The sequence below is a fragment of the Thamnophis sirtalis genome, unplaced genomic scaffold, assembly GCF_051295495.1.
Source record: "Thamnophis sirtalis isolate CommonGarterSnake01/CBP01778 unplaced genomic scaffold, rThaSir2_p1.2 scaffold_2, whole genome shotgun sequence".
Lineage (NCBI taxonomy): Eukaryota > Metazoa > Chordata > Lepidosauria > Squamata > Natricidae > Thamnophis > Thamnophis sirtalis.
The window spans coordinates 171,111,562-171,183,272 of NW_028261382.1; the positions used below are offsets into that span (position 1 = coordinate 171,111,562).

The following is a 71,711-nucleotide window of genomic DNA, read 5'->3' on the forward strand; positions in this document are numbered from 1 at the left end:
AAGGTTGGACTGAGAGGCAATGCAAAGCAAGAATAATCCCAGATTCTGGGGGTCATTCATAAGAAGTCAGGACAGAAATTCCTGAGTTATTTTTCCGATTTCTTTATAAGGAGCTGCAACAGGGGCAGGGCAATCTATTTGTAGGCTGAATTTTAGTTGCAGGATTATTATTATTTTTAGTGTGTTTGCCTTGTGGCTCACAGGGGGCATGTCTGGTTGATGAAAGAAATGTCCTTCTGGGTTTGGCTCCAAGTGGGGAAAAAGACACTGGAGACATGGAGGCTGCTGGGAAAGATAGTTTTAATAGTGGACAGGGCCACGTGGCTTGAGTCCTGAACAGAAAAGGTGGATCACATACTTCAATGTTGGTGGAGAAGAAGAGAAGGGCCGAGGGAGGGGCTTGCTAGGCTTTTTATAACCTGTTTAGTCCCACCTCTCTGTTTCCTGTTCCTGGGTAAGAAATGTATTCTGATTGATTGTCAGACTCCCATGAGGCCATGCAGGGGCAACTCTCTGGGGTGTGTTTTGAATCCAGGTTTGGTTGAGTTCTCAGATGCCATGTGGCCAGTTGAGTAAAGGCCCAATATTATCATGCCTTTACTCCCATCCCCCCTGGGGCTGCAATGGAGAAGTCTTTATTATGTAAAAGGGACTAGCCTGGCCTTCTCAATGGCCCATTAACAGTGGGGATGGGCAGGAAGCTACAGGCAACTATTCTGTCTTTTAAAACATGTTTCTTTCTTTTCATATCCAGAGAAATATTCTGCCTTTTCAATATTTCCTAGGATATTTCATTTTTCTGGGAGAGGGCTGGATGATAACTTCCCACATGGTGATGCAAAAGGGCTGACCCTAATTTTGGAATTTAATAATGGGGAAAGGGCTGTGATTTACATTGCAAAGGCTTGGCAGATCCATCTCCACCTTTATTTTTCACTACTGAAAAAATCACCATGATAATATAGGTATGTTTTTAAAGCAGACTGCAGGGTCCGTGGCCCGAGGCTTAAGGAGTTTCTGTAGCTTACACCAGAGGTGGGTTCCTACCAGTTTGCACCTATTCGGTAGAACCAGTTCGTCAAATCTACCGAACCGGTTAGAAGAGGTTCCACCAGTGGACCCGGAAAGCAGGCCACACCTACAGAAGAGGTTCCAAAATTTTTTGAAACCCACCACTGGTCCTTGGATATGATTATTCTATCATGCTCCTATTTATAAAACTCAGTGCCTCTGTGAAAGGTAAGGATGACTACTGCGTTTGTGGTGCAATCAGAACATTGCGTGTGTTGAAGTTGTTTTAACGCAAACTAAAGATGCCTTTAAAGAAACAAGTTTACATCATATTCTTATGCATGCCAGTGCTGTGTGTGAGGTAATTTAAGGTGGTTCTGACAAGTGTCTTTGGCATCTTCATATTCGGTCACATGGGCAGCAAGCCACTCCCACAAAGGAGGCCACACCCACAGAGTAGGTTCGAACAATTTTTGAAACCCACCCCTGGCTTACACCTAGGTTAAGTTACTTGATTTAAGACAACAGAAAAGTTTTGCATTTTTTGGTGAACAAAGTATTTTATTCATCTTCATTTGCCTGCTTAAATTTTGCAGAGCCTTAAGATAAAAAGGGGAAATGGTTGATGATAGGATGTAAAAGGAATAATATGAAAATTCAAGGGAAGAAGGCACTGGCCACAGTCCAACCTGTAAGAATACTTAAGCCTCTAGATTTCAATAGTTTAAGTGTGATTAAATGAATACTCGAGACCACTGAAAGTTTAAATATGTACTTTTGTCTTTTTAACATGGGTTTTATTTAGAGCTACAATGTTGCTTAAAAATTTGAGAAGCCTTTTGAATGTTAATTTGGCATTAATATGACCTAAAACTTATATTTTCCATACAAGCCCTAAGCACTTGTTGGAAGAAATGTCCTTCTGGGTTCGGCTCCAAGTGGAGAAAAAGACACTGGAGACATGGAGGCTGCTTGGAAAGATGGTTTAATGGTGGACAGGACCACATGGCTTGAGCCCTGAACAGAAAAGGGGATCACATGCTTCAATGTTGGTGGAGAAGAGAAGGGAAGGGCTGAGATGCTGAGTCCCTGGTTTTATGCCCTCTCTTGCCTTTGATCTTGAGCTTGTATTCTGATTGGTTGTCAGACTCCCATGGGGCCATACAAGGACAACTCTCTAGGCTGCGTTTTGAATCCAGGTTTGGTTTGAGTTCTCAGATGCCATGTGGTCAGTTGGGTAAAATGCCAGTATTATCATGCCTTAATCCCATCCCCCTGGAGCTGAAGGGGAGAACTCTTTATTATGTAAAGGGACTGGCTTGGCCTTCTTAATGGCCCATTGACAAAGTGGGTGGAGGCAGGAAGCTACAGGGAGCTATTCTCAATTTAAAACGCATTTCTTCCTTTTCACACCCAGGGAAATATAATATTCTGCCTTTTTCAATATTTCCTAGGATATTTCATTTTTTTGGGAGAGGACTGGGTGATAACTTTCTACACACCCTATGCATGGCACACATATAAATACAAATGCACATTTAATTATTTGCATGTGCACACTTTTACTTATCACTGCCTACACAGTTAGCAGTATATTTTAGGACAAAGTGAGGTTTATCTAAATGTTTGCAAGGATATCGCTCCATTCGGATGACTTTATTTTTAAAAAAATGGTTATCATTCCTTCCTTTGTTAAAACATTACATTTGAATGTCACCTTGTGGACATTTCTGCAGCTGAGAATAGACTGATGTAAAAAGAAAAAAAGAAAAAGAAAATCTCTATACACCCAAGATAGAAATTGCTCTTGACATTAGTTCTTGTCTTTGGAAGCACGGATATTCAAACAGACCGGTTTTGAGAGAACACATATATTACACAAGACAGTTTAAGGAAAGTTAAAAGCAACAAAATGGGACCTTCCGGAGGTCTTGACTTTTGCCATTTCAAGTTTTAGTTGTAGAGTGGAGAAGAATTCAGAGAACAAGATGCACCTGAAGGCCAGACAAGGAAGAATGGATGGAAACTGAACAAGGAGAGAGTCAACCTGGAAATGAGAAATTTTCTGACCGGGAGAACAATCAACCAATGGAACAGAAGTTGCCTTCAGAAGTTATGGGAGCTTCATCACTGGAAGCTTTCAAGAAGAGACTGGACTGCCATCTGTCAGAAGTGGTGTAGGGTCTCCTGCTTGGGCGGGGGGTTGGACTAGATGACCTACAAGGTCCCTTCCAACTGTGTTAATCTGTTAAAATACAGCTCAGAGGTCCAGTTTTCATTACATCTAATATTAGGTATGAAAAGTATACCCCCCATTTTTTCTATTATTTTTCTATGTATTCCTATAAACAATATATCACATTGTATGTAGTGTCACAACCCCTGGTATGCCCAAATATGGGAGGAAGCTTACTGCTTCCTTTCTCTGCCTATCGGCTCGTCACAAGAGACCATCCAGACAGAAACCCAATATTTTTACTGTTGCCTTTGTTACATTTGTGTTGTATTTGTGCTGATAAATAAATAAAGGGAGACTAGTATAGATCTATTTCAAGCTATTTAGCTCTCATCAGCTAGCCATACCCTTACTGAGATTCGAACCTGGGCTGTATTACATATTAGGCAGATGTGTTAACCACTAAGCCACAAGGTTCTCCTCCTTTATCAGCTGAGCCAGGGAAATAGGTATGTATTTAGTGTCACAACCCCTGGTATGCCCAAATATGGGAGGAAGCTTACTGCTTCATTTCTCTCTCTATCGGCTCGTCACAAGAGACCATCCAGACAGAAACCCAATATTTTTACTGTTGCCTTTGTTACATTTATGTTGTATTTGTGCTGATAAATATATCACATTGATCACAGAGTCCTCTGGGATTGGGCGGCATACAAATCTATTAAAATTACAAATTAAATTACAAAATTAATTCTAAACGGCACTGTAGATTTGTGGAACCTCTTCTATAGAGATTAGAACTGGCAGGAACCCAACCATGCCTGTTGTCCTTTGAAACCAATTTTTATTTTGTTCTAGACTAAGTGTGGGCAACTTCCATGTCTCGAAGTCTTTTTTTTTTTAGGCCTATTGACGATTACTGAACTCTGACAGCACCGTTTACAGTACTACTGTGTTGAATGGGAAACGACAGGATAGGTTTATCAGCAGGGGGGGGGAATCCCCCTGTGTTGCTAAAGGCACAATCATGACTTATAGCCTTATTACCAGGCACTTTGTGTAGATTATTACCTCCAAAAGATGCTGGGAATTTATTTTTCAAATACATCTCTGTATTTCTCAAGCCAGAGAAACTGCTCTCCTGCTAAATATTCCTCCCCAGTATCTTCTGATCTGTTGTTGCTCATTTCCGGAATGCATATTGCTATTTCAAAGCAGGATTGCAGCAACTCCATTTTGCAAACACGTGCTTTCAAGCTAACTATTCCCCTACTGTTGCAATAGTGCCACTAGATCCTGTGCAGCACTGGGGACCACGGTCCTAAATACACCTATAAGGGAGAAAACTATCTGAATCCCTCTGTCAGGCCTGCATTTATATTCCTTTCAGAATTTTGGCCTGCCACACTTTCTCTTATTTCATTATGCTGTTTCTTTAGTATAGTTGATGGGAGGGGGGAATAGACAGGAGTGAGATTGTGGAATGTATTGTTTTCATTCTTTACTAGAAGCCAAGGTCATCCTTTGTCTCCGCACCAGTACACCTGACCGGAAGAAGCTGGGTGTGGATGCCACCGTGGAAGGAGAAGATTGGACCATGTGATTGGATTGTGGGTGTGGGGACAAGATCATGAACTTTTAACTGGGTGGAATTCTGATGTCATTTCCAGTATTGGGATTCCATAGCATGATGCCAACATGTCTGTCTTATTAAATTGGAACCTTAAGGATAGCTCTGCCTTGGACTCTGATTTAATTCTGGATGATATTTGGAACGCTGACACCCTCACCTGTTTTTGAGTAAATATTAAATTGCTCTGTGGAAGGTTTGTTTGGTTTGTTTGGTTTGTAAGTTTATTTATAGGCCGCCCTTTTCCCTGAGGGGACTCAGGGTGGCTTACAACTTGTGGGGAAGGGAATACAGACAGTGACATATAAAAACAGTACATAATTAAAAATAGAAACAACATTCATCATTCGGGTGGGGACGAATTACAATCTTTAACCCCAGGCCTGACGGGATAGCCAGATCTTGAGGGCTGTGCGGAAGGTCTGGAGGGTGGTGAGGGTACGAATCTCCACGGGGAGATCGTTCCAAAGGGTCGGGGCTACTACTGAAAAGGCTCTCCTCCGCGTGGTTGCCAGTCGACACTGACTGGTGGATGGAACTCGGAGGAGGCCTAATCTGTGTGATCTGATAGGTCGCGAGGAGGTAATTGGCAGGAGGCGGTCTCTCAAGTACCCAGATCCACTACCATGAAGGGCTTTATGGGTGGTAAGTAGCACCTTGAAGCGCACCCGGAGATCAACAGGTAGCCAGCGCAGCTCGCGGAGGATAGGTGTTATGTGGGCGAACCGAGGTGCACCCACAATCGCTCGCGCGGCCGCATTCTGGACTAGCTGATTGATTGCAAGTTAGTTGCTGAGCTATATTCTGTGTAGGATCGGGCACATGGCCTTGATTTCTTTATAAGCCTTAGAGGGGATAAACAAATACATTAATCTAAGCACAGAATGGGGCTACTTAAACTTGTGTTTAAGTGAACACTCTTGGAAGTATCTGAATTTTGTTTCAGAATCAACATATTTCTTAAGAGCGGGACAGATCCAGCCTTACAATCCAAAAGCCATTTGATTGCTGCTTTGAAACTGCTGATCTGTTTTTATTCCTGGAGAAAGAGTAGCTGGTTCAGCGATGAAAAGGAGAGAGGGTAAGAGTAGGGGAGAGGTAAGGGAAGAAAGAAGGGGAAGGAGAGGAGGAAGGAAGGAAGTAGAGAAGGAAGGGAGAGAGAAAAGAAAAGAAAGAGAAAATAAGGTGGTGTCATAACAGGCGCTAGGGATGATAAACAATACAATCCGAACTGTACCTTATAATCTTTTAAATGGAATAACAAAAGTATAAGAATGGCAAAGAAAAAGAATAACTATGTGAATGTATACCTAGAATTGTATGTAAGAGAATAAATGATAGTAAGACTATATAGCACATTATAGGTAAACAATATTTGGTTATAAATAGCTAAGTATAAATAAACATAGAATTGCACATAAAAATGGATAACGAATAAGGAGACAATGAATGCAGGATAGAAATGTATAGAAGGGAAAACACTAACTGCAAAGAAACTGATACGGAACTGCTGTATGATATATGATGGAACTTCTTCTTCCTATGTTGTCTTAAGTCATGTGTTTCTTTTTTGTTGATGTGTTTATGTGTTTAAAATAAAAATTTATTAAAAAGAAGAAAAAAAAACCAGAGATGAAAAGTTGGAGCACCGCTACAGTTTGAGTTGCCTATATTTTGTTATTTGATGTTATGGCCATTGGGCTTCCTCTGGAGTAAAAATTACCCTCTCCTTACCTTGAAACTGGTATGGCTTTAGATAAGCTTGTGATCCTCCGTGAATTTCATTGGCAGGTAATCCCTTCCAGCTATGCAAATATCAGATCATTTCCGACCCAGACTAGTACAATGCAACAAAAATAAAGAACCGGTTTTTAATCTTATTTTTTTTGCAAAGAGAAGGAGAAGAAGATCTGTTCCCCTTTTTAAAAAGAATTATGCAAGTTAGCAATGCTGTTTTCCCAGGATCAGAAAAGGGACTCTGGAAAAGTTTTCAACAGGAAGGCCAAGAGGGTCCTACACAACTGAGAAGAAGAATCCTACTCAGTTGGATCCTGCACCAACTCCTTGGGGCCGTGGAAGTATTCTTGCATCCGACTCTAATGATGCCCTCTAACTCCAATAGGTAGTAAGCAGATTGCAGCACTCATTGTTGTGCCAAGAAGAAGGCTTCGTTTAAGTCTTGCAGTCTGTTTCCCATCTTCAGAAAATACGAAGAGTGAAGGGATTCTCAAAAAAATTGATCTCTTTTGTGCCAGATTCTTCTTGGTCAGCCACTGCCAAGCCAATGTCTCCAGATGGGTTGGACTGTAACTCCGGGCAGTCCCAGCATCTATGACAACTCACCATGGCCAATTCACCATGGCCAATTCACCATGGCCAATTCATCATAGCCAATTCACCACGGCCAATTCACTATAGCCAATTCACCATGGCCAATTCACCATGGCCAATTCACCATGGCCAATTCACCATGGCCAGTTCACCATAGCCAATTCACCATGGCCAATTCACCATGGCCAATTCACCATGGCCAATTCACCATGGCCAATTCACCATGGCCAATTCACCATGGCCAATTCACCACGGCCAATTCACCACGGCCAATTCACCACGGCCAATTCACCACGGCCAATTCACCACGGCCAATTCACCACGGCCAATTCACCACGGCCAATTCACCACGGCCAATTCACCATAGCCAATTCACCATGGCCAATTCACCATGGCCAATTCACCATGGCCAATTCACCATGGCCAATTCACCACGGCCAATTCACCATGGCCAGTTCGCCATGGCCAGTTCGCCATGTCCACTACTGTAGTGTAATTATTATGTAGTAACTAATGTAGTGATATTAGTGTAATTAGTTACACTAACATTGAAGAAATAGGGGAATGGGGTTATTAAAGAAAGGATGCCACACGAGGGGCAAATGAAATGGGAATGACAAAAAGGAAACAATTTTTAAATCGTTTTTAAATAGTTAAATTGAATTGTTGAATTATCCTGCAGTGAGTTGGCAGTGATGAGTTTGCCTCATTCCCTTACTCCCAACCTAGACAGTCATGCAACCCAGAGCAGATTCTAGAATAGTCTTATCGGTGGTGAAATTCAATTTTTTTACTACCGGTTCTGTGGGCGTGGCTTGGTGGGTGTGGCAGGGGAAGGATATTGCAAAATCTCCATTCCCACCCCCACTCTGGGGCCAGCCAGAGGTGGCATTGGCTGGTTCTCTGGACTACTCAAAATCTCTGCTACCGGTTCTCCGGAACCTGCTGAATTTCACTCCTGAATCCAATCCAAATGAAACACGTCTGCCTCGAGTAGGGTGATCTAGTCATCCAGGAGTGGATGCCCCCCCCGTTCGATCCCATCAGCCCCAGCAATGAGAAAAAGGAATTGTAAGACTATTGACTATTCAAAAGTTTCTTCTGGACATCCGGGTGTGTTTCAAACCATCAAGAGGTCACTTTTACTCTTTAGAAAGACACTACGCACAAACCCATGTGTAAGGTGGGGATAAATAACAGATCTGCTTTATAATGAATTACAGAATCAAGATCTGCTAAATATTATTCTCCTACTTTTTAAGAAGCCTGATTAGCAGCAATGTGTGTCAGTGGTCCTTTGATTGCTCTGAAACAACATGGAGCCTTTGTTATGTTTGAGATCCGAAGGGCACAAGGCAAAGCTCTTTTTGCTGCCTGCCAGAAGCCATCAACTAAGGGTTTTTCTGCACTGTAGGCTCATATACATAAGAAAGACAGTCCTACTGTAAAACTCCAGTGAACTCCCTGGCCCATCAATCTCCCTTAGAGAGAAAGAAAAAGCCCGCTTGCTAGAAAGGAAGTTCCAGAGAAACTCAGGGAATACTTAAAACAATCAAACCTTTGGGATCAATTGACACTGATCATCAGATTGGATTTATTTTGGAACAGTTCTCGGTAAATAAAACACGGCCCACCAGCTCCCAGATTAGGTGCCTCCTGTCCTAATAAAGTTCATTAGCGTTTAAACACGCAAATTCAGGTTCTGAATTCCAGATTGATGAAGCAGCTGTTCAGGTTTTTACACACACACACACACACACACACACACACACACACACAGCCCTCCAGCCTGCAGCTCTAGTTGTCCATGATAGCAATAGCAATAGCAGTTAGACTTATCTACCGCTTCATAGGGCTTTCAGCCCTCTCTAAGCGGTTTACAGAGTCAGCATATGGCCCCCACAGTCTGGGTCCTCATTTCACCCACTTCGGAAGGATGGAAGGCTGAGTCAACCTTGAGCCTGGTGAGATTAGAACCTTTGAACTGCAGATAACAGTCAGCTGAAGTGGCCTGCAGTACTGCACCCTAACCACTGCGCCACCTGGGCTCTTTGATTCAGCCTCCATTCAATAGGGCCAGCCCAAGGGTGCCTATATTGTATTTTTCCCAAGCCCCACTGAGTTCAAAGAGCATTTAGGAGTTAAATGCAAAAAGGCTTTTGAAACACCCTGAAATCAAAAGAGAAGTTGCAGTAAAAACGAATCAGTCCAAATTTCCAGATAAATTTGAACTGGCTCTGGCTCGCTTCTCTGGGTCTCCTTGCTAATTTTACACAGATAGTCCTCAACATATGACATGCCCACCCACCCAATTGAGCCCCAGATTTATATTGCTAAGTGAGAAATGGGTTAAGTGAGCTTTGCTGCATTTCTTGCCACCTTTCTTAAGTGAATCACTGTGGTTCTCAAATTAGTAACCTGATCGCTAAGCGAATCTGGCTTCCCCCTTGATTTCGCTTGTCCGAAGGCTGCAGAAGGTGGTCACATGACCCCGGGACCCTGCAACCATCATAAATGTGAGTCGGTTGTCAAGCATCCAACTATAAATCACGTGACCTCGGGGATGCTGCAATGGCCGTGAGTGTGAAAAATGCTCACAAGTCTTTTTTTTTTCAGCGCCCTTGCCCCTCAACTGGTCACTAAGTGAACCGTTGTAAGTTGAGGACTACCTGTAAAGAGTGTAACTTCCTCCTTTTAACCAACCGGTCCCAATTAAACCTTTTGGGATCAATTGACACGGACCATCCAAATGGATTTGAATCGGAAAATTTGATTTGATTTTTCAGTGCCCTTGTAACCTCAAGTGGTCATTAAGTGAACTGTTATACCTCGAGGACTACCTGTAAAGAGTGTCACTTCCTCTTTTTAACCTTAAGCGTTGTAAATAACCCAATCTCGGGAAGAAATACAGTTCTGTACTTCCTCCCCCCCCCCCGCAAAGTCCCAACTTCTTTCCCCCGAACTCCAGGGTTCGGTTCCTGGGAGCGGACGGTTGAAAGGACGAAGCAGAGTGGTGGTGCTGGTGGGAGAGGCTTTTAGGAGGCAATTTGGGGAGCCGAGGTGGCACAGTGGTTAGAGTGCAGCACTGCAGGCTACTTCAGCTGACTGCAGTTCGGCTGTTCAAATCTCACCGGCTCAGGGTTGACTCAGCCTTCCATCCTTCCGAGGTGGGTAAAATGAGGACCCGGATTGTTGTTGGGGGCAATATGCTGACTCTGTAAACCGCTTAGAGAGGGCTGAAAGCCCTATGAAGCGGCATATAAGTCTAACTGCTATTGCTATTGCTATTTCTGTTTCCTTCCCTTCCCTTCTCCGCCCGCTCAAATATTCCGAATGTTTTCCTCCGGGGCGGATTAAACTTTGACAGGCTGGATAAGCGGTGATTTCGCCTCCTTTGATGGCGGGATTGCCGTTTGTCAACCAAAGGGAAAATCTCGGGGCGCATCAGAGGCGCAGCCGCCACTTGTGCCAGGCAGGAGACCCCGCGTGATGGGAACTCCCGTCCAGGAAAGGCATTGTCTTTGGGAAGGAAGGAAGAAGAAGGAAAAATAACCGCCCCCCCCCAAAAAAAAACAAAAAACGAGCAACCTCTTGGCTCCCTTTTCTAAAGGAGTAGCTGCTTCCTCAATCGCCGGCAGCAAAAGCAACTTTTAAAAAGTTAGAAATCAACGCGCCGCCACTTTCTCCATCATTTCCCCATAATGTCTTGGTGCGTTTTAGTATCTCTGAACTAAAGTAGAAAGTAACTGGACCGCTCTTTCCTTATACCAGTGTTTCTCAACCTTGACAACTTGAAGTCCTGGGGACTTCAACTCCCAGAATTCCCCAGCCAGCTATGCTATGCTGGCTGGGGGATTCTGGGAGTTGAAGTCCCCAGGACTTCAAGTTGTCAAGGTTGAGAAACACTGCCTTATACGACCCGCTCCCCAGTATTAGCTGGGGAGCGGCTACCGGCAATTAAATTAAATCAGATCTGAATATTCTTTGCCTTGTTGGCCCGCTCTCGGCTCCGTTAAGTAGGCGAAGTCACTTCCCCAGCAAGCCCCGGGGGATTGGCGGTTCGGCGTTCTGCATTGGAGCCCTTTGCAGCCGATTTCGGATCGCCCAAAAGGAAGTTCGGTGATCTGCCTCTCGATCTGCTCCACCTCCTGTCTCCAGATGTTGAAGAATAAGTCACGTCGGTTGGCTTATCTGAGATGCTCCTTCTCAGCTTTGAAAACTGAGCGCTTTAAAAGCTATCTTCTCTTGGGGGGTCTCAATTGTGTTCAAGCTGATTGTAGCCAATCTCATTACACATATGTTGTGCACTCACAATAACAACAATTAGAAAAAAATAATGAAATATCGCGACCTGGCCATTGAAACTACATGACTATGGTTGAAGCATGTAACAGGGATACCCATTGTCATCGGGGCACTTGGCACCATGTCCAAGAATTTTAGAAGATACATCAACAAATTTCTGCTATTGCTTCCTGCAATAACACCAGCGGAACTGCAAAAAGACTGCGCTACTCGGAACATCTTATATTTTAAGAAGGTACTTGGTTGATACCTAGGACGCTGGCAGCAAACCGTATCAAGCATTAGCACCAGTCACTGGTATTTGTGATGCATTTTTGAATGTTCAGTTGGCTGAGTTTCATGTTTAATGAATAAAAGAAATGATAATAATAGGGGGGGGAGGAAGAGGTGGAGGAGGAGAAGAAGAGGAGGAGGGAGAGGAGAAGGAGAAGAGGAGGAGGAGGAGGAGGAGATGATCATACATCTTAAGAAGGTACTTGGATGATGCCTAGCACGCTGGCAGAAGCCCATATCAACCATCAGCACCAGTCACTGGTATTTGTGATGCATTTTTGAATGTTCAGTTGGCTGAGTTTCATGTTTAATGAATAAAGTAATAATAGTAATAATAACAACAACAACAATAACCACCACCACCACCACCACCACCACCACCACCATCATCATCATCATCATCATCACCACCACAAAGTACCGGGACTTGCAAATTGAAGTTGAGCAACTATGGAAGAAGAAATCGTGTGTTGTCCCGATTGTAATTGGGGCCCTTGGAGCAATACCTAAAGGGCTACCTCGCTATTTGGAAATTTTAAATTTATCAGACTTGAAAATTCTGATTCTACAAAAAAACCACCCTACTTGGAACAGCTGATATCCTCCGACGTTGCCTTAGCAGTTCCTAGGTCCTTGGTTAGAACTCGAGCTGTTGAGCTACCAACCAGCCCCAAAGGTTGTGAATCTCACCAAAGATTAACCACATATAATAATAATGTAGAGCATCAAGTCTTTTGATGTTGTCTGATCGTTCCAAACAGACAAAGGTTCCAAGAGTGTGCCCGTGAGAACTATGGCCAATAGCAATAGCACTTATATACCACTTCACAGCTCTCAGAGTCAGCATATTGGCTGCCAACTATCTGGGTCCTCATTTTACCCACCTCGGAAGGATGGAAGGCTGAGTCAACCTTGAGCCCGGTGAGATTCGAACTGCCAAATTGCAGGCAGCTGGCAGGCAGCGGTCAGCAGAAGTAGCCTGCAGTACTGCACTCTAACCACTGCCCCACCACGGTTCTATCAATCACGGCCTTCCAAAAGTTCTAATTCTAATTTGCCGAGCTTTTGGAAAGCTGTGGTTGGCCATCCTTCTCACGGATGCACTCTGGAACGTTTGTTTGGAACAACATTAAAAGACTTGATGCTATACAATCAGTTTGGACACAATTGAGACCTCAGAAGTAGCTTTAAAAGCACAAAATTGAGTCCGCCTGCTTTCAAAACTGAGAAGTAACATCTCAGAAAGCCAACCCATGTGATGCTTCAGCAGGAAGGCACATTTAGGAAGAAGGGCAATGTGGTAGAAACTGGTTGCTGGCAACAGGATCTAGAATCAAGGGGTTTTTGGAAAGAAAATCAGCCAATGAATGGAATGCATTGGAGGAGATCCATCCTAGGGCTACCACGCCTGAATTGCAAACATCTGGTTAACCAGTAGATGGCAGCAAAGAGTTACAACTATGTCTCTAATAGCAGTTTAGTGAATGTCTGGATTTTCCCAATCCAGGTAAGGTATCTGGAGAGACAGGACACAGTGAAGGCCAAATATAGAGAAGCCAGTTATATATTACTCAGAGAAATTGTTTCTGAATGTACATGTTTGGTAGCTGGATTCAGGCTTTGAATCAGCTCATTGAAATAAACCACGCTTATGCTAGATATGCGTATAGTCAAGGCTATGTATGTACCAGTTGCAATATATGGCTGTGAGAGTTGGGCCATAAGAAAGGCTGAATGCCAAAGAATTGAGGCCTTTGAACTATGGGGCTGGAGAAGAATCCCTTTGACTGCGAGGTGATCAAACCGGTCAGTCCTAGAGGAGATCAACCCTGACTGCTCTTTAGAAGGCCAGATCCTGAAGTTGAAACTCAGATACTTTGGCCACCTAATGAGCAGAAAGAAGAGCCTAATGCTGGGAACGACTGAAGGCAAAAGAAGAAGGGGTTGACAAGAGAATGAGGTGGCTGGATGGAGTCACCAAAGCAGTAGGCATGAGCTTAAATGGACTCCAGGGGATGGTAGAGGACAGGAAGGCCTCGTCATGACTTCCCTTGACAAGACTTTGGACGAGACTTCACGCGAAGTGAAGTCTTCACAACTAACAACATCATAAGATATGACAAGCTTACCTTCTATTGGTTTCAATGTGTCACTTGAAACAAACATAGCTATATCCCATTAGGTATGAAGAGAGATGCTTAACCTTAATTTCCCACACCTTCAAATGACTCTCTGGAGCAGCAATTTAATCATTATAACCCAAACTCTTTCCTTGGTTTTCATTCAATTATTTTGTCCTTCTCCAAACCTGACAGATTCCTGAATGCTGATCTTGGACTCAGAGACACTACATCTTGATGAATGAACTTCCTACCTTCCCTTTGGCCTTAGGTTCAATCTGCTTTTTAAGAAGAAGGGGGGGGGGGAGTAATTAATTACCGCTTCTTTGCAAACGGCTCACAGTTCGATGCCTTAAACCGTATCTCATCTTGCCTGCTATCAATCGCCCTTCGTCTCTTTCTTAATTCTTCCCCAGGAAAACATAGCAAGGCCTGGATGGAAGCTGGAAGGCTGTAAAGATAAAAGTGGCAGATGCAGAGATTCCCCCTTGCCCAGTCTGATGGTCCCTTGTGTATTGGACTACAGTTACTTTCGTCCCCAGCCAGCATGTTTATTGGTCCTGTTCTCTAAATATGATGATCCAAGATTGGGAGATGCGTGCCCAGTCTGATGGTCCCTTGGTGTATTGGACTACAATTACTTTCGTCCCCAGCCAGCATGTTTATTGGTCCTGTTCTCTAAATATGATGATCCAAGATTGGGAGATGCGTGCCCAGTCTGATGGTCCCTTGGTGTATTGGACTACAGTTACTTTCGTCCCCAGCCAGCATGTTTATTGGTCCTGTTCTCTAAATATGATGATCCAAGATTGGGAGATGCGGGGAGGGGCAGGGAATATGTTATGAGGCTGACCCATTTTTTCCCCCTCCATAATCCCAAACTCTTTTCAAAAAATTATGTTCTGTTTCCAGCCTTCCCTAGTTTGACACACTGTCCAATGTATTGGGACTACAACTGCCATCCTACTTGTAGTGGCTGCTTGTTTATTTATTTTTAAGTGGCTCTGACCCATTTCAGAGAGCCGAGGTGGCGCAGTGGTTAGAGTGCAGCACTGCAGGCTACTTCAGCTGACTGCAGTTCTGCAGTTCAGGCTGTTCAAATCTCACCGGCTCAAGGTTGACTCAGCCTTCCATCCTTCCGAGGTGGGTAAAATGAGGAGCCGGATTGTTGTTGGGGGCAATATGCTGACTCTGTAAACCGCTTAGAGAGGGCTGAAAGCCCTACGAAGCGGTATATAAGTCTAACTGCTATTTCAAGTTAACCATAATTAATAATATAGTCCTATATACGCCTTTCCAGAAGGAAACCCCATTGGTTCAGTGAAATTTACTTGCAACTCAAAGTAGTTTCTGCCTCCACAGGTAGAAACGAGCTCCCTGTTGAGATCCGGACCCTCACTACCCTCCCGGCCTTCCGCAAAGCCACCAAGTCCTGGCTGTTCCAGCAGGCTGGGGGGAGCTGAGAAGCATTTACCTCCACAGAAATTGTGAATGTTGGTTTTGTTTTTAATATGTTGTCTTTGTCTTGTTCCCCCCCCCTTTCCCTTGTCTTTTGTAAGCCGCCCGGAGTCCTCCGGGAGTGGGCGGCATACAAGACAAACAAACAAACAAACAGACAAACAGACAGACAGACAGACAGACAGACAGATAGATGATAGATGATAGATGATAGATAGATGATAGATAGATGATAGATAGATAGATGATAGATAGATAGATAGATAGATGATAGATAGATAGATGATAGATAGATAGATAGATGATAGATAGATAGATAGATAGATAGATAGATAGATAGATAGATAGATAGATAGATAGATAGATAGATAGATAGATAGATAGAAAGAAAGAATCATGGCTTTTGGAGGAGGGTTAACCCCAATATGTGATTGAGGCTGGGGCTATAAAAGTTTGGGTTTGATGCTCCCAGCCTTCACATGCTGCTTCTTGCCCTTTCAGTGCCTTCCACGGGGCGCAACAGGTTTAGCTGTCATTGAGCTAAGCAGTTAATTTCCAATTTATGGGCCATCCAAACATGTTGGGCTTACCATCTAGCAAAGCACTAGCTGATTGGGAAATATGGAAATCTCATCTGGAAGATCACCAGGTTGCAATGCTTTTATTACCCCCCCCCCAATGAGATTTATTTATTTATTTATTTATTTATTTACTTACTTACTACTTACTTACTTACTTACTTACTTACTTACTTACTTACTTACTTACTTACTTACTTATTTATTTATTTATTTGTCTTGTATGCCACCCACTCCCGGAGGACTCCGGGCGGCTCACAGAAGACAAGGGAAAGTGGGGAATGAGACAAAGACAACATATTAAAAACAAAACCAACATTCACAATTTCCGTGGAGGTAGATGCTTCTCAGCTCCTCCCAGCCTGCTGGAGCAGCCAGGACTTGGTGGCTTTGCGGAAGGCCGGGAGGGTAGTAAGGGTCCGGATCTCAACAGGGAGCTCGTTCCAGAGGGCCGGAGCTGCAACAGAGAAGGCCCTCCCCCGGGGAGTCTCCAACCGACATTGGCTGGCAGATGGAATCCGGAGGAGACCCAACCTGTGCGATCTAATCGGTCTATGGGAGGTAATTGGCAGGAGGCGGTCTCTCAAGTACCCAGGTCCGATGCCATGTAGGGCTTTATAGGTAGCGACCAGCACCTTGAAGCGGATTCGGAGACTGATAGGTAGATAAAATAAACTCATTTCTTTTTCACTTTGGTTTAACCCTACAGTTCCTTCCATTAAAAAAAAAATAGACTTGCATAATATCAATAACTTTGTGGAGTGAATCTAACGTTCCCGTACTGTAACTGACAGAGTAGGATGCCAGAAATTTATTTAACCAGAAGTTCATTTGGTATAAAGCACAGGTGGACAATGGTGACTAAGCTATCAACTGTTGCTTTCAAACCAGAGTCACGGGTTCATATAATGTGCTCATCAGAACTTAAACCACCTGATGGCTAAGTGGCACGTGTATCCAACCAGAACAGGACATGAATGCGACTCAGACTGTCTTTCCCTCGCCTCCCCATCCCTGAGTTTCAAAGGGGCTGTCCGGTCCCCCCCCCCCCGTGGGATCAAGAAGCCACCATTACTCAAAGTCAACTGTTTTTATACCTGCTTGACCTGGAAGTCGACTCGAAAAGGGCGATTGCAACCAGGGGGTAAATCCTAGCGAGAACCCACCTGCCCAATTCTGCCCGCCTGTAGAGATGGCACTTTTACGCGAGAGGGGAAAGTAAGAAGGACCCAATGGAAACTTGTTCAGGTTCTGGAAGGCTGCCTTCTGAAAACAGGAGGGAGCTGACCCTTCTCTGGTGCTGCCTGATTGACTCGAACCCACTCAGGTTCGCTTCACCCGCAGATTCAAAACGCTGTTGGTTTGCTAATGGGACCATTGCTTATTTACAGAGACCTGGTTATCATCTCTCTCTCTCCCTCCCTCCCTCCCTCCCTCTCTCTCTCTCTCTCCCTCCCTCTCTCCCTCTCTCCCTCTCTCCCTCTCCCTTCTCTGGTGCTGCCTGATTGACTCAAATCCACTCAGGTTCGCTTCACCCGCAGATTCAAAACGCTGTTGGTTTGCTAATGGGAACCATTGGTTATTTACAGAGACCTGGTTATCATCTCTCTCTCTCCCTCCCTCCCTCCCTCCCTCCCTCTCCCTCTCTCCCTCTCCCTTCTCTGGTGCTGCCTGATTGACTCGAATCCACTCAGGTTCGCTTCACCCGCAGATTCAAAACGCTGTTGGTTTGCTAATGGGAACCATTGGTTATTTACGGAGACCTGGTTATCATCTCTCTCTCTCTCTCTCTCTCTCTCTCTCTCTCTCTCTCTCTCTCTCTCTCTCTCTCTCTCTCTCTCTCTCTCTCTCTCTCTCTCTCTCTCTCTCTCTCTCTCCCTCCCTCCCTCCCTCCCTCCCTCCCTCTCTCCTCCCCCCTTCCTCTCTCTCTCTCTCACACAGAGACACACCACAGTCCTTCATTTCCCCGCAAAGACAAGAAACGCCAACTCGCGAGATCCTGCGCTTCTGTTCCCCTGGGTCTTTGCAGTCCCTCCATTATAGAACTCGCCCCCCCCACAACTCCAGCCCCGCTTTTCGAAACTTGCTGCCTTTCAAGAGAAGGAGAAGGAGGGGAAGGCAGGTCGGTTTTGCATTCCCAAGAGGCCGTTGCAGGCCTGTCTCTTTGAAACCGGACCGCCAGCCTATCCTAATCAAGTAGTTTTGAAGAGGAAGGCAAAGGAGATCCCCGGTCCGGCGAAGCGCAGAACATCGAGCCGAGTCCACTCCACCAATTTCGCTCAGAATATCTGGCCACTGACACTTGCAGAAGGAGTCACTGTGTAGAGCCCGGGGGCTCGAACGATGCGCTTCTTTCGTTGGCCTGGGATTTCCTCTCTCGCTCAATCCAATTCGTGATCTGGTTTATTATCCCTTTACTCCTCACCTGCCTTCTTCCTGAGCTAAACCTGCCCTCCAGAAATCTACTTTTAGGATCAAAGAGAGACCGGCTCGGTCTGGCACGCAAGGCTTGGAACCCAGCCTTACCCGTTGCGCCCTGTAGTCAAATGCAGGCGGAATGAATGCCAGGCAAAACTCCCAGCGGTTCTCGGGCACTGCTCAGCCCTCTGCCGGGAAACTGAGCCCGCAGCTCGGGATCATTGGATCGCATGTACAGAAAGGCGCATTTGCCCTGCTAGCTAGCTAGCTAGCTTTCTTTCTTTCTTTCTTTCTTTCTTTCTTTCTTTCTTTCTTTCTTTCTTTCTTTCTTTCTTTCTTTCCTTCCTTCTTTTTTCTTTCTTTCCTTCTTTCTTTCTTTTTTCTTTCTTTCCTTCTTTCCTTCCTTCCTTCCTTTTTTCTTTCTTTCCTTCCTTCTTTCTTTCCTTTCTTTCTTTCTTTCTTTCTTTCCTTCCTTCCTTTTTCTTTCTCTCCTTCTTTCTTTCTTTCTTTCTTTTTTCTTTCTTTCCTTCTTTCTTTCCTTCCTTCCTTCCTTTTTTTCTTTCTTTCCTTCTTTCTTTCTTTCCTTTCTTTCTTTCTTTCTTTCTTTCCTTCCTTCCTTTTTCTTTCTCTCCTTCTTTCTTTCTTTCTTTCTTTTTTCTTTCTTTCCTTCTTTCTTTCCTTCCTTCCTTCCTTTTTTTCTTTCTTTCCTTCTTTCTTTCTTTCCTTTTTTCCTTTTTTCTTTCTTTCCTTTTTTCTTTCCTTCTTTCTTTCCTTCTTTCTTTTTTCTTTTTCTTTCTTTCTTTCTTTCTTTCCTTCCTTTTTTCTTTCTTTCCTTCTTTCTTTCTTTCTTTTTTCTTTCTTTTTTCTTTCTTTCCTTCTTTCTTTCTTTCTCTCTCTTTTTCCTTTCTTTCCTTCCCTTCCTTCCTCCCTCCCTCCCTCTCTCTCTTTCACGCTCTTCCTTTCTCCCTTTCCCTGCAGTTTTGCCCTCCCTCGTCCTCCCCGTTTGCATATTCCCGGAGAAATGCAAAGGCGAAACAAGGGAAGGAGCCTCTCTCTCTTCGCAAAGGAGGGCGCCCAGACTGGCTGAGCCATGCACATCTGAGCCGGTAACCAAGCGAGGGAGCCAAACAACTCCTGGCAGAAGCCTGGCGTTTCAGAAATGCTTTATGCACAATCCCAGCCAAACTTGTCTAAGCCTAGTTTTCTTCTCTTTCTTAAAGGGACCGCATCCCCCAATTAAAAAAAACGTGGCCTTCGCGTCCTTGGGAAACCAAACACCCAGAATAAGATAGCCCGCTTTAAAAAAAAAAAAAGTTAGCACCTCTTCTCCGTGACCCAATCTGCTGAAAAGTCACCCATATTGCAGGCGGCGATAACACAGCGGACACAAGTAATGGATGGAGTGCTGTAATGTCACTTAGTCGTGGCTGCGGTGGTGCCAAGTCTCTCTTCATTACTGCTACATCCCTACAAGCAATTGTTGGATGAACTCTAAAGCGCTTGATCGCGAGTCTCAAAACGGCTTAAGTGAGTCATCTCTCAACCTGTTGGATTACAATCCCTTCCTCCGTCTACCGTAGCCAAGAGCAGTTGTAAGCTAACACGTTCGAACGGCAACCAGTGCAGAAGTTAAAGGAAGCCGGGATCAAAGGCTTCTTAAGCAAAGCCCCGCTTTCTTCTCCCAATTGTGTTTTTTTAACTCTCCATTACACGTCCCCCTTCCCGTTCCAGCCTTTCCCAGTGGAAAACGCCCACCACCAAGCCCGCCACCTCACCCTGCGAAGTGACCCCACAAGTCAAGCGAAGCTGAAACGCTAGAATTTAACCCCCCGCGGGCCCATTCCAATTCCGCTTCGCTCGTGAGGTCCAGGATTGCAACTCTTGCTGCAGAAAAATCCGGATTCACAACTTCTAGCCAACTTCTCCCTCCAAATCTTAGTTTAAAAAGAAAAAAAAAGTTCCATTGCTTCCGAGCTGCACTTACGCCGCTGAAAACGAACCCACCCCCCCTTTATTTGAACGCAAAGCCCCCTCGCAGCTCGGTCCGCGGAAGCGGTTCAATCGGCCACTTCGTTGCCCAGCGTCCCCCGTGGAAGTCAATGGAGGTCCGCGGCGACTCGACCTGGCTGAAGGATTCACCTGGCTGAGTTCGGACAAAAGACCAGGCGAGGCCCCGTTCCAGCCACCGCTACTCTAACCAGGAGAGACCCGCACTCCGATTAGCCAGTCCCCCTGGCCGGAGGTCTGCGTTGTCGCCCAAGCTGAGGAAGGAGGTGGCTCGCCGGTGAACCAACGGGACTTGAAGGCGCCGCGGCTTTCTGGGACACTTTCCGTGCCGGAGCGCCTCAGTTCTCCGGCAGCTCCGGCTCAGGGCTGGTTTGCGAGCGGCAGAAGAGCGAAGCCCAGTTTATGTAGCTTCCTCCTTGCTCGGTCGTCACTTCTCTTCTGTCACCCGCACCCCCCAAAATCGCTTGGCGATGCACAGGAGCGCCAGGCCCACAGTGCCCGGCCCTGTGCGCTCATTTGGCTGGAGATGCGCGCCCTGCGCTTACCGTCCCTTCTACCCTGCTACAAAGCTTGGACACAGAAGAAGAGGGCCGAGGACCAGGATTCATCCTGGCAGTTGCTCTGGCTCGCTTGTCCTCTGGTCCCCGCTAGGAAAGCCGGGCCGACTCCCAAGAGAAACCGGGGCCTTGGGGACGAGACAGGCGAGGCGCGCAACTCCGGAGGCTGCTCGTGGCGGTGTAAATCCATCATCCGCAGAGACAGTTTGTGAGCTCCCCGAAGGGAGCTGGCCGAGTGCATTCCTGAGCCAATGCGCAGGCGCGGGCAGGTAAGCGCCTTTATGACCAGGTGAGCAGTTTCCTCTGGCAGGTAAAAGAAGTCTTTGCCTAAAGAGATCGCAGGAGAGGCAAACGGGCGGATCACTCATTCCATGACCAGCGGGGACCTGGTGATAGGCAGCCCGGAGCCAAAATGTCACTCCTTGCAAAAATGGGGGACTGGCAGGTAACAGAATTCCTCTATTCCTTTCGCTTTCCTCCCCCCCCCCTTCTTTCTCGATGCAGGGGTATTATTATTATTATTATTATTATTATTATTATTATTATTATTATTATTATTATTATTATTATTAGCCTTGTAATTTTAAAAAAAGCAAAAGGAAAAGCATGGATCCAGGTCAGCAGGCTGAGTAACCAACCCACTAGTCTTAAGGGGAATGTCCCCAAGGAAAAAGAAAGCGATCTGATTAGGATACTACATGGTTATGCAAAGAAACCCCACGACCTTTCAACAGGTGGGGAGAGTTGGTGTGTGTGTGTGTGTGTGTGTGTGTGGAGAGAGAGAGAGAGAGAGAGAGAGAGAGAGAGAAAGTGAGAGAGAGAGAGAGAGAGAGAGAGAGAGAGAGAGAGAGAGAGAGAGAGAGAGAGAGAAAACAGCCTCGGACCATAGCTTTATCTTTGCAGTAATAAGTCACCTCCACTGGAGTCTCCTTGTCGGGGGGTTAGTTGGTTTGCTGATTCTTTTTAGCATGTCTTTATGAAATCCATTGCAAAATACTAAAACTTTTGTTTAAAATAAGAGTTTTTCAAACCTCCTGGGTCGACGTGACTGTGAAACTGTGTGTGCGTGCGTGGGTGCATTTATGAGAGACCAAGAGCAGGAGAGCAATGCACAAAGATGATTCCCCAAAAAAGGAACATATATTGTAAGCACCCGGTTAGCCTTTCTGGCGCGGAGGTCGGGATAAACTTAAAAGGTGCCAGAAAGCGAAAGCTATTCCGCTCCAGCCTAGGCCTTTAGTAAGGCGGTTGTTTGGACTGTGGGTCAGAGGTTCCACCATCCTTCATTCTATATATCCACTGTTCTGCTGGGCCCTGAAGGAACGGAAAGGAAAGGAAAGGAGAGGAGAGGAAAAGGAAGAAAGGAAAGAAAAGGAAAGGAAGGGAAGGGAAGGAAAGGAAAGAAGGAAGGAAGGAAGGAAGGAAAGAAAGGAAAGGAAAGGAAGGAAGGAAAGGAAAGAAGGAAGGAAGGAAGGAAAGGAAAGGAAAGGAAGGAAGGAAGGAAGGAAGGAAGGAAGGAAGGAAGGAAGGAAGGAAGGAAGGAAGGAAGGAAGGAAGGAAGGAAGGAAGGAAGGAAGGAAGGAAGGAAGGAAGGAAAGGAAAGGAAAGGAAAGTTAACTGCAGGCTCTGGGCTGCTAATGGGCTGAACAAGGAGGTCTCTTTCTATCTGAAGACACCCCACCCCCACCCCCCCAAAAAAAGGCTGAATCTCACCACTCACCTTTATCCCTGTTTCAGCTCTCAGCGGATTTCCGGAGCCAACCTGTAGCTCCTAGTGTGGAGGCTTCCCTCTCCTTTGCTTTCTAATTTCAGAGCTGTTTCTGTAGAAAGAGAAAAGGTTAACTTTGCACAGGTCTGGAAGCTTGGTGGCTTTTTTTTTAGTTTCCAAGTCCGGACCAAGGGATAAAGAAAAGTTCAAGGGCCTGAAAGCTTTTTAAAAAGCTCTTTTGATTTATGAAGAGTTTCAATGCTACCCAGATTCCAGATATTGTGTGTGTGTGTGTGAGAGAGAGAGAGAGAGAGGGAGGGAGGGAGGGAGGGAGGGAGGGAGGGAGGGAGGGAGGGAGGGAGAGAGAGAGAGAGAGAGAGAGAGAGAGAGAGAAGGAGAGCGCATTCGTGGAGTCTTAGACCACCTTAAAAGGAATCCCAGTTCTTTTAACCGTGGGTCGTTGACTTCTTCCTATGGAAGTCAGTAACCGAAGTGCAACAGTCTTAGCTGCCGATATTTCAGATTATAATTTTTTTGGGGGCTCGAACTGTAACGGCGTCTGCTTCGGAGGCAAATCTCCAGTAAAAGCTCTTTCTGTACTGCAGGGAATGGCGTTCCAGGTGTGCAAAACGCCAAGCTACCACGCCTTAAGAGCAAAGGTCATAGTGGGCTTGGAGGCCAACTTTTGGCCTAAGGGCTGACCCCTCCACTGGTCTAAAATGGGCCGATCAACTAAAAGGATGATCAGAAGAGGGCGACCTGCCTGCCTTGCTTGCCAAGAAACCCTGCGCTTCCTTGATCCGGAGCCCTTAGCTTAACCAACACGGGTTCGGACAACTAGAAGTGGCGATCCCATTGGCATAGTTGAGTAGGAACAGCTGGGGAGACCGATGCTCCTTGTATGTGCCAGAACGTTAGCAATAGCAATAGCAGTAGACTTATATACCGCTTCATAGGGCTTTCAGCCCTCTCTAAGCGGTTTACAGAGAGTCAGCATATTGCCCCCAACAATCTGGGTCCTCATTTTACCCACCTCGGAAGGATGGAAGGCTGAGTCAACCCTGAGCCGGTGAGATTTGAACCGCTGAACTGCTGATCTAGCAGTAGCCTGCAGTGCTGCATTTAACCACTGCGCCACCTCGGCTCCGTTAGGATCACCTCACAAGGCCCCTTTCACCTGAAAGCGTCCCTGAAGCTCTTCTGCCCCGTTCTTTTTCCACTACCCCCCTCACCCACTTAAAAAAAAATACCGGGTTTGGAATCCTGATCCCGAAGGCTTAAGCCAGCCAATCCATGCAGGGCAGAGTTACCCACTGTGGATCCTCCACGAAGGAAGGCCCAGCTTCCGATCCCTTACTTGGGGATCTCGAGAAGCTCTTTTCCACCAGCGCCGCCTGCTTGAGGTGACCCTGGGGGAAGAGAAATCACCCACTCCTGTTAGTGCCCGGGAGCCCAATGGCGCAACACCCTCGCCGCTGGAACGCGCGGCGTGACAAGGGAGCGGAGAAGGGGTGTGCGTGGTGCCTGCGCGCAGTTGACTCGCCCTGCCAGCGGCGTGAGGACGGGCCTCGGAGCGAGCCTCCCCGCGGCTGGATTTGAACCTCGGGGGAGAGAGCGAGCCAAGCGCCACTTGTCCTCCTCGGGGAGTCAGGAGGAAAAAGGAAGAGCGAGAGGGAAAAAGACCAAACAGAAATTGGGAAGATGTTCCAGAAACCGGTTGCACGGCTCTTGGTTTAGTACTAAACGTCCGGATGCTTGAAGAGTTTCCAGCAGCCAGTTCTGTTGTCTGCTTAAGTTGGGGGTCCCCTTGAGCGGATGGCTCCCCCCAGAATCCGTAGCCATTTGCTTCCCAATGAACTGGCTAATCTTTTTCAGGCCCTTGTTGGAGGTGGAGGAGGGCTGGCTACAGCTAGTTTTCCCAGGGAGGAGAGTTTCTGCTTTTTCTTTCTTTCTTTCTTTCTTTCTTTCTTTCTTTCTTTCTTTCTTTCTTTCTTTCTTTCTTTCTTTCTTTCTTTCTTTCTTTTTCTTTCTCCCTTTCTCTCTCTTTCCTTCTTTCCTTCTTTCCTTCTTTCCTTCTTTCTTTCTTTCTTTCTTTTCTTTTCTTTTCTTTTCTTTTCTTTCTTTCTTTCTTTCTTTCTTTCTTTTGGAGTGATGGGGTTTTGCTGCGCTCCAGGCTGTTTCCTTCGCAAACGTGATTCTCCTCGGCGGGAGGACGGAGGTGGACTCGGCGGTAAAAGGGCAGCTCCAGCAACATTTCAGGGCCGCGGTGCCAGCGTCCGACTAAAGGGAAGAGTCTTGGTTTTCAAAAAGAAAGGCCATCTCAGATCTTTCTGTTGCGCCCACACGTCCCGCCTGCCTGATGAGAAATCAATTCGGATTAGCATAAAACAGAGGAGCAACGTGGTCATCACGGTAAACGGAGGAGGAGGAGGAGGAAGAAGAAGAGGGGATCCAAACGCTTGGCACAAGCCACGGAAGGAAATAAAAAAAGGAAATAAAAGTTGGAAGCAGAGATATGTAGCCAAGGCTCCACACTGTTTTAAACAAATTAGGCTCTTTCCCATCTCCTATCAGTCAATCTGGTTGGAATTCGATTCCAGATATATTGGGCGACTTGGCAGGTTCTGCTTGCCCTGAAAATGCGTCTTTCTCCGCGGTTCCTCCGGCCTTGAAAAGGGAGCTGATTTCGAACAGAAAAGAAAAGCTGGATAGGAAAATCCGCAGCTTGAGGCTAACCCCCTTCCCCATATGGCTCTCTTCACCTCTCTTTGTCCCTTAGGAAGCAGAGGGCTATTGTCTGGGAAAACAACAACAACATTGGGGCCTGGAGTCAAATTTATTTCAGTCTGACTGCTAACCTGCCTGAGCTACCCCCAGAAACCACCTGTTGTTCCAAGTGCTTCTAATAACAAGTCTATTTTGGAATTGAGTCCAAGCCATTCTACTCGAGAGCACAACCTTGGAGAATTGGGGGACGCACCTCACTGTTCCCGGTTAGCTGAAAAAGCGCAGAGGGGGGGCCCAATTCATGCCTTCCATATGTGAATAGGCAACAAATGTGCCTTAAGATACCGAATTTGGGGGGGGGGGGAGTTGGACTTTCATCAGTGTAAAAAAAACCTCAGAAAGTCGACTGCGCGGTTTTTCCCCCTTGCTGCTAAAAAAATCGGGATTCACCAATGCTGCGCTTAGGCAGCGCGTTGGGTTTGGAGAAAAAGCGCGCGCGCGCGTGGGGAGGCGATCTTGTTAAACAAAAATTAAGAAAATCCAGAGAACGAGAAAAAAGGTGTTTTTTTTAAAGCCCAAACTGAGTATTATTTATTATTTTATTTATTCTTATTTTATTTTATTAAATAAAGAAGGATCTTTAGAGTAAAGAAGGATCAGGCCCGACTCAGCTCGTTAACTCCTTTTTCTGGCTGGAAACGGATCTCTCGGGAAACCGATCCCAAGGGTCCAGAATGAGATTGCAGGTTGCGGTGGGTTCAAGTCGAGAAGAGAGCTAGGCGGGGGTGGGGTGGGGGGCGTCCGGTCCAACGGACAAGGATCCCCTCGGAAGCATCCCTTTGAAGGGGGTTTTCTACGCTCTTTCCGACTGAAGAAATCGCGGGGACATTTGGGGGGGGGGGCTTAAAGCGAGAAGCAAAGTTCAAGGACCCCCCCGGGATGCTGTCACTTTAAAAGCGAGAACACCCCCAAAGAGAAGCGCCCCGCTTCCTTCCCCCCCCTTTCGGGGCCCAAAGGGCTTTTACAAAGGGGTTTCTTCCCCCCGCCCCCCCCCCATACCAAGGGAGGCAGAGTGTGCGAGCGAGCGGCGTCCCTGGCACCCTGGTCCCTTCGCGGGCCAGTGGCTGCGCTGCTGAGCAATTGGCCGAGGGTTGCTATGCTAATGAGGTGGCGACTGGGCGGTTGGTGAAAGACGAGTGGGAGAAGGGAAAAGTTTCGACCATTAGAGGGAGATCTCCGAGCGGGCACGGGAGATCGCCTCCGCCTCCTCTTCCCTCCTCCTGCTCCAGCACTCCAGCGGGCGCGCTCTGCATGCCAGAGAAGAGAGCAACAAGGCAGGCAGGCAGGCAGGGCAAACAGCCTCGTCCTCTCTCTCTCTCTCTCTCTTCCTCCCTCTCTCTTCCTCCTTTTTTTCTTTCTTTCTTCCTTCTCTTCTTGCTTTATTCCCCACCCCCCCACCCTCTCGCGCGCCCTCTTGCCTCTCGCCACGCCAATCCATGAAAATGCTTTGGAAACTGACGGATAATATCAAGTATGAGGAATGTGAGGTAAGCGTTTTCCGGCGACTGGGGAAAGAGGATCCCTTCCTCCCGCCTCCGTCTCTCTCTTCCCCCTAATGAGAGAGAGAGAGAGAAAGAAAGAGAGAGAGAGAGAGTGAAAGAAGAAAGAGAGAGTGAAAGAAGAAAGAAAGAAAGAAAGAAAGAAAGAAAGAAAGAAAGAAAGAAAGAAAGAAAGAGAAAAATTGCCAGCTGCGATTGGAAAACATCTTGTAGCACCCAAGGAAGCTTTTTGGGGGAGCAACTTCTTCACTTGCCGACTTGGCAAATTGGGGAGGCGGGTGGGGGGGCGGGTGGAATCGAAAAGGGGCAGGCGGAGGATGCCCGCCTGTGCAGTGGGTGGTTTAAGGGGGTAAAAAAAAAAAAGACCTTTGCCGGAGCACATCGGGAGGGGAGAAAGAAAATACACCCACACGGATCTTTCCTGCAAAGGCTCCGCATCCCAGCAAGCTACAGGGAAAGGGGTCGAGAAGATGGAATGGATGAGCAAAGTGAATGCGGAGGAGCAAAACCACCGCGAGACAAAAATTAAAACGTGTTTTAGCCAGTACCGAGAGATTCCCAGGATCTCCCCAAAGAGAGCCACCTCGTCGCTCTCAAAAGAGTTGCCTTGGATCCACAGGTTTGGCGCTGCAGACTTGAGGGACCTCTATCTGATGTGGGTAGTTGTCATTTCTGCATCAAACCTCCTTTGATCCTGCAGGATTCCTTCTGCTTCTCAGCCCTTGGATTAAAATTAAAGGAAGAGGAGGAGGAAGAAGAAGGAGAAGAAAAGGATGGTGTTGAGAGGAAGGCAGGCGTGGCTTTAAGCTCTTTTTTGAAAGTCGAAAGTGGAGCCTCGTAGGCATTGAGGGAGGGAGATGCTCGGAGTCATTCAGACGGCGTAGAGAGTAGGCTTAGATGGAGAAGCACCGCCTAAATAAGGTGCCAGAAACAATCTGTTGGTAAATTTGTGCCCATAGGGTGCCTTGGTGCCTCTTGCACACAGGCGTATTCTAATACAGGGCAGAGTATAAGAAATGACAAGTATTTGGATGAATGGAAAGTGTTTATGAAAAAGGCAAGAGCAGGGGTCACTTCGGTAAAAGTAGTTTGCTAATTAAATAATCGCGTTAGTCTTCCACGTGTTCGTAGTAGGATGCCGGTAAGAGTTAAACGTTAGTGTGTTTTTCTTTGTGAATTGTAAGCATGATGCTTATCTTTAATTGGGTTTGAGTCTTCCAAATTCTTTTGGGGGGGGTCTTTGTTTCCATTCCAGCCCTACTTTGGGGGTGCAGTATAAACATGAGCGCGTACATTACAGTTTTGCCTTTGTTAATTCTACACACACACACACACACACACACACACACACACACACACACACACACACACACACACACAGAGGAACCCGGCGAGGCCCACTTTGGAAGATTAATTAAGAAAACCAGCGTCGGTTTATGCGTGGAGATTTATGGCTGATTTGGAGGGGTTGTGTGTGTCTGCCGGATTGTTGTGTGTGTCTGCCGGAGGACCCGGATTGTTGTTGGGGGCAATATGCTGACTCTGTAAACCGCTTAGAGAGGGCTGAAAGCCCTATGAAGCGGTATATAAGTCTAACTGCTATTGCCTATAAATGTAGAGAGAGCAGGACAGGCTTCCTCTTTCATTGCACGTGTGAATTGAGAAAGTTGCGCGGTTTCCCTTCTCCCTCAGTCATTTTCGGGCGAAACCGGTTCCTTCCGCGCAGGCAGGCTTACAAAAAAAAAAACGGGCGTGGGGATTCCCACGCTTGGGGCTTCGGGGCCGAGAGATTCAGAGGTGGAGACTTCGGCGGCTGGATAGAGTGGGTGTTTTGGAGCCGTGTGCGTGGCTGATTCTTTGCCTAGGACCGACGGGTTCCCAGAATGCTTGCCTCCAGAGAGTCAGCGACTAAAACTAGCTAAAATTGGAAGTAACCTTTTGAGTGTCCCCGTTTACTTGGGAAATACCTGCCCCGAGCCACGCGGCTTGCCTTTCTAGGTAAATGACGCCCGAAGCCGAACGACGAAGAGAAAGCGAAATATAATCATTCTGATTATATTTTGATGGCGCTCATTTGTCTATTTGTTGGAAGTTGGAGCCCAGGGCAGCTTTGGAAAACGCGCCAGTGTTTTGATCTCGCTTCCACGTTTTTTTGTCACCGGAGTGAACTTTTTACGGGTCTCTCTCTGAATTATTCTGTCTAGTTCCGGATTCTTCTTTTTAAAAATTAAAACAAAAAAAACCCCAACCCCCTCCCAAACAACAACAACAACAACTCAGAAGAGTCTTAATTGGGATCTCCGGTGCTTTCGAATTGCCCTGCAGCGCCCCTTTTTGCTGAGGAGAGGGGAGCCCCGGAAAGGCTGCGGAGGGCAAAAACCGAAGCCGCTTGCGACGATGGAGGGTTGGGTTTCCTTCATGCCTCCGGTGTGGTGTTGCTCCAGGAGCTGTGCCGAGGCCTGCTTGCTCGGCGGCGGCGGCGAAATGCCTCTTGTTATGATAAGCTGGCAGGAAAAGTGGAACAGGCCTGTCATTCCCGCGGATTCGCTGGCGGGGAGCTGCCCAGCCAGTTGGACGGGTTGAGCCCAGCCTGGGAGCCCGAGCTTGTCCGGGCCAGTAAAGCGGCAGTCGCCTCCCTCTTTTTTCCCCCTTCCCTCCCTTCCTCCCTCCCCCCCCTCTCTCTCTTCGCCACCCTCTTCCCCGATCTCCAGTCCCAAAAGGGGGGAAGGCTCCTCTGGGCTCCCAGGAGGCGGAGAGGAGCTCCGCAGCCCCGATTCCCTGGGGGGGAGAGGATTGAACGCCTGGGGGAGACGGGATCCCACGCGCCTAGGAGGGAGGGGACAGCCCTACTCCTCTGCTCGGGGATCCGGCCAAGGCCCGCAGCGCCAGCGCCGCCTCCTCCTCCTCCTCTTCCTCCGGGCCCTGGAGTCATGGACCTGACGCAGCAGGACGCCACCGGAGTGGAACTGCCGGGCCCGCCTGAACGCAGGCAGCCGAAAGCCGGGGACACCAAACCGGAGCCCGAGAGCGGCCCCTCTGGGGTCAAGAGGGGAGCCGGAGCCCGGCAGTTGCTAGCCCTGTCCTTTCAGGCGCCCGACTTCACCCAGCCGCCGCCGCCGCCGCCGCCACCCGAGGTGCGCCTCCCTTTGCCTTGAGCTTGGTTCCTAGCGCCACTTCTCCACTGCTCAGCTTCCCCTCCTGGCTCTCTCCCGTTCGCCCTTCTCGCCCTCTCTGCTTCTGCAAGTTTTTCAGCATGCCTGGCTGCCTTCTTTTCCTAGTTTTCCTTCTCCTCGTTCTGCTTTCTTTCTTTCCTTCCTTCCTTCCTTCCCTTCTTCCTTCCTTCCCTTTTCCCTCCTTCCCTTCTTCCTTCCTTCCCCTTCCTTCCTTCCTTCCTTCCTTCCTTCCTTCCTTCCTTCCTTCCTTCCTTCCTTCCTTCCTTCCTTCCTTCCTTCCTTCCTTCCTTCCTTCCTTCCTTCCTTCCTTCCTCTCTCTAATGCCTTTTCCCATCCCTCCTCTTTCCTCTGGCCTCTCCAGATTCTTTTCCCACCCATTCTCTCTGCACCTTACTCTCCTTTACTCTGCCTGCCTTGGCTTGCCTAGCCTCGCACCCACCCGTTTGCTGCTCTCCCTGGCTCTCTTTCTCTTTCACTTCTGCCTGCCCTGCAACCTTTTAAAATGTTGCCCCTTTCCTGTGATTCGTCAGACGCAGCCACGGCATGACTCTCTCTCCCCCCCCCGTCCCTTTTTGTCTCTCTCTCTCGCTCGCTCCCCCACCTCTGATTAGATACACTGATTCTTCATTCAATGGACGTCATTCAGAACAGCCTCTGCTTTGAGTTGCTTCCTCGCTTCACGCTCGATTTCCAGCCATTCTTCCCTTATTAAGCATTCGTGTAGTATTAATAGTCATGAATATCTGCTATTAGGAGTCTTAAGGAAAGCGGGCTGCAGATTCCTCTCCCTCCCTCCCTCCCTCCCTCCCTCCTTCCCTCTCTCTCTCTCTCTCCCTCCCTCCTTCCCTCTCTCTCTCTCATTTAGGAACTCACGTGCAGCAGTAAAAGGAGGGAGGGAGGGAGAGAGAGAGAGAGGTGGCGACCAACGCGCACACACGCACACCACCCGCAAACGGATTAAGGAACACACACACACACACACATACACGCGCGCGCACCCCGGGCTCAACTTTGAATCGTGAACTCTCACGCCAAGGATTCCGGCTCTCGCCTTCGCTGCTGCAGAAACGTCGGGCATTCGGTTGTTGGACTGATGGATTATAGGCGCGCTTGCCCAGTGCTGGCGGACAAGCCTGGGCGTTGGGGACTCGGGGTGGTTTAAACCCGGGCTCCTTCCATTGTGTGTGTGTGCGTGCGTCCGTGTGTGTGTGTGTGTGTGTGTAGGAGAGAGAGACAGAGCGCTTGTGTGCGAGAGGGAGAAAGAGAGAGAGAAAGAGAGAGGGACAGAGCCAGAGTACGGCTAGGAAGCGAGCGAGCGAGCGAGACCTAAAAGAGTCCCACTTTTTTCTGCCTTTTTTCCCTCCTGGCCTGACTTGGTTCCCCCCGAAATCCGCGCAGATGTTAGTTCACAGTTTCTCAGCGATGGTGAGTGTGCTTCAGATTTCTCATATCTGGGGTGGGTGGTGGGAACCCCGTTCACCATCATGCTTTCCCCCCCACATCTTCTGGGGTGGAGGGGTGGGTGGGTGGGTGTCCGGCTGGCCGGGTGTCACCTCCCGCCGAAACCTCTCCTCTTTCCGCCTCTCCCTCCCCCTCTGCTCGTTTTGCCCAAGCTTCCTTCGGTGCTCCTTTACTTTGGCTGCTCCCCAGTAAACTACAAAAGGCTAGCCATGCTTCCACACCCGTCCATTGTGTTTTGTTTTGCTTTGCTGTTTCCCCTCCCCTTCCGATTGAGTTTCACCTCTTTTTTCCGCTCTGGTCCTTTCCCCGATTAATAACGCTCCTGGGGAGACTAAAGTCCAAGGCAGTTAACAGCCCCCTTTCTATATTTATTTCCTGGCTACCTCCCCCACTCCCCCCACTCCTTCTATTTGGATGGCTGTTAATTTCCTTGAGACGTACCTGCGGGCTATAATTTCATAATTCACCAAAGTCCCGGTTGTACAAAAAAAAAAGCAAAAAAAACCCCTCTGGCATTTCCCCCCTCCTCTTCATCTTGATATTTCCAAACCGTTTTCTCTTAATTTTGCTGCCTTGTTATTTACACGTAAAGTACGATTTTGCATGTACACGTTATATGTGGATGTGTGTATGTCTGTGTGCATTTTACACGCGCACCTACATACCCCCGGCTGGGTATTAGAGGAATGATTTGATTTCAATCAATGGAATAGCACATTGTTTATCCATTTTGGTCCCATGCTAGATTTGTAAATGCTGACATGTGGCATACTTATATTTAAGTATTCCCTCTCCCCCCCTCCAAAAAAACCCCCTGTTCTTTTTCATGGCATTTTGGGTGTCGTTTTCCAGGGCCAAAGAAGGACTAATGCAGCAATGGTGCACTTTCACTTTTTTGGAGAAAGGAAAAGAGTATTTGTTTGCTCTCTTTCACTTCTTTTTGACAATGATGACCGTAGGCTTTTTAAAAACAAAAGGTTCTCTTCCAGAAGAGAATATCTCGGAGGCTGCTTTTGACTCTAGTCTGAGCGCAAATATTGTATCTATCTGATAGGGTTTTTTTTAAATAGGGTGATAAACATTTGGCCTAATCCACAGTTCGATTTTGACTTCTCTTCCCCCTTCTCTCTGTTTGTCTCTCTCTCTCTGGTCTCCCCGTCTCCCTTTTTATGTTCTTATTCATCAGGACCGCCACGACGCGACCAGCAACGGGACAGCCCGGCTACCCCAACTGGGGAGTGTGGGCCAGTCCCCCTACACCAGCGCACCTCCGCTCTCGCATACACCGAATGCCGACTTCCAGCCCCCTTATTTCCCACCTCCATATCAGCCCATTTACCCGCAGTCTCAAGACCCGTATTCTCACGTTAACGATCCGTATAGCTTGAACCCTCTTCACGCCCAGCCTCAGCCCCAGCACCCGGGCTGGCCGGGACAGAGGCAAAACCAGGACACGGGGCTTTTGCATACGCACCGCGGACTTCCCCACCAGCTCTCTGGCTTGGATCCCCGAAGGGATTACCGGCGGCACGAAGATCTCTTGCACGGACCTCACGGCTTGGGCTCAGGACTAGGAGATATTCCCATTCACTCGATACCTCATTCGCTGGAAGACGTGCCGGTAAGGAGACCCGTGTGGCGGGGAGGCAGGCGGCTTCCTGCCGGCTCTTTTTTTTCCTCTTTTTTTTTCGTCCTCGCCCTGCCACGCTTCTTCTCCTTCTTCCCCTCCCCCGCTCCCCACCAGGGGATGGGAATTACAGTGTGCATTTCAAGCCTCCAGCACACCCTCCATGAAGGGAAGGAGCAACGGTGTCTCGCGGTTAGCAACCAGAGTTGAATTTGTCTCTCGCCAATGTCTTCAATTGCTAATGCAGAGAAATAGCTCTTTGCTTTTGTTGATGGGGAGTGGAGGAAGAAAGAGGGAAGGATGAAAGGAAGGGAGGGAGGGAGGGAGGGAGGAAGGAAGGAAGGAAGGAAGGAAGGAAGGAAGGAAGGAAGGAAGTAAAGACGCCAAGAACAGAATTCCCCTGACTGGCGTCCTTGGCCATGCTGCCTTGTTAGTGACAAAGCGAGGTAATTCTTGGGAAGGCCGTGTCACCTTAGGAAGCCTGGCCTTAAGTCGGGTTTTGGCTGGCTTGAAAAAGAAAACAAAAACTGACCCAAAAGCTTTCTCCCCACTTGTTTGTTTGGAAGGTGGGGAGGAGGAAGAGGAAGAAAAGAATGAATTGCAATTCTTCGGGTTGCAAACACGGCGTAGGAAATGGCCTAGGCCCATCACCCCTACACAGGGAAAAAGAACAATGTGTTTCTGTTGCTGTTGTGGTTGTTACTATTTTAACTTAAGATTTTGGAGCGCCTTAAATGTTTTTTTTTATTATTATTATTCGGGTCAGGATCTGGTTTCTTTCATCCGCAGATATAATTTGAATAGAAAGGTGGTGTCTCCCCTCCTATCTTTTAACAGTCTAGAGCCCTTTATAGCCAGGGGCGAGCACCATCTGAGTCTGGCTGCAAAAGAGGGTTATTTAATTTCTTTCTTTTTAAAAAAAAAATCTATTCCACTCTCCTAATGAATGCAGAATTTAAACAAGCCAGTAATTTTACTCCTGCTTCTTGTGCCATTGGTGACATTGGATAGAAAACATTTGTGGGCAAAGGGGAAAGGAAGTTTCTAATATTAGCCTAGGATTTGTTTTGGTTCCCCTTACTAAAATGTCACCGCAGATGATTGGATCAAATATTATCCCCGTATGTTCACTGACAGTTTAATGATTTCCAATCCCACTGTTGCAAGGATAATTTTGGCCACCGGTTCCTTTCAGAAAGCGATTTCCTCGTCTCCTTTATTCCATTCATTTTTTATTAATCCACATTTGAAGAAAACGGAGGAATTCATTACAGCCCCAACTCTCTTATTCCAACCCCCCAAAGAAAATTGTGCTTAGGTTTTGTTTTGCAAAAAAAAAAGGCCATGCCTTAAAGTATCCACATCTTTGTAGGAATTTAGGCGCTTTTTTTGAGGGGGCAGGGAAAGCCACAACAGCCAGTTTTCTTTTCATTTAAAAAGCAAACTCTAAAACAACACCAAGGATACCTGGTTTGGAACTAGGGTTGCTTAGAGGGGGGGAAAAAAAATCCCAGTTTGAATCAGCACTTTTAAGTAAAAACAGTTGCACTGAAATCAGGGGGAACTTCCACTGGTGTTTTTGTTTTAGATATCAAGTTGCAAAAGATTTGATTTTGCTGGGATTTCAGTTGCGGCGAGAATTGTATGTGCATATTTTTTTTGGGGAATAATAAATATAGGCTATTTTACTATGCCAGCAGTTAAGAGATGCCTGGCCTGTTTTAAGAAAGGCCCGTTACCAAGTAGTTTAAGATAAAAAACATTTAACAGGAACACCTCCCTCTTTATTAGGGGCCGAGTATTCCCAAAGCTGGTAAATCTGATCCGTTTAAAAGGCATTGATCTTAGAGAGGGAGGCGGGCGGCGTCACGTTAGGATGCGCGCTTTGACAATGGAATAGAGAACGCGGCCTTCGCCGTTGGACACGGAGCGAATGAAATTCGTTGAAAATAATTTTCCTGCTATAGGAAAGGCTGTTTTCAATTTTTCTCCTGCTACCGCAGTTAGCCATTAATATAAGGACGGCTGCTTGATACGGAATAGTTGCTGAAGCCGAGGACGAGAATTATTTAAACATAAGTATCTCGGCGGGATTTTAAAACCTAACAGCCGGTGGCTTCCGTAGACTTTGTCTAGGTGAAGAAATCAGACAAATAAAACGTTACGCCGCACTATATTTTTTTATAGGTTTAAGGCTGTTTGCTTGAAGGGATATTTCGCCATATAGTTAAAAAAAAATATCCAAGGAAACGGCAGCCAGTCATTTCTGAACATTTCTCAATTTAATTATGCTCAAATCCAGAAGCACTTTAGGCAAGTTACAAATGAGAGCATTGAGTACAATAAAACCTGTAATAAAGCAACTTCGTACCATCCACCCGGAATCATTGAGATCAGGCACAATTAACAGGAGCATAAATCCAAGGCAGAATGGAAAAAATGTTAAGACTCGGTATTATTGTTGGACGGAGACTTAGTGAAGGAGAGGATGGGGCCTTGGGGGTGGGGGTGGGGGTGGTGGTGGGGGTGGGTGGGAGGAAAAATCTCCATAGGAGCCTGTGGGCGCGCGCGCGCGCGCACCTGCGCTAAATAGTAGCGCTGAAGTTCGGCAGCGCGAGGGGGAAATTCTCTAGCTCAGCAGCGTTCGTGCTAATTTGTAAACACAGACAGACACATTAGATTGACTGTCAGTTTGGGAATTAAAAAGCATGATTTTCATTTTTTACTTTCTAATCACGTCTGAAAGTCCAGCGCGCGCCGCGCACCCGCGTGCCCGGAGCATCACAAGCCTTCCGAGCAGAATTGAAAAGCAGCGGTAAAAAACGCTGCCTGGGACTAGAGGGGAAGCCAGAATTGCTATGGGCCTCGGAAGCTTGCAGGGTTATCCTCCCTTCTCCTCTCTCTCTCTCACCCCAATATTCCGGATATTCCCCCCCCCCCCCCGTTTTCTGTATGCAGAGGTGGCACAGAAACATTCTTCTAGAATCTTAGCACAAAGAACCAGGAAAGCTTTCCCTTAAAATGCTTATTTCAGAGTGAAGAGGCGCTGGTAGAAATACAGTTTAAGCCTTTGTGCGTTAAAAAAGCAGGGTAAGATGGATAATTCGTGCACGTGTACTTAGGGGTTTACCCCTAATGCAGGAAGTCTGGATTATAAGTAAGGTCAGGCATTCTTAACTGAAGGTAATGGCTATTGAAATTAGCGGGACCCACTTCGGAGGAGATGGCATTAAAGGAGGACTGTCCCCAAACCAGCCATTCCTGCTTTCCAAAGATTCTGTGCAATTGGAGCCCAGTATTTGCTTTTTTTAAATTCAAAAACGTCAATATAGGGAAATGAATATTATTCTATTTTTTTTATAAAAACACCGAACTAGTTAAAGATAGAGGGAAATAAAGAGCTTCGCGTGTTTCTCTTGGCGTTGTTTAGAAATTCATATCCCTTTTGTATTGCTTTTGTTGCAGCACGTAGAGGACCCCGGTATTAACATCCCAGATCAAACTGTAATTAAGAAAGGTAAGCCACTTCTTTAGCATTCCAAGCATGTCCTCACAAGCTTGATAGTGAAGCTGAGAGAACTTACTAAAGCGATTGTTTCTCCCCCTGACGCCCCCCTCCCCGTAATTTACAACAGAGCTGAAAATGGAAAAACGAAATTGACAATCTCGGTTGATAACCCTTTTACTTAATCGCACCCTCTGTATATGTATGATTATATTATCGAGCTAAACAGATCCATGTTTTAGCTGTTCCTAATGACATTGCGGTTCGGAGCTGACTTCTAATTTCTTTAGTTGCCTTGAAAGTATGTTTCATTACCTAAGAAAGAGCCAATCCTGTTCAGTCCCCGTCCCCCCCATGCCCCATCCCTCTTCCTTCCTCCCCCCCTCTTGCTTCAGGTTGAGGAGATTGTTCTGGATTGTTTACATCAGAGGGCTTTGTTGTAACAAGCGAGCAGGATGGCGGATGGGTATTCGCTTGCTTAGCCTGCTCTCTCTCTGCAACGGGTTGGCTTTTCCTAGGCTTTCAGCGGCTTCTAATGTCTTGTTGCACTTGTGGTTTTTTTTTTGTCTGGAAGATCGCGTCCCCTCGCCTCCCAAACCTTGTCTGGCTTCGTAATTTCGTTGTGTTTTTTTTTAAAGTACTCGCGATGTTGGCAGCAGAGCAGAACTGTTGGCTTTAATTTTAAAACCTGTTCAGGGAAAGGCCGGATTCTGATCCTTTGGTAGGAAAGGTTTGAGAAAGGATCAGTGCGGCTTTCTTACCTAGCAGCGGGGTCTTGTGCTCTACAAAACGGCACCTCCTTGAAAAATCTCAGCCCTACACAATGAAAGCTAAAAATTTACCCCTCCTCCCAGCCTGGAGAGTCTTTGTCACGTCAAATTAGATGTGCAAGGAATAAATCTTAAAGTGATGCTCTTTCCAAGTCGACATGATAATTGGCTCTTTTATTAGTAATCTCAAGAGTTCGTTTAACTCCTATTGTCTCTATTAGCCTCCCCAGAGCTATTAATGTCACAAGTGATCTATCCAAAACCTAGATATCCCTCCTCCACGCTCCACCCTTTCACATTTGGATTAGACCTATTAAAGTGAAAATGGAAAGTATACGAGTGTAGGATGGAGGACAAGAGGAATAAACAGATGCTGATAAGAGTAAATATTTATAATGCAACCAGGTTGGAACATAATGCCAAGTCCATTTGCCTCCAAACAAGACTTGCCCTTATTTTTCAGTTATGTCAGCCGAACTGAACATGCAAAAAGATTTGGGATAATTTTACCCTTCTCCTGCACATTATTTTTAATAAAGCCCTGCAACTTTCTGTAATTAGGGGGAAAGTGAAAGTTGTGTCAAGGAAGGTTCTTTTCTCCTGGGGAAGCAGATGACAGTTAAGGAGGCAGACAAAAAAAATGTATCAATTTTCCTTTATTTTGTTTGAGGGGGGGGTAATTGTTATTTAAAGAAAACTGTACTATTACCTTTGAAAACAGTAATGAAAATACCTCTTTGGCGCCTCTCTTTCCTATATAAAAAGTTGCAATTGCAGAAAAATGTGACATCTAATTAAATTACTTTGAAACTATTCAATTGAAAGCACTACGGGCTACTCTAGTACAAATTATGCCCATAGTCGTGTAGCTTGTAGCATTACATCCCCCCCCAACAAGCGAAGGTATATTATGTGGCCGTCCTTTATAAATATTAGTAACAGGGAATGAATCCCCTTCCGGTATCCTTAACGGTTGAAGGCCATGTATCCTTAAGATAACTCTGTTAAGGACAGAGGAGGTTAATTTCAATCCCACCTCTTCAAAATCCTCAAGTTTGATTTAGACACAAGATACACGGCTGTTAAGGACAGGAGGAGGTTAATTTCAATCCCCCCTCTTCAAAATCCTCAATTTTGATTTAGACACAGTATACACGGCTGTTAAGGACAGAGGTGGTTAATTTCAATCCCATCTCTTCAAAATCTTCAATTTTGATTTAGACACAAGATACACGGTTGTTAAGGACAGAGGAGGTTAATTTCAATCCCACCTCTTCAAAATCCTCAATTTTGATTTAGACACAAGATACACGGTTGTTAAGGACAGAGGAGGTTAATTTCAATCCCACCTCTTCAAAATCTTCAATTTTGATTTAGACACAAAATACACAGTTGTTAAGGACAGAGGAGGTTAATTTCAATCCCACATCTTCAAAATCTTCAATTTTGATTTAGACACAAGATACACAGTTGTTAAGGACAGAGGGGGTTAATTTCAATCCCCCCTCTTCAAAATCCTCAATTTTGATTTAGACACAAGATACACGGCTGTTAAGGACAGAGGTGGTTAATTTCAATCCCACATCTTCAAAATCTTCAATTTTGATTTAGACACAAGATACACAGTTGTTAAGGACAGAGGGGGTTAATTTCAATCCCCCCTCTTCAAAATCCTCAATTTTGATTTAGACTGGGTGCTTTCAATGGGGGGCTGGGAAAGTAAGCCAAGCCAGACGTTGAAACTCGCATTTATTTGTCTGCTTCTGGCCTGAAAAGACTCACTTCCTTCTTTTATTTTTTAAATTAACCCAAGTAGGTAAAAGCTAGATTTTTAAAGCAAGGGCTCGGAGCACCCTTCCTTGAGCTTCCCCTTTCTCCCGCATGTCCCCCACCCCCCCAGACACTGAGAATTTAAAATTGAGGTTCTCCTCGAAGGTCATCTTGAAATTGGTATAGTCCATCCTCCCATCCCCGGTTTGTAAGCGTTGTTTCCAAGTTTCCTGGTTTCCCAAAGTCGATTCTGCCGAGTGTGGGCGATGCGTAGAGGGAGGCCTGGGGTGGACGGCGCTGGCCAGCTCGGTGGTTGCCCTTCAAAGCAAAAAGACGGACGGTGAGGAAATGGAGGGAAGGAGGCCGCCAGCCTCGGGGCTACTACTACCCCTTATCCACCCCCCACCCCCGTTATTCTCGTTGTTGCCCATCTGCCATCGTCTCTCAGCCACCTTTCCTGCCTTGTTTTCATCCCCCTTCCCCCATTCCTGTCATCGCCCCCCTCACCACACGTTTCCCAAGCCTGCCGCCCCACCATCGCCTCAGGCTCCTTCAGCAGCTGCTAATCCCCTCAGCGTTGGTGCACTAAGGCGGCTCGGCCTTCCCTCGGCCTCCCTTCTTACCACCACCACCACCCCGCCTCTCTCTCTCTCTCCCCCTCTGCAGGCCCCGTGTCCCTCTCCAAGTCTAACGCCAACGCCGTCTCCTCCATCCCCATCAACAAGGACGCGCTTTTCGGCGGCGTGGTGAATCCCAACGAGGTCTTCTGCTCGGTGCCCGGGCGCCTGTCTCTCCTCAGCTCCACCTCCAAATACAAAGTCACCGTGGCGGAAGTGCAGAGGCGCCTGTCGCCGCCCGAGTGCCTCAACGCGTCTCTGCTGGGCGGAGTGCTACGGAGGTGAGGCGGCCCGAAACGCGCGCGAAAGACAGTTGAGGGGGTTGTGTGTGTGAGGGGAAAAAAAAAGCCAGCCCCGGATTCGGTGCGTGAGGCAATGTGGCGGGAAGGGAGCCTATTGGCGGAGAAGGGTGGTCACGTGGGCGCGGTGTTCCGCCTCAGCCAATCGTCTCTCTCTCTCCCCAACGGCTCCAGTTCCCACCTCTCTAACCTCCTGTCTTATTATTTTAATTTCTCACAGTGAATAATACACTTTAAAACCCCCCACACGCCTCACCCTGAACACATTCACACACACACACAAACCCCAGCCTCCAAAACTGCTTTTCTCCTTTTTTTAATTTTTATTTTACAGAAGGCAACTGCTGTTACTAGGAGGAGAAATAAAGCCTTTCTTTTCCCAATATCCCCCCCAAATAGCCACTTCGTCAATTTATTATGCTGCAACCTTCTGGGCTCCTTCAGACGTTGCTGGTTTTAACTTCTGCTCCACTTTAAAAAAAAATGTTTTGTTTTTGCACTTCATGGTGCTTCTCCTGGCTCATTCAGTCGTGTTTATTTGTCACTGTAAGGGTTAATAACAGATTTTTGAAAGGAAAGACTGTTGAGAGTATTCTTGTGTTAAGTGTTTTTTTCATAATTCCCTCACGTTAATGGTTACTGAGGAATAACCATTTCCTCTTGTTTAAAAATGGAGTTAATATTCCTCAAAGCTCCATGTTTTGAAATCAGAGCCACAACCTTTTCACATTTTCTTTCTGGAAAATGATTCTAGAAACTTTGGTGTTTTTTTTTTTTACTATTCCCTTCAAGTTTCTAAATCTTGCATTTGAGTTTCAGGTGTTCTTTTAGAATTAGACAATAGGAAAGAAGCTACCCATATTCTCAATGTTACATCTCCACCTGAAACAAAATGACAGCACGAACAAGCCATTTCAAAGGGTTGTGACTAAAAAAAAATTACCAAGTATGAATTGCAATATATTTACTGAAAATGTAGTGAAATTTAGAATAATTAGTATTAAGAATGTTCATTGTTGTCATTATCTGTAGCCTGGACCATAATACAGCACAGCATCAGGTATCTGTGGAAATTGGGCTGCATTCAGTTAAAAGCAGACAGCAAGTCTTGTTAATGAGATCCACTCATACAGTCAACATCAGCAATCATAGGAAGGACTCTTAAGTGTAGCAAGGTCACTCATCCTAGCATAGCGTGTTAAAAGCTCATACACACCAGCTGAGGGCAGTGCCAGCATTACTTTCCTGAGGAAGGCCAGTGCAAGAGGGGAATTTGGCTAGGAACACATTTATGAGACAGTCATTTTTTAAAAAAATTCTCATACTAGGGTGCCTAAGAGATATCTTTCCTGTTTAATCTGAATGTAGTACCGTATCTATAACGACAGGCAAATGATGTTTGTAATTCTTACACAATGCAAGAAAATCAGGCTAAAATACATCTCCCATTGGGTCACAACTATGCAAAAACCTCACAGCTATATGCTGGATCACAATATATAAACATATTTTATAACTTTGTGAGTGCAATTGGTGTGTCCACATATGATTTGCAGCTGATATTGTAAGAATACAAAAGACTTAATTATCTGTTTTAACATGCAGTTATTTTAGTGAATTATGTATTTCAATGAATCTCGTACAGAAGTGTATAGCTCTAATTACACCACCAAAATTTAATTTTTCCTAATTAAACATACTAAATTATTTTAATAAGCATTTGTAGATTTGTAGCAAAGTATCTGAAAACTATGAACCTGAAGTTACTTGTGTATTAAATGCTGTTCTTTTTTAATGTGTGGAACAGGGCAAAATCAAAAAATGGAGGGAGATCTTTGAGAGAAAAACTGGACAAAATAGGATTAAATTTGCCAGCCGGGAGACGTAAAGCTGCTAATGTTACCCTGCTGACATCACTAGTGGAGGGTAAGTGATGGCTTTTTGGCAGTAGTAAAGGCATTATTTGGAAATGTTTCTTTTTGTTAGCTGAGGAAAACAAATGTGGGCCCTGAAATGTTTATGCATATTGTTTAATTTACATTATTATTGGTCAATGTGACCTTTTCCTCTTGTATTTTTTTTAAAGGGACTCTCAGCCAAAATCCATTGATGTCAAAACATTGGATGTGGCTTTATTGATATTTATTTGGATTGCAATGCATTTCAGAGTTGGATGCTAAATCTCAGTGAAATGAATGTAAGCAAATTGGCATGCAGTGTAATGCTTCACTTTAACTGGGTTGCTAGTTGATTGATCACTTGGATTAAAAAGTAGGACTGAAAACATTAACAGAGTAAACATAACTAATGGATTAATTTATTAATCACTGATTGACATGGTAGATTTTAATTGGATTTTAATCAGTGTAATCCCAAGTGAAGGGGGCAAAATAGTGAAATGTACAATTATTGTTTATATCTTGGTTTAGTATAACAAGGATTTGGGTTATGATGATTTTCCATACAATGCGTGACTTGACTGAACTACTTTCTTAAAAGAAACTGCTGTTCTTCAACAGCATCTCAAAATGTAATAGATTAATTATCATGCTAAGTCATATAATTGGGCTATAATTTATAAACTAGTAGAATTAGAAAAGATGTAGTCATACTGAAGATTATTTAGTCCATTTATCACAGAAGATAGTTGCTCCTTAAATGCATGTTATTGTAAATATGTTTAAGAAATGAATGAATTTTAATATTTACAAATACATTAAATATAAATAGTTTATCTATATTATGTAGCTAACAGAAGATCCAATTATAAGTCCTATAAAATTCAGACTGAAAATCAAGTTAAATATGAACAATATTAGTCACCTCAAATTCTACAACCATGCCTTTGAAGTCCATAGATTTATTGCATTATTTTTGCTGAAGTGAATATAGCTTCATATAGCTTTATTTAACTCAAAATGACTCCTTAATTATAGACAGTATAACATCAATGCAGAGAAACATTAGGAATATAAGAATGAATTCTGAGCAAGTCCTTGTTCACTATTATATGAGTAAATGCTTTAAAAATACTGTCGTTGGGTGAAAATGTCAATTGTTTTATTAATTGAATCCCAAATAATGTGTTTTGTTTAACTTTAGTTTTATTTTTATTCTGTTTAGCTTTGTCTTTATTTTGTAGTGTTTTCAGAGTTGAACAGAATACATGTATATGCACATATATAGTGGCCTACCAAATGGGAACATTGTTCAGATAAAAAAAAAACCAAACGCACTATATCTATTCTTGATTCTCTGTCTTTATGCTTGATAATGGTACAACAGACACAGAATGACCGCCAGCATTACTGGCAGCATGGCCACTAAGGAGTTACCATCTCTGCTAGTTGCTTCAGAAACTAGCTATAGGAGCAATTTTAGACCAACAGACAGGGAGGAAAAGAAATCTGTTTAGAAATGAAACCAGGATTTTTTTTATTTTATTTTGGCACATAAAAGCATGCTGCATTTATATAATGTAACAGGTAGGCTGGAAGTTTATTGGACCCAACAACACTTACGATCAGTTTCCAGTGCTCAGGATTTCATTCTTTGCACATTAATACACATTAAAAAGTTGGATCCTACAGCTACCTTAAGATACAACTCTGCTATTTTAAGCTACATACCAGTAGCTTATTCATATTTAAATCATTTTGACATTTGCATTTGAAAAAAAATAGAACTTTAACTTCTTAAATTAATTTGGGAATCCTTGACCTAACCTTAACCATGATTTAATAGTGTCCTAATCTTACTGCAAGCTTCTGATCTCCTCTTTGCTTGGTATAATTAAGCAAAACAGAAATGCTTTATTTTCCTTCTATTTTAATTGTGAAAAGAGGATGGGTGAATGTGCTGTTTGAACATTTAGAGGTCAAAAGGGGTGGACATGCATCTCCCTTTATGTTAAAATAGTTATAAAGTTTATAATGAGAACAAGAAATGCAAGGGGCATGCTAAATTGAGAATTACTTTGTAGTAGCTATTGACCCAAGGAAGTTGATACAAGCTGTCCTACGCATGCAGTCTTCACTAGGTTTTAATTCTGAGGTCTTTAACCTTGACTTTGGTTATGTAGAGTGAATTTTAAGTCACTCTTCATGCCAAGTTAGCTTTAGTTTTGCTTACTATCAGATTATAGCCATTTTTTTCTCCCCTTTTTTTTGCTTGCTTTTCCTTTTTTAAGTTTAAAGAAGTGAAGCTACAGCATTATAAAAATGCCAAGTGCCACTGAAAGTCCATCAAGGAGTCTTGCCATTAATAAATAGTGTACTTAAATGCCACCAGCAACTAATGAGTAATCAAGGAAAGCAAAAGAGAGTTTACAAGTAGCTGAAGAAGAAAAAAACAAACAGGAGAACAGGAAAAAGGGGGAAGGAGATAAATGCTAATATTGTGATATTTTAAACATTTAATAAAATCTATAATTTCAAAGGGGGAATCATTTTTTTAAAAAAGCCGCGGTTTGATCATCATCATTACGATGAAGAGAAACACAGGAATAAGGCTAATGCATAGATAAACTAATAATAGTGCCTAATTTCTCCCCCTCTCAAGAGATAATAGACGATTGTTTGGGTTGTGGTCCTTACGCGATGAGGCCGCTTCCAAAGTCCTGTTATTGTTTATGATCCGCTCCATTTTATGGAAACAAGCTCCGTGGACTGAGGCTTTGAAGCTCTAATTGGCGCATGCGTTCTTCCGGACCTCGAGCTAATGGCAGGAAGCCCTGCGGTGAAAACCAACTGGTTCAGGAAATTAAAACCAAAGATTTGAAAATCAACAAAACAGACAGTCTCAATGGAATGACCCTAAAATTCTTATGGTTAATCGTTTGGAAAAAAAAAGGGGGGGGGAGGGGGGAGAGGAAGGGAAGGAAGGATAATTATATGCAATCAAGTTAAATTTTAAGCACTTAACTATTTAATGCAGTCTACAGGGTGGGGATTGAAATAATGATCAATGATCAATATTAATCTCTAGGAACAGAATAATTAGATGTTTGGTATGTTTTTTTCCCCTATGCATATACATAAATGTATCCCCGTAATGTAATATAAACAAATAGAAACATAATCCTTACAAAACAGAGATAAAATACTTGGGATATGTTTATTAGTATGTTAAATAAAATGCCATAAACATATTGCAATATAATTTAGGACTAAAAGCTGATTACATCTACCACTTTGTGAATTGCTTAATCCGCCGCTCCCAAAGGATTCTTTAGGATCAGTATTAACACGCTCGTAGTTTGATATAAAACAATGTATTTGACGCTCCCTCCTCCCGTAACAACTTATTACCTTTAATAAGGTAGTTAATAAGGAAATGTCTTTAGCACACTGAGATATTAGTCTTTTCTAAAGAAGCGCTTTACCAGTAGATTGTAAAGTGCCAGTTAATCTTGATTGAGTGGATATCACGTGAAGAACCCAAAGATGCACGGCGCGAATTCCCACCTTCCTGTCGCCCGCTTATGCTTTGGGTATTAATTATGTATTTCCTCCCAATCTGCATTTCAGGAGAAGCCGTGCATCTCGCGAGAGATTTTGGTTACGTCTGTGAAACAGAATTTCCTGCCAAAGCAGTAGCTGAATTTCTCAACCGGCAACATTCCGATCCAAACGAGCAAGTCACAAGAAAAAACATGCTTCTAGCGACGAAGTAAGACTTTTTATCTCTGCGGAATATTCCTAAGGAAGATTTTGTTTATTATGTTTGGTTGGGCCCTGAGCTTTTTCCTCTGGTGCATTTGCATTTGTTTGCTGCGGATATGTTATTCTCCGTTCCTGCGTGGTTGCCTTGACGAGGTAACTAAAACGTACACAATCCTCATCGAGGGGAAACGATATTATTGCCAATGACGCTATTGTTGAAATCAAGCAGACCTATGAGAATGATCCCCCTCCCTCCCTTGGATGCTGTTACTCGAGGCGTTCAAATGGGAAGAAAATGGCATATTATAATGGCGAGGCTCTGCAGATTTATCTGAGAGTAAGCCCCGTTAAGTATAGTGGGATTTATTTTAAGGATTGTAGACAAGATTGCGTAGTTATTTGGAAGTAAGTAAAATTGATCTCAATGGAACTTACATGCTGAATAAAAATGCTGAAGATTGATTAACTGTGAATTCAGGTATTAAAAGTATTTTACTTCTAAGCAACTAAAATGCCAGTGGGGGTTTATTTTAAGACAAAGACTCTAGGGATAACTTAATAGAAAAGATATTCAATATTCAGGTTAGGTGGTGGGGGAAGAGGAGAGAGAGAACTCTCCATTATTGTAAATGATGTGTTTGCTGGAAATTAAAATGCTTTCCCCCTCATAGTAGTTAATTACAGATGGTGATTCACCAAAGAACAGTGGGCCAGAGGGCACCCAGTTATTGAGAGAGATATACAACTGAAATATGTCTCAATATTGCCCTTTAGAAACTCAATTGCTGCCATATATATGCTCCCAGGTTTTTTCCCCTCTGCTGGCAGTTTATTTAGATACTGGTATGAATCTAATTTCTGAGTGGATCCCTTTATTCCAGTGCTTTGTGACCTATATAAACTACTGCATCTCTCTAATGCTACTAAAACGTATAAAACGAAATGAGAGTCCTGGAATTGATAAGCTAAAGAAGTAGCTTTGAGAACTGTTCCACTTTCTAAATTGGAGGGTTTTTTGTCCATAAAATTATGGTAACTGTCACATTTTATTGTCAATTTGCTTGCTGAGAATAATGGAACTTTTCATAAACACATGTAGAGGGTCCTAAGTGAAAAAAAGAAAAGAAAAAATAGTGTGTTATTGAGATCAATGCAACTTACTTTCAAGGAAAATTACAAGCTTATAGTAATACTTAGATCTAAAAAATAACTGTTGACTTAAAGCCAGAAGACTAGACATGGATGTTAATTACAGAATTTGTAATTAAGAAGTTTGATGGGGGTAAACAGTGGGTATTACTCTGGAGGAAGGAAGTGGGAGACATATTTTGTATCAAGGAGAAATGTGTATGCTTGTGTGATTTCCATAGAACTTTCTGACATTTTTCATGTGATTATGAAAATGTGGATGTATATGACAGGAAAGAGTTAAAATAAAACAGAGATGTATTGAGTATGACAGAGAAACCTCAGATATCAGCATCAGTAAATAAATGTGAGGGCACATTGGGATGAAGAACACAGTTTGATGCAAACTGCTGTTCCAATAATTATTGATATAGTAGTAGCTTTGTATCATATTTTCATATTTTCCACACAGTAATCTATACATGTTATCCTTGGGATGAAATAAAGACATGGTCCTCATTTTCGGACACATAGCTGGACACATACTTAAGGGATTACTAGCACCCTATAGGTATCTAATATACTTGTATGCAATGTATGTACATGCACTGAGAGAGAGAGAGAGAGACAGACAGACAGACAGACAGAAACAGACAGAGACAGAGATAAATGTAGGAAAAAGATTCTAGATGCCACAAGATAAGAGAATGATCTAGTGTAAAAATGCATCTGTGTGTTGAAAGACAAAAAAGGAAAATATTGTTCCTGGGAGAAGTGGACGTACATCAGTGCAGAGGACAAGCCAGGGAGATGAGAGAAAGAGAAAGGCTGTTATACTGATGTCAATATTTCTATATAGGGCATCAGCGGTGCAGAACATGAGAGAGCGGGTAAAAGAGCAGAGATTCTTTCTTTGCGTGCATGTGTGACTTTGCTGTGGAGGCAACTGACTCCTTGGCTCGCCTGCCTCCTGACAAGACTGGCTTATTTTCCTCCCTCCCCTTCTCTCTGCTCCATTTATGCTGCAGACAGATCTGTAAGGAGTTCACCGACCTGCTGGCTCAGGATCGATCTCCACTGGGGAACTCTCGGCCCACCCCCATTCTGGAGCCGGGCATCCAGAGCTGCCTGACCCACTTCAACCTCATCTCTCACGGCTTTGGCAGCCCTGCTGTGTGCGCAGCAGTCACTGCCCTGCAGAACTATCTCACCGAGGCGCTCAAGGCCATGGACAAAATGTACCTCAGCAACAATCCTAATAGTCATACAGATAACAGCACCAAAAGCGGCGACAAAGAAGAGAAGCACAGAAAATGAGGATTTTCTTCTTGCAGCCCCAACCAGACCAGCCAGCCTGGCCCTCCCTCCCCTTCCTCCTCACCCTGAGGCTACAGCAAGAGAAGCTCAGAAATCTGTCCCAGCCTATTCACTCAGGAGGACCGGCTAATTCACATCTCTTTCAGCCCCCTACCCACCATTCTCCTTTTTCTTCTCTCCTCTCTTTCCCTGCCTCCATCACTTCCCAGTTCATTTCCAGTTGCTACCCAGTTTGGAGCCCGAGAAAACAAAGGTGGCGATTGGGCCATCCTAAAAGGAAAAAAAAAACATTTTTTTGTCGTCTTTGTGAACTTTTATTATTTTTAACAAAAATAAATAAACTGCTAAAAATAAAACAACTTTTTTTTTCTAAAAAAAGAGAAAGAACTAAGTTTAAAGGTTAATAATTAATGAAATGTGGAAAAAAATGAGCTTCATCGGACTGGATCACCACCTTCTCTTATACAAACTTCCGTTTAAGATTGTAGCCATATTTAAACAAAACAAAACAGGAAAGAAAGGATGATAATGATGATGATGATGATGACATTTTATCAGTATTGTGAATAAACTTGAACACAAACCACATGCAGTTCCATGTCATGTCTTCAGTTTTAGCACCTCTCTCCTGCCAAGGTAAAGCGACTAATTTGAACTTTCTTATGGTGACACCGATTCATAGTGCTTCTATAAGGGAATCAGTGTTCTGTATGTATATATTTATTTATGTGTAATTTAATGGGAACTGTAAATATGGTGAGTCTGTTTGAAGCTTTTTTTAATTATTTATCTGGTGATCTCGTTTACCTCTTGTTTAGTGGGTTTTTAAGTCTTTCCCATCTTAGTTCCATCACTGTGGTTCATAGTTACTTATTTAGAAAATGGGAGGGGAGTTTTTTAGGGGGAGGTGGGGTGGTATTTTCTGGGATTCATCACTTCAGCCCTGTTGTAGCATGTTATAAAAAGGCGACAATAAAGCAGCTAAGCGATTGAAGCAACTTGGATTTTTACAAATATATTATTAACATTATACTTAATTTCCACATTGATAAAAGGAAAATAAATCAACCGTCCAACCCAGACTGACCACCATTTCCACTGAAGTAAATTAGGTTCCCCTTCCAAAAACATTTTTTCCGCATGTTGATAATTTTTAACAACTCTTTGTATGCTGTGGCTTTAAAAAAGTTTATATCCAGGGTCTTTCTATTGAAAGCATAATCAGAGCAATAAGTTGATATTGTCTATTCAGATAAAGAACTGGGGATCTTCTCTTCCCTCTCCCCTTTTTCATTTTGAGTTGCCTTTTGGTTCAAAGAACTTCCATACATTGGGGACCACCTGGTATCCTCTATTTCCACCGGCCATATTGGAAGCAGTTACAGTTGTATTGTATTGAGTTGTGCTGGCAGTAGTTTCCATGCCTGTCAATGTATCATAGTCCTTTGTTGCCCAGATAAATAAATATTTGATACGCTTTATGTCGATTTTTTTTATTCAGTGGCTGTCTTTACCCAGGCGTATTTTTGTTCTTGGCAGTATTTTTTATTCAGTATGGTTACAGTAATTGAGTTTAACTCTCCCTTGACAATTGCTCTTTGCAATAAGCAGCTGAACCCATTGTTTCCCTCAAGTATAATAAAAACTTACTTTCAAGTTGGAGTTCAGAGCAGGGTATCATTTAGATATTCCACTGAGTCTGTATTCAGACAAATTACACAATAAAACAAAATGTATTCTTTTGGATTAAAAAAATATTGTACTGTTGAAGAAATGGCATTTTAATTTCCTTTAACTGAAAGGTGATTTTATTTTTTAAAAATAAAGTTTTATTTTATTTATTTGATCTTTAGGTTTTGTTCTTGTTTCATAACTATATATCAGGGTTACCCATTTTAAATGTGTGACATCATATGAATTGCTTTTTAATTTTCAATGCCATTTAAAAGATGGGGAAGAGAATTATATCTGACTGAGAATTATGTATATTCACATACAAATGTTCATACAGAACACATTTTTTTAAAAAAATTGTGTCTATGTAAATGCATGGGATACGTTTTCATATTAGGGAAAATAAGTAATCCCACTCATCTTGGTTGACTGACATATTACTTCAGATGTATTTTAGGTTGGATCTTATGAATATGTGCAGGTCATATTACTCTAAACATTTAATCATGTGATAATAGCTTTTCTAATATTTTGGATGAGGAAGATCTTATTTTGAAATAATACATGTTTAATGATAAGCAATACAACTCAAACTTTTAGATAAGCGTGAAATATTTTATTTTCATATTGGATAGATTTTAGTTCCAGAAGATTAGGATATTCATTTGGAAGAGATGCCAGCATACTTTTTATATTAGAAATCGGCTCAAAATGCACTCTTAGAAAAATTGCACTTTTAACTCATTATTTCATTTTCTTTGGGTTCATATGGTACAAAATTGGCTTTATGCAAATGTGGTTTGGTAGAAATAGAGAGTGAAATGTTGATATTAAAGTGTTACTTTTGTTGAAATACATGCTTAAAATGCTGATTGGGAGTGTTGAAGCTGAAGTGTTTGAGCAAACATTGTGAAACTTATTTCCAACGTGATGATTGATACCAATCCAGATCAATTTTGTCTAGTCTTTTGATAAGTATTGCAAAAAGTTAACAGTTTGATGGCTTACCTAAGAAGACAGTGCAGGGACTTCTGCTTCTACCCCAAAAGCAGAGTGGAAAAGTCTTAACTAGTTGGTACCTTTTCTCAACAAAGAGAAATTTAGATCTGGTATTTCTATTTCATTGTTGATAGAGGAAGCCAGTCCAGTAGATGAAGAAGTTCTGTTTTTTCCTGATTGCTTCTTTACTTAGGGAAGACAACAGAAAACCAAAATATTTGGTTTGCTGCTTTTAAAACGCAGTTTTACAGTGAAATATTCTTCCTCTGATGGCATATGAATGTGCTGTTATGTCTGTGAGATAGACATTGAAAATGGATCGTTTGCATATCTTTTTGAAAATGCTTATTCATCCTCTTGCCTCAGATACATTGGTTAACTGTAAAGCGGATGTAACCAAATAATGAGGTGAATGAACCCTAACTGTACATGCAGCCTTGACATAAATGAAATGCACAGCATTGTAGCAGGTGAAGTGAAGCATTGTCTATCTGGGCTGTTTTTCTTGGCTGCAACTCAGATTGTGTGGGGGATCCTAACCTCAGGCACAATGGCATTCATAAACAGCAATGCACACACTGCTGCTCTTTCTCCCGCAATGCATAAATACTCATTTTTTAAATGAAAAACAATCTTATTAAATACCAGTCATTCATATCTGGATTTACAGATGCTTGTTACTTTTTTTAAAAAAAATCTGCCTAATAGTTTTTAGCTGTAACTGGGGAATGTGTAAAACATATTTAATCTTAACAACTTTCCTAATAATTTAAAAGATATGAATAATGTATCTGGCAGTAAAATACAATTTCAGAAAAGAAATTTAATGAATATTGCATAGTTACTTATTGCAAACAATTAAGAATTAGAGTTGTAAAAATAACATTAAACCTTAAATGATATTTATTTATGCATTGCTTGATTCATACATTAAAATATTGATTGATCATTAGTTTAGTTAAAATATGTTAATTATTATTAACACCCCATTTTTTTTTTACTTTTTTTGAAAAATGAAACTTAGTTAACTTAAGACAGTAAGTCTGATGATTATTGAAATGATTTGCTTTAGGAACCTGCTGTAAACATTGAGAATACATCTCACTATTTCATTTTGACCTTTTTTTTTTAAAGTGCTTATTGCAGAAGATAATAATGGGTTCATTACAGTTTGGGGCTCATCTGCTGTGACAAAAGTGCAGTTACCAAATCATGGTAATTACTTTCACAGTATTTTTCAGGGAGGGGGGGATGTATTTTAAGTGTTGTAATCAATCACTGTTGCAGCCTTTCAAATTCTAGGCCATGCTTTTAGCTGCTAACCTTAACACACACACACACCGTAATAGAAATTAGTAAGAATGGTTAAATGTTAATGAGCTATAGTTGCAGTCTTTTCATGCTATGCTAATTTATGCATTTTTTTTAAAAAAAGTACTACAATGTGTCTTCAAGTTGAATGGTTACCACCCTCCTCTGTAATAAATCATAATCTACCCCTCCTTCCTCCCAACCTCCAAAATCGAATATTAATATAATTTGAGATTTAACTGGTGGAACAGCCATCAGGACAGCAATGCCCTGCAGCTGAAATAATATTTAAAATAGAAGAGATTTGACATTTGATAAGTCAGTGGCTTGAAATACCCAGTTGTACTTAGCTAATTCAGTCCTTAACCTCTGGTTTCAAATAAATCAATTACAGTCGATTCCACTTCAGTTCAGAAGTGCATGAGGTTTTGAGTTAATTGAATACATTTTATTTGCTAGGAATATTCATTTATCCAAACCTTTAAATATAAAGGAGTTTTCTTTGATTGCCCGTGTTAAATTTAACTGCATAATCCAATCAAGACATGCTTGTTTGCTTGGATTCTCTCTAAATTCTATAATGGGTAGCTTGTTTTCTTTACAATGCATACCCTCAGCAAATTGCAATTTTGCTGAATTTTGTTTAAAACAACTGTGGTCTTAGATAGCTTAAGGTGAATTTAAATTCTCTAAAACTAGTGAAAGTTACTCCTCAGGTTACTATTTGGGATAAGTTTGTAGAATAAGACTGGAATTCTGAAATACTTGTAGAATAAGGTATTTAGTTTAGTTATATCTGATTTGTTGACAAGACTGTTGATTGAACTCCTGTCAAAACCAGGTTTAGGATGTTATTTACTTTACAAATAAAGAAAACAAAGCACATCATCTTAACATACTCTCCTCTTAAGTATTGTCTTGAATATAGCCTTTCCTTACCTGGTACCACAAGATGTTTTGAATTACATCTCCCAAAATGCTCAGCCCGCAAAGCCACGGTGGCAGGAATTTTGGGAAATGTAATTCAATACATGTGGAGTGCACAGAGCATCACCCAGCCATCTCTGAAGTGACAGAAAACCTGCCCTCATTGCCGTTTTTTTTGGCAACAATGGTGGTTGAATGACTTTAGATGATACTTAAATTGCTAGTGGAGAAATGGCTTAAAGCTTGAGGACCTTCCTTTAGGTTCCTGCTCCAAAGTAAACCCCCTACTGATGTCTGGCAATAAATTGAAGGTATGTAATTAGCATGTAAGAGTACAGCCCTATGTAGATTTATCAGAAATTAAGTGCTGGTGTAGATGGAAATTTACTTCCAGTTGAGCCTGCGGAGTTTTGAGTCATAGACAAAAAACAAAGCACATTGATTATTGTGGTGCAAGACAGCAGTCTAAATAAGCAAATGAATGCTTATTTATTTTTTAAAAAAGGTTTGCAGCAGAAATAAAATGGGAAATCAGTAGTTTAACAAAGTTAAGCATGCAATGCATTTACAACTGCTTTTTTCAATTTCTGTTTTGCCATTGAACTCCTTGGTGTTCATCATTCAACCAGAAAGATTCAGTTGCTTGCTATCTCTATTAAATGATCAATTATAGTCCAAGCCAGGATATAGTAAGAAATTTGTCATTAACTTAGTAGAATGTGAATTGCTTAGATCTCCATGCCATTTCATCCTATGATGTTCGGTGTTACTTAAACCAATATGACTAATACTGCTAATATAACTTTATAATAGTTGGTAGTAGTTGTAATTGTGTGTGTGTGTGTGTGTGTGTCCAAAAAGTTTCACTACCTTATGGCAGTGATGCATGAAACAAGTTTGCAAGGTAGGTCAATAAAGTTCACCATAAATTGATAAAGTTTTGGAATAACAGTTAACTCAAAGCCACTTAGTGAATTTGAAATCGATTGCAAGAAGTTCCCGGTTCATATCCTATCTCTACTCTGTAATTATAAATAGGACATTGATGAAGGAATAAGTCAGTCAAGTCCAGAATGATAATGGTTTGAAGGGCATGGTTTGCAAGCTGTCCTTTCTACAGTGAGTAAGAAGTCCTCCCTATTTCCTATAAAATGCCTAGACACCCACATCTTTCTTCTAAAAGCAAAACCAGCGCTACCAAACTTCCCTATAACAAGAAGCGCCGGACTGCTATCCCTATCCTTTTGTTGAGGTCGGCCAATGTCAGGGAAGGAAGCGAGTTAAGGAGACTTAGTTTTACAATTGCGCGTTGCTTTTTTTGCTGGGGAGGGTTCCCAGGTCTTGGATCTGCACCGGCCGTAGTTTGTCTGTTTTGGGGAACAGAGAAGAACCGATTAGCGCCCTCTTTGCCTCTTTCAGACCTGACGGCACACCGAACGTGCCCAGAGGATAATCGGGTTAGACAACTGCTGGGAATCAACATCTGCTCCTCTTCCCACCTCCATTTCAGCCCATCTCCCCTTTCCCACCCCGTTATTGAAAAGCAGGCAAGGCTTGGCCGGGGGTCAGGGCCATAGCACCGGGGAGGAGCGTTTCGATCCAGGCTAGAGGGGAAAATGCGTGGGAGATAACAGCAGATTTTTCTCTCCTCTGCAACAGCGAGGGACCAAAAGGTCCGGAGAGATGCTTTCCTTTCTCTCCCACGCCGCGACTCCAGGTTTTCTTCTGGCCCGAAGCTGCTTTGGGAAACGCGGCGGGAGGGCCTGTGAAGTTCCCCACCCACGAATTCGCTCCTCAAACTCACGTGATTACACCTGGTCACTTTGAGCAAGCAAGCAAAGATCAGGAAACTTGTTGCTCGTTCCTGCGTTCCCGGGTTAAAACAGCCATCCTATTTGCTTGTGTGTGCTCCCAGCTCAAAAAAGGCCTTGCCAAGTTGGTGTTCTCCAGAATAGTTGGAGCACAACATGCATATTTTTCTAGCAAATTATTATAACACTTCTGCTGCAAGAAAAGTGGGATTGAGCAGGTTGGGGCTATGATGAAATCTTTAAACTGTGTTGGTGTTTTGAGTGCCGAATTCTAGATAAAAGGAATCTGTAGCTAGGGAGAGCATATGGAGAAAAAGTTTTCTTGCGGGTTTGACTTTCCTAGTAGTGAGAAGATAGACAAATTTATGTAGATAGCATGATTTCTTTTTCTGAGACAGGAAACCTGGCTGGAAATAGATGTCCCATTGCTTTTTAAACATGTGCTCAATGTATCTTACTCATTTTTTTTCCAATACGTTCCCTCCACACCACTAGTTATTGCTATAGTTATGTATTAAATAAAAATCATAGTAGTCTGCCTCCCACCTGAACCACACTGTAACCCAATTTGAGTAACCCCGAGGCTGTAACCCATAACACACCTGCTAAATTCACTCAATGGCACCTAATTGAAAATAAACATGCTCAGAATACCAGATTAAATGCCAGTATTTTGTTGAGCTGGATTTGAGATTCCTTACAAACAACTGGTGATCTTCAGATTTTGCATTTCAGCCTCCACCGGCTCTGTTGCAGAGCCAATGCTATTTATTACCATTGGGGCCATCAATTTGGGGCGAGATGCTACTTGCTCCCACAGCCACTATGGCCAGCAGTTATAGGTTAAAATATTTGCATTCCTGAACATTTTTCAATTTGCTGAAACTGGAAATACTCAGCTGCCCAAGCAAGGATATATGTGCCAATGTAGAATTGTTTGGGTTGATGGAACAAATTTCTGTTGCGTTGTAGCAAGATTGCTTCAGGGATTTTGATAGTAGGGCGGGATTCCTGATTTCTATGCTTTCTAGATAACTTGTTGGACTCTCTATTTCAGAATATCTTATCCTAATCAGAATTTATTTCAGGGTGAGAGTCAGCCAGAGGCTGCTACTTTGCTTTGTGGGCAATTTCAACACAAAAATTGCAATTGAAGGTGATGGGAAAAGTTCCCAGCCTAAGCACTGAGAATGACCAGCCTCTCAGAGTGGGCAATCCTAGCAGAAGGCTTGGTATTAAAAGTCTTGGGGGCTCCAGTTGCCCCCTTTGATTCAGTGAACTCCATGCGAGACAAAATCTCATGGTGTTCAGCAATGAGTGGGCTCATTATCAGAGACCCAACATCTTCTGCAGAGAAAAGATTTTCAGGCAAAATGACAAGTACATTCAAAATGCATCAGTTTTTCCAATGGTGACATTATTGTCAATTTGCTTTTGGTTAAGTAGCAGTCTTTAAGCATGCGTTCCAAAGGAGAGGGGGGGGGGAGATTGAAGCTACTTGGGGTGAATGTACTGTTTATAGTAAATATGTATAGGAAAAACATTATGAGGTTGTCCTTTGCTTAGATTGTCAGTATTTTGGAGAAACTACATCTAATTTTTCATATCAATTAGTACTTTTTGTTCTGTGTCAGGATCATATATTAGTATGTCTGTATTACCAACGTATGGTTCTTAATTATATTAAAGGCAGAACTGGTTCAATTTTTGGATTACTAAGAGCGTAAAATAGTTCTAGATTTACATAAACCTCTTAATCTTATGTGGATTTACTCAGAAGCAAGTCTTGATGAGTTCTACGGTTTATTATATCCTAACTGTGGTTACATCATGCCTTTTGCTCTTGGTCCTTCCTGAGTTAGAAGTCTTATATTCACCAGGATGTATTCCAATCTAGAAGCTGAACAATGCTTTGATTAAGCAATATTTGTATAGGTGTGAGTATCCTAGGTTCTTAAACCAATTCCCTTTTTTAAAAGAAGGAACATATTCCTTTGTTTTGGAAACTCCAATTCTGACATTTTCTCCCACTTTCCTATATTACATATATCAAAGTTTTTAGCTGGTTATGCAATTGGGAGAGAAGGATGGGGTGAATTGTTTAACACTCTGGATGGCATCTTCCTTTTAGATTTTTCTCTACCGTTTTGTGTGTCCAAGAGATTACAGCACGATTACAATGACTCCACTTTGCAAATGTTATTTGGAACTAATTTCAAAGAAAAAGTTTCTTGTAGATTATAGAGTTTGTTTCACCATGGTTTGAAATACATCTGCAAAAGTCTTAGATTCTTTTTAGTAACAAATTTGTGGCACTTTAAAAAAAATATGATAGTGGTCATCTTACTGCTTAAAGTTAAAGTAACCAGGTCTAGAAATTCCATTCAGTGCCATTTCACTGAATACACATATTGTTTCTTTGGCCATGGTTTCATTTGGTGGAACTCTGGGTTCTAAATGTGCAGTGGTGGTGGTGGTGGTAAGAATAATAGATGTGCAGGTTATGAAGTCTGTTCATCCCCAAGAGTACTTTTATTAGAACTATGTCTCCATAAATGTAAACTTTAAAACTTTATTTACATTACTTGTTTTGCCATTGCTCAGTTTATTTTACTAAGATCTTCTCCAAGCACTTGCCCTCACCAGTTGGCGTGATTCTAAGTTTGGCCTTATTTAAAATAATTGAAATCAACTGGATTTTAATTAGGCACAACTGCCCAGTCTCATTTGCATGAGTTTATCCTAAAATATAATTCACAAATTAAACTTTTGTTGGTTTAACTCAAGTTTAACAACCATTATGTTCACCCAGCAGGCTAAATTAATACAAAGCAATGTGAACTATGGGAGTACCACTAAGACCAGCTCCATGATTAATAAATTACTCCTGTTCCTACCATTCCTTCCTTGCTAATTCACCCAAAAAATCTATCTACTACATCAGAATCCTGGGTATGTGGTTCAAAGCCTCTAGAGATGCTTTGGGGCAATCCCCAGAATTCCCAGTTGTAGTCCCGACAGAACCTAGGAGAAGGCCTTAGGAAAAGATTGGTGGGTTAATGTTTTCCATTCTGCTTAAGAAAATAACCAGCAATTTTGGTAGCAGATTAACCTCCATTGTTGAGTTTTTGGTTTCAATACTAGATGGTGATGATAACTCACCTATTTAGGCTTCAAAGAAGGAAAAGGGAATTCAACTAATTCCTCTTCTTTATTGATGTGTTAAGCATTTTACATCATGTTATCCTTATGGTGTGAATTGCTGTTATTATTAACTATCTCCTTAATTTCAGTGGCATCTTAGTAGATGTGATTTTTAAAAAATGAGGGAGGAAAAGGTCACACCGCCATGTGTTATCACACATGACCATGCTTTACCTGAATTGAACAGAGAATACACTCTTCTTTGGAGAAATAGCTTAAGTTGGTTTGCCTGGAGTCACGATCAGATGTACTTACCCAAAAATCAGTCTGATTACATCTGATAAAGTTTATCCTAAAGTCAGTGCATAGTATTATGTCCAAGACAGGAAAAAGCATACCTTAAGTTCTTTCCCCGCAATGAAATGTTGGGACAATTGGGGTAGGGGCAGAACGAGAAGCACTCATGAAGTCTCCTTGTGGTTTCTAAATGAAGACAGTGAACCTTTCCTTCTGAAACTGCTAAGGCCAGGACAGCTAAAAAGGCAATCCTGCCCAATTACCCTCTTTTTTCCCCCCAGAAAGGAAATTCATGGTGTTCAAGTGAGATAGGGACAAGACCTTTACAAAGACCAGGCAGAAGGGCTCAGGGCATGCCAAAACCTGAATTTAACTTCATGCGTGGAGCCTCCCTTCCTCCACCATGGAAAAGCAATCAAAGGCCAGAACTAAGCATTATCACTGTTCTGTTTTTGAAAAGGCAAGATAGGCTTTTGATTGCTGCAGGGGTGCCCCAGAGCTAGGCAGAAGCGTGGTAAGGTTCCTTGATTCCATGGCTCAGATTCAGCTCCTGCAGAGAGAGAGAGAGAGAGAGGGAGGGAGAGAAGGAGAGAGAGAGAGAGAGAGAGAGAGAAGGAAAGAGAGAGAGAGGGGGGGAGGGAGAGAAGGAAAGAGAGAGAGAGAGAGAGAGAGAGAGAAGGAAAGAGAGAGAGAGAGAGAGAAGGAAAGAGAGAGAGAGAGAGAGAGGGAGGGAGAGAAGGAAAGAGAGAGAGAGAGAGAGAGAGGGAGGGAGAGAAGGAAAGAGAGAGAGAGAGAGGGAGAGAGGGAGAGGGAGAGAGATTCAGAACCGACTGATTACCCAGTTTCCATCAGTGTCTTAGTGACTTTGAATCTAGGCCTCCCTTTCTCTCCCCTCCCCTCCCTGTCTGGCCGCCTCCTGATATTCCAGGTTCAGCCTCTTTTCCTGGCTCTCATTCTCCCCAGCCAGTCAGGGAGAGATGCCCCAGGCCAAACATATGCTGCTTTCCTCCATAGCACTAATCCACCTTCAGCGTGGAGGAATAATTGCTCGAGTGGCCATGGATTCGGGGCGCTTTTGTCCCTCACTGGCTTCCATCCGCTTGGCATACGCCATTTCAATCAAAGGCTTTCTCTCCCACTGTCTGCTTTTATCAAACCCACCCCCCCCAGCCTCAGCAAATGAGGGAGGGGCCCAGGAAACGGAAAGAGAAAACCAGACAGTGAGGTTCAGCTTCACTGTGTCACGGGTGAAGGGGGCAATTTATGACAGTTGGGGGCATGAGCAATATGTGGATCACTTCTGCCGCCTCGGTATATAAATATTGTCTGCCAAAAATGATCTTTTCTCATTGATACAAGCTTGACAGATTCTCCAAAGGAGGCTTGGCTTGTTCTCCATATCAGCTGCAACATTCAGTTTAGCAGAATTTCTCAAAACTGTATCTACTGTGGTGGGGAGTGAAAGAGGAGAGAGAGAGAGAGAGAACAAAAATAGAGATTAAAACAAATCCAGTGGTTTAGATCTTCCCATCAATTTGATCACTCCCAGTCAGAGAACACCACATCAACTCCAGCTTCTTGCGCCAGAAAGAAGTTGGGAAGTTACAGGGACTTGTTCTCTTTGACTTAAGGCAGACTTTATGCCTTTATGTCTTAGAGAAGAATGTCAACCACAGAAAGGCTTCTCCTTATCACGAAACAAATAATGCTTAGCTTGCATTTGTAATATTGGAATAGTCATTATAAAATATAAAGAGTAACGAATGCTCTGAAGTTGCTTATTGCTGCTTTGTAAATGAATTTCGGATCAGACCGAGATTGGTTTTGCTCTTGGACTGGTACCCTCCTATTAAGATATCTTTGTACTCTGTCTACTGAAAAATGTACTTTTGTAATTTTCAATTTCAGCATACTTCTTTCAGTTCTGGTTCTGAAGTTTACTTGGGTGGTAAAACAAACTGCGTTCATGACCATAACATTTAAACTTATTTTCTAAATCTATTAGCCAAATTTAGACAAACTCCACGAGTAAATGTTTGGGTTTATTTATTCCATAAAATAGCCAGATATGTAAACATAGTTGATCTCTCATTTTATCGTTGGCATAAGCCTTTGAGATTAGATTAGAGTGAAAAGTAAATTATTGGCTCAAGTTTACTCAGTGGAGATTTCAATGTGGTTCTGTTTAGGCCTACTTTAACATTATAATCACTACATTGCTTCTATTTATGGAGCTGTGCAGTTACATAAAATGTATGTATATAATATCCCCAGGGATTTGGGATATAAAGTCTTTAGGTCAGGTTTAAAAATACTGCTTAATGTTGGGGTATGCCTCAAACCCAATCAATTTTTCTATAAAATACATTATCACATGGCGGAATGCATTCCCCCCCTCCCCCATGCCTGCAACCTGAAAACACAACTTGCCCATAGCACACATTTATTCATTCCTTTTTCTCTTTGTGAAGTAGCAGTAGCATTTAGACTTATGTACCGCTTCATAGTACTCAGTGGTTTACAGAGTCAACATATTGCCCCCAACAATCTGGGTCCTCTTTTTACCGACCTTGGAAGGATGAAAGGCTGAGTCAAACTTGAGCCTGTCAAAATCGAACTCCTGGCAGTTGGCGGAGTTACCCTGCAGTACTGCATTCTAACCACTGTGCCACCATGGCTCTGGCCTTAGTTGTGAATAGTTTCCATGCATCCAAGAATGGTTTATTAAAAACAACTAAACTCTCAGGTGCCAGGCATGAATGCCATTTCTAGTAAGGATTCTTGGGCCCACATATTAACTAGCTACTGGAAGGCAAGCAAAGTCAGAAAAGTCATTGTTTCTCAGCAGTTAAGGCTGTTAGGTTACAATATTTGAGAGGAAGCCTAGGTTTTTTCCTCCTTTGATCTTCCAAGACTTCTGAGACTCTGTCAAATGGGGAGGGGGATGAGTTGGGAATTTAAACTGGCAAGCAAAGACATTAGCTTAATTTAGGAAATGAATCAGAACATCAACAATTAAAAGACAAAAGTTTTAGTTTTAAAACCTCTGGAAGTAAAATGAAGCGAAATTGCATAGCAAAATGTGTCCCTCTGCAAAAAACGGTGACACACCCTACTAAACTCATTCACATCAGAGGTGGTATTCAGCAGGTTTTGACCAGTTCTGGAGAACCAGTAGTGGAAATTTTGAGTAGTTCGGAGAACCGGCAAATACCACCTCTGACTGGCCCAACCCCCATCTATTCTCTGCCTCCCGAGTCCCAGCTGATCGGGAGGAAATGGGGATTTTGCAGTAACCTTCCCCTGGAGTGGGGAGGGAATGGAGATTTTACGGTATCCTTCCCTTGCCACGCTCACAAGTCACACCATGCCCATCAAGCCACGCTCAAAGAACCGGTAGTAAAAAAAATTTGAATCCCGCCACTGATTCACATCCCTTCACAAGCCTAATATCTTATTTCATGAAATAATTTTTGAATCTATTACTTTATGACCAATCCTCCCTGCAAGCTTCAGAAGGGGAAGACAGTTTAAAAAAAGATATATTCACAAGTCAACCTCAGTCACTTTCACACTGTCCCTTCTCTCTGCTTTTATAACATGATATGGCAGGTTGGGGAAAGATGCTGTATAAATCAAAGTTATTTGTGCTTGGAAATGGAATGGTATTCGCTAATGTTACTTCAAAACTGGGATATTATATACAAGATGCCTCTCTGTGATTAATATACCACCTCCTGATTTCCTTCTTGACTGTTTCAAAGGCATTGATTGTAACTGATTTTGTGCTATTAGCTTGGTGTCAACTTTTCACCACCACGTAGATGGACCTTCTACAAGATGGTTTGTCTTCACCATGGCCCTTCAGCTCTTCCAATAGGGCATCTACAGTTGCTGCGATTTTCAAAGGTACTTGGAAGTCAAAGAAGATTATGTTAAATCACATCTTCACTATGAAATCTCTTATGTGAATTTAATCCCTTTTAGCCCTTCACCTGCAATATGCATGGAGCAGGAAGTGACGGAAATAATGCAACTTACTAACAATGATGTGATAATTGGAAGCATAACTGAGCTGTGAAATGCTTTGTGCACTTAGAAAATATGAAAAAGGAATATTAATATGTAAAAACCTGTTTTTTAAAAACTTGCCATTACTTTTTGAACCCTGTTCTAGCCTGAGCTATTGCAAAATATGTGATTTAAAGCTGCCTTTTACGGGGGCAACAATTCTTGGAACAGTATTAAAGCTTGTGATACTAAAATAACCGTGACCCGTCAAAAGCGCGGAGGACAAAATCGCGCTCGACGAAAGCGCGCATGTGACGTCATCACAGCGCGACGAAAAAAATTAAAAATTGAAATAAAATTAAAATTAAAGCAAGCCAATTCACATAAAGGTAAGGGTTAGGGTTAGGGTTAGGGTTAGAGCGTTAGGGTTAGGTTTAGAGCGTTAGGGTTACGTTTAGCGTTAGGTTAAGGGTTAGCGTTAGGTTTAGCGTTACGTTAACGGTTAGGTTTAGGGTTAGATTTAGGGTTAGGTTTAGGGTTAGGTTTAGGGTTAGGTTTGGGGGGGTTCGGGTAAGGTTTTCGCTTTTTTTTTTACATTTTTCGATCACAGCGCGATGTTTTCGTCGCGCTGTGATGACGTCAAATGCGCGCTTTCGTCGAGCGCGATTTTGTCCTCCGCGGTTTTGTGGTGGAACCAAAATAACAAGTACTGTATAGAGAACAAATGAGAAATGCTCCACAATCTTGGTTCCCTTTTAGAACTGAATTCACATATTGCTGATGCCTCTGATTATCATCTTTAAATACTCATTCAACACTTATGAAATCTTCCTATATTCCTATATTCTCTTTTACAGAATGGTTAAGGCAGCACTGAAACTTTGGTACACAGGAAATAGACCTATAACTAAGTTAGATCATTCTTCCTCCTAGCTGATTTTGTCAAATTAGATTGGAATAAGAACCCTGATCTTTTCTATCATCTGCAATCAGGACTGTTTTGGCAGGAACTGAATTCAAGATCTTCACAGCAGACTGTAAATCACCAAGTAAGATCTGATCCAGGATTTTTGGAACATTAATAATTCAAAGAGTAAAGAATTCAAGAAGAATCATAAGATCAGATCGGACAGCATGTTACCTGTCAATTGTTGTATTCTCAGTGTAAGAAGGATCAGCAACAGCACAAGAAATGGTGGCTATGCCCGTCATGGTTTTATGCCACAAAATATTGTGGAAGAGCCAGATGATGGAAAATGGAAAACCCTTTTGTGCAGAGAATAGAAAAAAAAAAAACCACTTAAGAATCCAGAAAGTGGCCATCTATGGACTTGCAGACAGAACGAGTGGTATGCCTAGTATCAACTCATCTACTACTGCTCCCCAAAGATCTCTCATTATTTTATGATTTGATTGAACAAATTGAACAATACAAGAACATTTGAGTCCGTTTTAAAATCTCCAAATTCTTCATTGATTGTTAATTTGAATCCCATTAAGCTATTTGCACCTTGCAAATACTATGCATATCCTGCACACGAGTCCTCCCTAAATACTCTGTGCCACCAAAGTTCAAATCAGAGACGCATTTATTAAGACTGATAAAAATGAAAATGGGATATTATTGAAACGCAACTGGTGGGGTACTAAAGCTCAAGAGTGGGCCCAGCATTGTATTGAATGCCACCGATCCCAACTTTCTGTTTGATTGAGCAGGTCTGTGTGTATTTTTTTCTTAGAAAGCTCTCTCTCCCTAAAATACGCCTATAATCCTTTTTGTATCTCAGTTTACAACAGCTTTGGATGTTTTCGGGAAACTTTTATGGCCTTCACACCTGCTCTGATCTCACTCTCCCTGACCTCTTGACTCTGCCAGGTTAGCTGAAATGACCTCATGCGTACCATAATGCAGGCCCAAAGGGAGGATGCTAACTACAACCAATCATTTATTTTTCTTGGCCAGTTGGAAAAGTGTCAGCCCTTCACAGCACTAATAATCTGATAATAATATTGTTGGCACTTGAGTTCATTGGGAATCTCTTGGGATGGATAATTCTCATAGGCTGTGCAAAATGTTCTGCTCTTGGGATATATCTCTTTGAAAAATAGTAGCCTTCATTGGCTGGTGCATTTCCCACCCATTTTTGCCAGCACAAATGCAGGTAGTAAGTTGTACTTACAACAGTTCATTCAGTGACCGTTCAAAGTTACGACGCCACTGAAAAAAAGTTGCTTATGACCGTTTCCCACAATTGCAACCTTCCCCACGGTCACGTGTTCAAAATCCAGATGCTTGGCAACTGGTTCATATTTAGGACCGTTGCAGTGTCCCGAGATCATGTGATCACCTTTTGTGACCTTCTGACAAGCAAAGTCAATGAGGAAGCCAGATTCACTGAACAACCAGGTTACTAATTATCACTGCAGTGATTCGCTTAACAACTGAGGCAAGAAAGGTCATAAAATGAGGCAAAATTCATTTGACAAATGTCTCACTTAGACTAGAATAGAATAGAATAGAATAGAATAGAATTCTTTATTGGCCAAGTGTGATTGGACACACAAGGAATTTGTCTTTGGTGCATATTAACATTAACAACATAAATTTTGGGCTCAATTGTGTTTGTAAGTTGAGGTCTACCTGTGACAGATACAGTGGTTGGGACTGATGGGCTTTGTAATCCCACACATCAGAGGGACAGCAATAGTTTGAGGGAACACTGGAATAATCCATTCCAATGCATCCATTCAACATAACAAACCAATGCAATTCCTTACATTAATCTGTTGTAAGAATTCCTACTTGCAAGGAAACAGCCCCAAAGGGAGGATTCTGTCTACAACCAATCATTTATTTTCCTTGGCCAGTTGGAAAAGGGTTCAACCCTAAACAGAGAGGGGTGTCATGGTAGGGGAATTGGTTAAGCAACCAACCTCCTGCTGAGATAGTTTAACTAAGATATGCAGCCACTTTACAGTAATTGGAAGGGAGGTACTAGGAGAATTTGCACCAGACTGCTATATAGCCCAGGGAGACAATCCCCAATTGCATGAACTTTGGATCCTAAATTGCTTCTAGCCTCCATGGAGAATATCTTGTTTTGGGGCTTATAGCAAACAAGACTACCACCAGCAATACATTTAGATTTAATAGGAGAGTTGGGACTGTTTTGCCCAGTAAATGAACATGGATAGTAGGCAAACTATCCAGAGCAAGATGTTTGGCATATGATGCAGCTATTTTAACTAGCAGATCCTGGGAAGGCGTAATCAGTTGCCATCTCAAGACAGCTCTGTTTAATCCCTTTCCTAGATGTTTTCCCTCTGTTTTGTCTGTGTGTGTGTGAAAGCAGAGTTTGGTGTTCTTTGTGGTTTACTGAGATCCATTCAGCTCAAGTAAAGTGGAAGCGTGACCCGTCAAAACCGCGGTCCACTAAAGCGCGCCCGATTAAAGCGCGTACCTGACGTCATCAGCAGCGCGACAAATACAACCGCGGAGAAAAAAGGGCACTTTAAAAAGCGCTTTTAAAGCAAGCCGATTCACATAAAAGTAAGGGTTAGGTTTAGGGTTAGGTTTAGGGTTAGGGTTAGGTTAAGGGTTAGGGTTAGGGTTAGGTTTAGGGTTACGTTAAGCGTTAGGGTTAGGTTTAGGGTTAGGTTAAGGGTTAGCGTTAGGTTTAGCGTTAGGTTAAGGGTTAGGTATAGGGTTAGGTTTAGGGTTAGGTTAAGGGTTAGGCTTAGGGTTAGGTTTAGGGTTAGGTTTGGGGAGGTTAGGTTTAGATTTATGCGTTAATTTTAAGTTTACTGCTCACAGTGTGCTGTTTTCGTCGCGCTGTGATGACGTCACGTACGCGCTTTCGTCGAGCGCCGTTTAGTCTACCGCGGTTTTGTGGTGGAACCAAGTGGAAGATGTGGTTCTATTTTAAGTCCATACAGCTTCTATATATTGAAGGGAAGAGCAGGTGCCAATTTGCCCTTCTTCTCAAGTGGCCAAATGTTTTTGGCTAGTTCTACTGCAATGGTGGTTTTTTTTTTTTAAAGAAGCCTATTGATGGACAGGTACCCTTATTGCCAAAATTAGTGAAAAGGCACCTGTATGCCCATGCAAAGGAAATCATGCTGTTGTGGTGACCAGCAATGTTAATTTTCAAGACGTGCTAGAAATTATTTTGATTGCACTTACCTTCAGTGTGTCAATGTGTGAATTATGCCATGAAATGACATCTCGATAGGAGCCAGGAGGTTTGGAATTCTGCCTTCAGTAGCAGAACAAGATGTGGGTATATTTGGCCAAAGGACCATATTTGTCTTGGCTATTCACAAGCGGTGTAGTCTCTCCTCCCTCCTCCCTAGTTTTTATGCTATTAACAATCACAAAATATAACAACAAATCATTTTCTTTAGTCCACACATTGATCCTGAAGATCACAGTCAGTTTAACAACTTACATTATTATTATTTTAATGCCACAAGGAGGATGAGGTAGGCTTTAGTTTGTGGGTTTCTGAATTTTTTTTTTCTTAATTCAAATTTAGGCCTTAGCCTAACATCTCTTTTTTCCACTAGAAATGGGGGGAAAGAACCACAAGCAGAGTTTGGTGGTTTGTCACCAATGTTTGGAGATATGTTCTTGGAGATTTGGGGAGGCACCTGTGAGTTATCTACTTGTAAGTTAAAGTAATGAAGAAGACTGTCACCCTTCCAATTTTTGTTGCACCTAGAGGAACTTACATAACCAGGAAGAAAATTGGTTGTATTGTTTAACATTTTTCTATTTTGTCATGGACCATTTTCACTAAAACAAGATCATTTCCTATGGCGGTTAAGAAAAGGCTACTTTTTATAAAATCCTGCAGGTTTTGATGTAACCACTTCTCCCACACAAGCTGCCTTATGAAAACCAGACTTTCCTATGAAAAGAGCTTTCTGGCAGCAATTAGTCTGGCTTTCCTTAACAGAAATCTTTGTAATGTCATTCAGAATAGAAGGGGGAGGATGAAATCTCTAGGATAATTCTGATTTCCCAGTGTTTGGTGTGTGTGTGTGTGTGTGTGTGACTGACTGCAAGAAAAACAAAATAAAATGTTTGAGCTGCAAAATGCTCTAATTTTTCCACTGACTGGGGAACCTGCTGAAGTATCTCTATGAACAGATTGTTTCAGTGAGAGTGTGCTTGTACATTTAATATGGGGGAATCCTGTTTAAAGGCATTAGCGTATATACAGAGTCCAAAAAAATACTTCATGTGGTTTACCAAAGCCATTTAGCCTAACCCTAGCTATATTGAATAAATGGAAGGAGGCATAATTATAGAACATCTGAGCTGAAAAAGATTTCTAGTGGCAAATGCATTTGAACACTGCAGTTTTCCCCTCAAACAGCTGTTATGCCACTTCCTTTTGTTGGGAGGTACAAGATGACAGGCCATAACTGCCCATAAACGAAGTCACACACACACACAAAAATCAACACAAATGAACTCCAATCAAGTCCTGATGGTACATGAAAAGAAGAGTTGCCCAAGTGATGCCCTAGTTGAGTTTTAACCACAAACATGAACTTCAGGAATTAAGAGATAAAGTTTTTTCCCAGCAGGTTTTAATATTTTCCCCTCTTAATTGCTGAGAGTCAAGTTGCTGCTAGAGGCAAAGTTTTAGGGAACAATTAAAAACCCAGCTTCTAACTCAGTGTTTCTCAACCGTGGCAACTTGAAGATGTCCGGACTTCAACTCCCAGAATTCCCCAGCCAGCGAATGCTGGCTGGGGAATTCTGGGAGTTGAAGTCCGGACATCTTCAAGTTGCCAAGGTTGAGAAACACTGTTCTAACTAATGTTTTAAAATGGAGATATACATTCCTAACCACTTAAAAAGACCTACTTCAGTGGCAACCTTAACTCTATCAGGTGGAAATAAACATGTACATCCACATCTGCTTTGTGTTAAGTGCCAGGTTCAGTACAGTTTTTTTGTTGGGGAAAATTGAATGAATAATTATTCACATAACCAGTCTAGTTATTTAGAGGTGGGTCCATGAGGAAGATTGGCCTAATTTCAAAAGCTGGACCAATATTTGTAGCTCAGGGTTGAAAAGAGGGATCCTTGGTGCGCTCTGAGCTTGGTTGTTTTAGCAATAGTAATTAGACTTATATACCGCTTCATAGGGCTTTCAGCCCTCTCTAAGCGGTTTACAGAGTCAGCATATCGCCCCCACAGTCTGGGTCCTCATTTCACCCACCTCGGAAGGATGGAAGGCTGAGTCAACCTTGAGCCGGTGAGATTTGAACCGCTGAACTGCAGATGACAGTCAGCTGAAGTGGCCTGCAGTACTGCACCCTAACCACTGCGCCACCTCGGCTCTCGGTTTTCCTGCAGACGTTTCATTATCCAAACTAGGTAACGTCATCAGCACTGATTAATGAATTGTCTGCAAGAAAACTATCAAGCGCAGAGAATCCCTCTTTTCAAAAGCTGTCAAACTTCAACAACAGCCATCGAGGGGGAAAGGATAGAATATTGGAGAGAAAAAGAAAGTAGATAACCGTGCACAGTTTCCGACACGATACTGATCTGGGACCTGACACTCCCAGTACCTGGTCCCTGATATGTGATCCTGGAGGAACATGGGTTGCTACAGGAAAGATTCAGTCATGGCTTACTCTAATCCCCCTCTCTCAAAAGGATAATCAGCATGCCTTTTTTTTTTCTAACTAAACCTCTCCGGGTGTATCAGCTTTATTCTCAGCCCCTTCGCCTGTCACCTTCATTGGGCAGGGAGGGAGCAAATGTCAAACCTCACTCCCTTTGTCACCCCGGGGCTAACCTGAGCCAGCCTGGGTGCAGCACAAACCAGCAAGTTATTTGGCTGGGGCCAAATGTGGCTGGAAGCTCCAAAGGGTTCTCCATCATTGGCATAAGGTAGCTAATTTATAGGGAAGGAGGGAAATCGAAGGATCTCTGACTGCTTCCTTTGAAAGTGGCCAGGTAACCCTGCACACCAGTGTTTCTACTGAAGGGATCCCTTGGCCTGGCCCTGATAAAGCCCTTCATGGTATTGGACCTGGGTACTTGAGAGACCGCCTACTGCCAATTACCTCCACTAGACCGATCAGATCCCACAGACTAGGCCTCCTCCGAATTCCATCTGCCGGCCAGTGTCGACTGGCGACTACCCGGAGGAGGGTCTTCTCTGTGGCTGCTCCGACCCTCTGGAATGAACTCCCCCGTGGAGATTCGTACCCTCACCACCCTCCAGGCCTTCCGCACGGCCCTTAAAACCTGGCTGTTCCGACAGGCCTGGGGCTAAAGATTCGCTGCCCCTATCTCGAATGGTATGACTGTTGTGCTTTTAACCATGTATTGTCTTTGTGTTGTTGCTAAACTGTTTGTAGAGCAGAGGTGGCGCAGTGGTTAAATGCAGCACTGCAGGCGACTTCAGCTGACTGGCAGTTCGGCTGTTCAAATCTCACCGGCTCAGGGTTGACTCAGCCTTCCATCCTTCCGAGGTGGGTAAAATGAGGACCCAGACTGTGGGGGCGATATGCTGACTCTGTAAACCGCTTAGAGAGGGCTGAAAGCCCTATGAAGCGGTATATAAGTCTAACTGCTATTGCTATTGTATCCCCCTTCCCTTTCTGAGTTGTGAGCCGCCCTGAGTCCCCTTAGGGAAAAGGGCGGCATACAAATGAAATAAAACTCAAACTGATCCAGTAGAGAAGTGGTCGTGATTTGCAAGCAGAAGGAAAGCTGTTCCTGATGCATTTCCGATGGAAAAAAAAACGTTTGATGCTGTGCTCCCATGTCTCTGAAGATTCTCAGTCATCTAGGTCATGGTTTGTCCCAAAGGTGCTTTTTTCAAGAGGCAACTGGACTTTCTGGGGTTTTTTTTAAGACTTGATTTTTTTTTTTTTTACAATTTAGAGACTCGTCTCTTTGAGTCCCAGTCCTACGCACGCCACCCCTCCGGAAACTGAAGTCCGGAGAATTCAGCGGAATTCTCCAAAGAAATAAGCAGGAGATTTAAGCCTCTCTCCAAACTGCTTCCCCCTGTTATCCGCTTTACAGCTCTTCTAAAACAGTTTTTTAAAAAATCCTAATAGCGTCCTCGCTTTTTTTTTTTAATCAGAAAAAAACCCGTCCTATATCTTCTGTCCTTGAGAGGATATGCATAGGATCGGCGCTGGGAATTTCTTCACACGCCACTGTACTTGGGCATAATTCCGAGAGTAAGGCAGCTTTCTTTCAAACTTATTTCTGCTTGGAATTAAATCCAGAGGGTTGGGATCGTTTTTAAATCGACTGGCTTAGCCTCGGAGGACGTTTCTGAAGAGGCACCTTCGAAGTCAACGGGCAGAAGGAAATAACTGGAGAAATTCAGACCTTTGTGTCTTTTGAGTCTGTTCTATAGGATAATCCATACTAGTCTATAGTCCAATGCTTCTCAACCATGCTGGGGAATTCTCCCAGTCGAAGCCCACCCATCTTAAAACTAGAGAGGTTGTGAAACATTACCATGTAGTAGGCTACTCTTTGAAGGATTGGCCATTTAACTGGAAAATATTTGGGAGCGAGGTTATTTGCGAACAGGATTATCTTCTGATAATCTGCATCAGTTTGTCTGAAATACAATTGTTTGGTCCGTGGATAGCCTGATTAAATACTAGCTGTTGCCTGGATCTGAGGTTTTGAACTCAGTAGGTTAATTAAAAAGTTTTAAATGTTTAAATAAAATAGGAAAGTATTTGTTATCTTATTTAGGATTTTGAACGGGGGGGGGGGGGTTACTTTCATTTCACTGTTGACTTCTGACCCCTGCTTGGACTAGTCCTTGACAATTCTTGGTGAGATTTCCAGTAGTGAAGTGAATAGAATAACAGAGATGGAAGGGACCTTGGAGGTCTTCTAGTCCAACCCTCTGTTAGGCAGGAATCCCTATACCATTTCAGACAAATGGTTGCCTAATCTCTTCTTAAAAACTTCCAGTGTTGGAGCACTCAAAACTTCTGGAGGCAAGTTGTTCCACTGATTAATTGTTCTAACTGTCAGGAAATTTCTCCTCAGTTCTAAATTGCTTCTCTCTCCTTGATTAATTTCCACCCATTGCTTCTTGTTCTACCCTTAGATGCTTTGGAGAATAGTGACTCCCTCTTCTTTGTGGCAACCCCTGAGATATCGGAACACTGCTGTCATGTCTCCCCTAGTCCTTCTTTTCATTAAACTGGACATACCCAATTCCAGCAATAGTTCTTTATATGCTTTAGCCTCCAGTCCTCTAATCCTGTCTTCTTTCTGGAGCTGAGAGAGAATGAATTACCCCCAATTTACAAAGGTTTCTAGCATGATGTCTTGTGT

General features: G+C 43.3%; 1 protein-coding gene across 6 annotated transcripts; it reads left to right on the top strand.

Annotated features, from left to right (window-relative positions):
• Nucleotides 1–21,230: 21,230 nt before the first annotated feature.
• Nucleotides 21,231–48,776, top strand: TFAP2A (transcription factor AP-2 alpha). Of its 6 annotated transcripts, none has more exons than XM_087707477.1 (8): nt 26,638–26,846; nt 31,430–31,456; nt 32,679–33,113; nt 36,585–36,636; nt 39,831–40,062; nt 41,888–42,006; nt 45,609–45,750; nt 47,900–48,776. In XM_087707477.1, exons 1-8 carry the CDS (start codon nt 26,796–26,798, stop codon nt 48,186–48,188), a joined length of 1,347 nt encoding a protein of 448 aa, XP_087563603.1. In that variant the 5' UTR covers nt 26,638–26,795; the 3' UTR covers nt 48,189–48,776. The 6 variants fall into 6 exon arrangements, with proteins under 6 accessions (XP_087563606.1, XP_087563603.1, XP_087563604.1 ...); XM_087707476.1 differs by lacking the exon at nt 26,638–26,846 and adding an exon at nt 29,127–29,992; XM_087707479.1 differs by lacking the exons at nt 26,638–26,846; nt 47,900–48,776 and adding exons at nt 29,164–29,992; nt 47,731–47,889.
• Nucleotides 48,777–71,711: the final 22,935 nt, after the last annotated feature.

Coding starts and splice junctions, on each gene's coding strand:
- TFAP2A (XM_087707476.1), top strand. CDS start 29,789: ATGGACCTGACGCAGCAGGACGCCACCGGAGTGGAACTGCCGGGCCCG. Junction 29,993..31,429: donor CGCCGCCGCCGCCACCCGAG/GTGCGCCTCCCT, acceptor AAATCCGCGCAG/ATGTTAGTTCACAGTTTCTC. Junction 31,457..32,678: donor TTCACAGTTTCTCAGCGATG/GTGAGTGTGCTT, acceptor CTTATTCATCAG/GACCGCCACGACGCGACCAG.